Genomic DNA, 51,944 nt, shown 5'->3' with positions numbered 1-51,944 from the left:
CTGTGTTTGCAGCAGCAGCAGTCCACTCCAGTTTGGCACAGAGTCATATTTTAATGGGGTCACAGAGGCTGTTTGCTCGTTGGATGCATGCACCTTCAGCTGAAAAACATTCCCATTGATTTGTTCAGCATTAAAACAATACTGCAAGGAGAAAAGCGGGATTCTGAGGCAGACGGGATAAGTATGCAGATGACTGCCAAAGAACAGATACGACATCTTCATAAGAGCTGCCAGGGTAGATTTTTAGGTCCAAACTCAAATCTCTTTCAGAGCGGAGGCACGCTGCCACCTGCTGGTGGTCACTGAGAAGCTTAATTCACTAAGGATTTAATGTGTTTTGTGCATGAAAAAAGAGAACATGAAAAAAATTCTAAAATTCATGCATAATATATAGACATGCATACAATATCAATCGTGTGATCTAGTGGTGCTTAGAATACAAAAATACATATAACTGAAACTCTACAAAGCCTCCAAAAACAAAAAGTCATTGGAGTGTCAAGCATGGCTTTGCTGTTAGATTTGGTTGCATGACATCGTAAAAAGCTCCAGTTCACATATATTACATGCACAATGGCATATGAGGATATTTTAACATTTCATCCTACCAATGTTTGCAAGCTGCTGACCTCTAGCTGATACAGAAGGTAACAGCAGATTGTCTTGACAAAATCATCTTCCTGTAATTGACACAGCAGTTAGCAGGACCCTCCATATGTGCAAGTAAAATCATCTGTTTACCTTAGTGGCAAGACTTGGTTACACTTAAGTCATTTGTATTTAGTTCAAACACACATGTTTGACTCAAAAAGCATAAAAAATTCATTTGCCTCCCATGTTTTTTTTTTTTTTGTTTGTTTTAAATGGTATCATAAAACCATGACCCCATTTGGAGGAGAAAAAAAAAACCAAGGGAAAAAATCATTAGACAGAAAAGTCTGACTTTGTGCCTGATCTGTATTCAGGCCTTTGTAATGGTGTCCACTCCACTTGGTGGCACGTTGACAGACTCCATTGATATTCACCAGGGTGAGCGTTTGATTTAAAAAGGTGGTGCTCTCCTCAGAACCAAATCTCATTTAAGATTCTGTGTTCCCTGTAATATTAAAGTTACCCTTAACTTTAATATTACAGGGAACACAGGCACTTTAGAAATGACACAACACAAATCTACCATGACAGCTGAGGGTTTGTCATCTCAGACCATGTTTGGAGAAAGAAACATGAAAAGGATTTAACTGAGGTTAGGTCTCTTAACGGCACTTAAAAAAAAAAAAAAATACTTAAAAAAAAAAAATCACTAAGTGGGCTGAAATTGCCCATCTTTCCAGGCAATCATGTAAAAACCCCACATTTAAGCACATCCTGTAGATAATCAGGCACTTTAAAAAATTACAAACCAGCATAATGCAACGGGCTTTAGAGGACTTAAACTCAGGACTGAAAAGCTTGACTTATAGAAGAACACTATCAATTACATCTTTCTTTGTTGGCTGCTTTTTTAACATTGTAAAAAAGCAGATTTTTATCTACATGCAAGTGTAAATTTAAGCACAATCAGACATCATTCTTAAGCAAGATTACGTGAAGCTGAACGAGAATAAGGAATAATTTGGGTTAATACTGCACCACTTCATGCTTCTCAAAGTTCAAATGAAAATAAAGACATCAAACATTCAAGAGAAGCAGCATTATAAAGATTTAAACATTAATGCAGCTAATAAATATGCCATCAACACCAGCTGAGCAATTTATTAATGAGGCTACAAATGGGCATGACCTTGCAATCATCCCACTTCCTCTTTAAATGTCTGGTCAAATACGAGTCTTACACGAGGTAGGACCTCTGGAGTTTGTCATTTCCAAAAGCGTGTTCATTTCACTTCCCTGACAAAATTAGAGGTGACAATTTTTCCATTAGCTTGGGCCGAGGATGTGTCACCTTCTGGGGATTAATTGCCAACGCATTGCATCTTCATGTATACATGAATAATTAATAATCATTAATTGCACCTATTGCGTGGCTTCATCCCGCCTTATAAATGAAACCACATTATGTAAACACTTGAAACATTAAGAGGGTCAGAAAATGTTTTACCTTTATAAGGGTTGTCTGAAGCTTAAAACATTTAGCGTGTTAGGAGTTAGCAGTTTTTGGAGACTTAAGCCCTCCTCTTTTGTCCACTTGAAGATCTACTTCTCAGTTAACCACTTGGGTGACATTTTTATGCGACATACTTGGGTTTCTGTGCTGTGGGTGTGTCTGTTCAGTGATACTGGTGATTGCTTCTGAGAATAGCTATGCAGGTTTTTTATTTATTGTAAAAAACTGTTTTTGTGGCATGACACATTTCATTTTAATGGTGCTGTGTGTACAATTTAGTGGCATCTATCTGATGAGACTGAAAACCTCCTTGCCTCCTTGTCTTCTTGGTGTGTAGGAAAAGACCGGTAGCTACAAAATATACTCACCAAGATGCTCAAAACACATTCTTCTGTCGGTTGGTTGTTTGTATGCAAAGAACCAATTTTAGATAGTATCTTTTGGCTCTTTAATACTAACACCCCGTTTCAAAAACTCAACATTTATTTCCATTTCTTTCTCTGAATCTATGAAAAATGCCAAAGATAACACAGCTTGACAGGCATAAAATATTTATTTGGCACCAACAAGGTGATTCCCAAAAAGCTATTAGCTGAAAACTTGGCATATCTCACCATGATACGCAGTATGTCCTTGAAAGATTTGAGAAAATTGGACAAATGTAGGACAGAAGAAGAAGTGACAGGTTTAGAAATGATCTACAGGATATGAACAGTATCTGTCATATCATTAAAAATCCATCAAAGACCTCATACAGGATCTGAAAGATGCATCTGATCCTTCACTTTATCCATTTACTCTTTACCAAAGCGTCATTAGAAATGGTTTCAGTGGAATGGAAGCCATTCTTCAGGAAAGGAAAAAGGCGGTGGGATGCCAAATTACCCAAGAATTGGACTGAAAATCAGCAGCAATAAAGCTTATAGAGTGAAGATCTTATAAATCCAAATGTGAAATGTTTTGGTTTAAATCACCGTCAGTATGTTCAGATGACATCAGGAGAGAGGTACAACAGTAAGTATTGTACAGCCATCTCTAAAACACGGTGGAGGCTTTTTCATGGTTAGCACTTTATTTCAGTGAGTGGTGCTGGAGATCTTTTAAAATTGATGGAACTACAGAACACAGCTTTTGATCCACTATGCATCAACATCTGGAAAACATCTGATAGGCAGCAGCTTAATCGTTCTATGGGGTAAAGATCAGACATGGATTGGCCTCCCCAGAATCTGGACCCAAGCATTATTGAAGCGTGTGGGATCATCTTGATGGAGAAGGAATTAAAAGGAAGCCAACGTCCAAGGAAGAGCTTCAAATGTTGTTCAAGAAGCCTGGACAAATATTCCTGAAAACTGCTTAGAGAAATTACAAAAGAGCACACCCAAGAAAGTTCAGGCTGTGTTGAAGAATAGCAGAGTTCATGCCAAATATCGACTTCCAAGCCACTAAAATTGTGCAGACTGTTGTTACTGAATGACTTCCATGACTTCAGGGCTCAGTTAGTTGACATTGTTTATCCTTGGGTGTAGTCAACACCGCAAATCTTCACGACTGGAGGGAATGACAGGAAAGGAATCGTGGTTATGTCTGTGTGTGCGCATGCCTGTGAACAGACAGGGTTGGTGACCTTTTCAAAGAGCTATCATTTAATCAACCTTGACAGCCTTTTAGAGACCACTTACCATTCATCTGGTCTACAAGATTAGACCCTCCAGTGAAACTACATAGTGATCGAATCATGGCCCCCAGACAGCATAGTGACAGCAAGAAAACACAAAATCAATATTTTAGTGGCGACACTTCATATTTTAGGGGTTCAGACAGCAACAGGCAATAGTCTTCCAACCATTCTTCTTTTTCACCTGATTACTATAAGGGCTGTGAGAGGCAGAAGATAAAGCAGGTCACCAGCCCACAACACACACAACCAACTTTTTTTTTTTATGGTTGAATACTACTGGAAAACTGGGACATGTTTCCTAGTTTTCCTTCCTTAAGTGGTTCAACAAACAAACTAACTAACAAAAATCCTCTGAAAGTAGTCACATACAAGGACTGGACTGCAAATAAGGGAAAACGCAGACAATGTCCAAAGAAAAAAACTTTTAAGGACCTTCAGAAAGACTCAGGACTACTGAGTCACAGTGGATCAGGTCAGGAGACAACTGAGGAAGCTTCGCCCCAGAAAGGCAGCAGGTCCGGACAAGGTGTGTCCGAGGATGCTAAAGGCGTGTGCTGCTGAACTTGGGGAGCCGCTACAACGAGTCTTCAATCTCAGTCTGCGACTGGGGAGAGTGCCCACCCTATGGAAGACATCCTGCATCGTCCCGGTCCCCAAAAGGAACCGGCCCAATCAGCTGAATGACTTCCGACCGGTGGCACTGACATCACATCTTATGAAGACTCTAGAGCGGCTCTTCCTCAACCTCCTCCGACCACAGGTACAACATGCCCAGGACCCACTACAGTTCGCCTACAAGGCGGGTGTGGGAGTGGAGGATGCCATCCTGTACCTCCTGCATAGAGCCCACTCACACCTCGATGGGGGAAAAGGCACGGTCAGGATCCTGTTTCTTGACTTTTCCAGTGTCTTTAATACCATCCGGCCCTGTCTGCTCCAGGAGAAACTGAACAGGATGGAGGTGGACCCCTGCCTGGTGGCTTGGATCTCCGACTACCTCACCGACAGGCCACAGTACGTCAGGCTGAAGGACATCACGTCTGACACTGTGGTCAGCAGCACAGGAGCACCACAGGGAACTGTGCTGTCCCCTCTTCTCTTCACCCTGTACACCTCTGACTTCTGCTACAACTCTGAATTATGTCACATTCAGAAGTTTGCAGACGACACAGCCATCATGGGGTGTATCTGGGATGATCAGGAAGAGGAGTACAGAAGTCTGGTGAGGAACTTTGTCACATGGAGTCACACAAACCACCTGCAACTCAACACCTCAAAGACTAAGGAACTGGTTGTGGACTTTGGGAGGTCCAGAGCAGGTCCACTGCCGGTTCAGATAGAGGGGGAGGAGGTGGAGGTGGTCAACAAGTACAAATACCTCGGGCTGTGGGTGGACAATAAACTGGACTGGTCATGGAACACAGAGCACCTGTACAAAAAAGCCCAAAGCCGACTGTACTTCCTCAGGAGGCTGAGGTCTTTTAACATCTGCAGGAAGCTCCTGAGGATGTTTTACCAGTCGGTGGTTGCTGGAGTACTTTTCTATGCTGTGGTGTGCTGGGGGAGCAGCACAGCAAAGAAGGACTCATCCAGGCTGGAAAAACTGATCAGGAAGGCTGGCTCTGTGGTTGGCATGAAGCTGGACACTCTGGTGACAGTGGCAGAGAAAAGGACACTAAAGAAGCTGCTGGACATTATGGACGATGCTGGGCATCCTCTGCACACGGCCATAAACAACCAGAAGAGTCTGTTCAGTGACAGGTTGCTTCTCCCAAAGACAAGAACCAACAGACTTAAAAACTCCTTTGTCCCACACGCCATCAAACTGTTTAACTCCTCTCTGGAGGGGAGAGGGAGGGGAAACAGGAGGACAAAGGAGGGGGGAACAACTAAGCTGTAGTGCCTCTCCACTTCACTGTGTAATACCTTTTGTGCAATACTTTTTGTTAATAATCATACTTGAAATGTGCAATTCACTTGTATTTTTATTTTTATTTTTATTCCTATTTATTCTATTTATCCCCTTTGTATATTTTATCTATATATGTCTTTGTATTTATATATGTGTGTATATATATATATATATATATATATATATATATATATATATATATATATATATATAATATTCTTGACTCTGTAACTTCTGTCGGTGCTGTGCTTTTTGGAAAACAAATTTCCCAGAGGAACCTACCCGAGGGATTAATAAAGTTTTATCTTATCTTATCTTATCTTACTGCTCAAGACCAGAAGATCTTTAGAAAGTTACAGGGAATGTCATTGGAAGCAAAGCATAAAGAAATGAGGCTTTATAAAAGTACTATAAGTGATAATCAGGATCATTCAATTCAGGAGACATTCAGAACTTTCTGGAAGCATCAGTACAGGATGTTGTAACGCAGTATCCTAAAAGCCCTGAGGGGAACAATTTTGTATGACCTACAGGAAAGAATATGAGAAGATTTTCTTTGTGCCCCAAATGAATGAGGCATCCTCGTGACTAACAGAAACCATAGGAGAAGGTGATGTCATTTTGAGAGCATTTGCATAAACAAAAGAGAGGTTTTAGGAACATCCCCAATTTTCTGTAATGTTTCTGGAAATTCATCAACTTTGAGGAACATTACCCACGTTTTTTAGCAGGTCCTCTTCTACTTGTGAAGCCAGTGTCAAAGCAAACAGTGTCCTGGGTGCTTGGATTATACAGTCAATATGTCTATTCCTCTTTAACTTTGAGCACTCTTTTCTATCTGCTCTTTCACTCCTCACACAAACACCCCAACTGACAGGAGGAAGATTGAACCGGGGACATTATGAGTCTAAAATGACACTCAGCCCTCAGCCCTCAGGACAATGAACTGAGAAAAAAGTATTTCAAGGTTTAATATTTCAAAAACCGTCAAGTTCAGGGTACAAAACTAACCCACTAGGAGTAAACACACACATACCACTTGCACACACAACCCTGAAGACTGGTTCAGTGTGAGTGCTTGGTTTCACGCACCGCTGCTGCAAACATGAGAAGTGCATACCGGAAACAGGCCGACAAGAATAAAAGCAAGAACACCAGCATGGGGCACGCAACTAGTTTTCTCTTTGTCTGAGGCAGCCTCTCACCTACCCGGCTTCATGTTTTTCATATTAAATATGAAGCATTTACACATCCACGCTGCTTCTTAGTCTTGCATTTTAAATAAGAAAGACCAATTCCCCTGTTCTGTGAAAAACTTCAAAAGCTCATGGAGAAATCAGGCATCCCTGCTCCACACTTCTCTCCAGGCAGACTCGTGCAGTGCATTGATAGTACACTGAGGAATAAATTGATGGAGTTACATTTGGATGAATAAATTAGTTGGCCAACTTGTACTAGAATACATTTACATCCAGATGAGATTAAAGTCCTGACACGCCAGCTCATTACTGGCCTCTAAAGCTTCCTCCAGACGTCATCACCCAATTGCATCCCAACTCATTCAGTCGGATTGCTGTGACTGTGGGAATAATATGTACCGTAACTGGCTGATTGAAGTGATAAATTGCAGGCAGGGAACACAGAGAAGCTACCAGCCAAGCATAATGAAAGCTAGATTTTACTTACAGAGCTAAAGAGACTCCAAGGTACAGTAAAAATAAATATTTTAAAGATTGGGGGTTAAGAGCATTCTCAGTTAAAGGCTAAACAACACAGCTTCTGTCAACAATCTTTGATGATAATCCCTCTGCAGTTTGCAGTGACCCCCCTTTGTTAAAGAAAAGGCCCCAAATGTTTATCCAATTATAAAGAAATATGAAACTGGGTTTCATTTATGTTTCTTTATGTAAGTAAAGGGCTGAATAATCTAAACATAGATGACAAATAAGAATAAATACCCAACAGCGTCTAATGTTAATAAAGTTATTAGATGTCATGTCAGCGAGCTACAACCTTTTGACATATATTTAAATAACAATGTATAAAATATGTATGTGACATTACTAAAGCGGTTATATATAGCAATGCACCTGCAGAAATGTGTAGAGCTTTTGTGTTTCACCTGTTTTATTGATTATTTGTGAGAACAGAAACCTTACTGGTTTGACTTGGTCTTACATGGAGTCGTTTTAGGGCACAGGAGGCAGCTGTGCTTGACAAAAAAGCTCTGACATCCACTGTACTCTAATTGCTCGACAGCAAAAGGCAGGCGAACACAGAAAGCTGGTGAAAATTGTTGTATTTATATAAGTCAAAGAGAAGAGAAACTGTTGGAGTTATAGTCATAAAATGAACAAGAACATGACTAACTGCTTAAATCAGTATCCTCCATTTTCTTCCACTTATCCAATTCAGGGTCACAGGGGGGGGGGCTTCCACTTATACTATTCCAGCTGTCTTAGAGCAAAAGGTGTAGTACACTGTGGACAGGCTGCTGGTGTATCAGAGGGCTAACACAGAGACAGTCAAACCATTCACACCCATTCACGCTTAGGTCCAATTTAGAATTACCAGTTAACCCACCCCCTGCATGTCTTTGGACTGTGGGAGTACCCGTGAGAGAACCCACCCACACAGGGGGAGAACAACCAAAGTCCAAATAGAAAGGCCCCAGCCAGCCACTGAACTCAAACCAACAAACTTCTTGCCGTAAGGCGGCACGATTATGCTGCTAAGTAATGCAGTTATACAGTACAATAACTTACAATTAACAACACATTATTACCATGCTTACATCTGGTTTTCACTGGCAAAAAGGTTACCAGCAGTGTGAAAACGTGTTGGTATTTGTGCACAAATACAACAGCTGAAGCAAGTCGGTTACCTTTAATGACCACATAGCCAAGCTGGTGATCCTTAAATTTAATGGCACAGTATTACAGAAAAAAATGTAAATGAAAAATATAACAATTTACAACATTATAATGCTACTAAATATACCCCTATAAAGCAACATTAATAACAAAAAGAATATAGCATCATGTATACAAAGTCCAGCAGAGTATCTTCATCAGTGTGTAATTATATGTGTTAATGTTTTGTGTTGCACCTCATGAGCAAAGTGCTGAACTAATTAATATTCCAACTATTTAGAATGACTGTTAATTCAAAGGGCATGCTTGCAGAATAAAATGATCAAATTAAATTACTACGTTCAATTCATTTAGTTTTATTTTCCTATACTGTCACAGTTCTACAGGAAAAACAAAACACACACAGCCAGTTTGCTGGTGCGCAGGATCAAAATGACAGAGCTAAAATGGCCTGCAGCTTAAAGTGAAAAGACTGGACAGAAATGGAAGGGGAAAACAACACCATGTGTAGAAAGGTAAAGGCTTTCCTACAGGGAAATCTCTTGAAGGGAGGAGGAAGACAGGACACCATGATCGGTGGCTTAAGTGCTCAAACAATCATGCACACAGACCTCTGAAGCATGCCCGAAGAAGCACTAAGCAAATATACTTACTCAGTTGTTATTTTTCATCTTTCATGATGTAAAGTGCAGTTTATTAAATGCTTTTTAATGACTATTATAAACTGAATCATGGTACGTTAGACTTGATTAAAAAATAGAGCTACAGCTTCTATACCATTTGAAGGACATTGCCTAAAGAGTGGTCACATCAGCACCTGTCACTTCTTGCCTTCAGATGCCTTGTGACACTCTGCACTATCCATGTATAACACAGCACAAAGCCATAACCTTCTTCCATGTGCGCCATCACATATTCAGGCAGCAATCTGGCTATGAGGTGCTGGGAGGAAGAGGAGGAGCAGCTGTGCAGAATGAGAAGTGAAAGGTGAAGTCGAGGACTGCAGTCATTGCAGGGCAGGTTATTGTGGACGCGTTTTGGCAGGTAGGTGTTATAGCTCTGAGAAATTGCTGCTGTTTATTGTTTACAGCTGGCAATAAGGACAAGGCAGTGGTGTCGATGACCTCACGGGTTGATGGGCTGCATTTGGTATTAGATCACAAAAGAAAACTGACCCGTGTGGGATAAACGACACAAACAGAACAAATCATTTCTTTCCATTGAGGGACGACTCAAAGGTATTAGTTTAATAAATGTTTTGTAGCTAAATGTTTAATAAATAACTGAGAAAATTTTGATTTGCAGTGTAATCTCTATAAGAGTTCACATTAATCAAAATAGTTAAATCCTAAACTCTGTGTTTTGACATTTATTCGTAGCTTCTAAATAAAGCTTGCCTCTTAGAAAATAACCTTGAACAGGTTACACTGGATTTATTCCTGAATGTGCACAGCGTAATAAAAGAAACTAATACTTAAATGGACTCTAATCAGAGCTGAACCACACATTGTCCTTGAATGTAAGTCTAGATCAGTACGACCTTTGACCTGGCTGTGATGAGGAAAAAAGCCTCTACAGGTCACAAGTGTGACCTGTAATGCTGTTAATGATAGTGGGACACAATTATTTCTCTCTCTCTCTGTCTCTGTCTTTCTCTCTCTCTCTCTCTCTCTCTCTCTCTCTCTCTCTCACACACACACACACACACACACACACACACTCATAATATAAAATTTGATCACTATACTAGTTGAAAGCAGGTTAGTGGCCTGTCAGCAGCACTCAACACAACACTGATGTGTGCCAACGGCTTGGTTATAAGAAAAATCGTTGAAAATATTTGACAGATCCAGAGCTGGATCAATGTAAACATTTAAACCAACACTAACTCACTGAATATGAATGTTGACTGGAACTGATCCGTAGACGTAATGCTGTGTAGCTTTTGCTGTATTGAAGAATATTAGGGGCACCTTTTGTTTACACGGATGTCAGAGACTCACTCCGAATTTCTCTAACTGTCCCGATCAGCTTGCTGATTGGGTAAGGAGGGTCAGGTGTCCAGGATCTTTTGGAAATTGCATGGTCACACGTCATCTAATCTTCCAGATATGGGGACTGGATGACTACCAGCATGTTGTGTGTGTTTGGGTGCAAGTAGGGAACTGTCTTAGGGCCAGAGTGTTATTGATTTAACCCTTGCAAGTTCAGTATTGTACATATAGTTTTTTTTCTTTGTGCACAGGTCAAACAAATCTTGCAGTACACAAATGTGCAGCCCTGACAAATTAAACTGCAGTGTCAGAGACATGTTAGCTTCAGTGATAGTAGATGCTACAGACAGTATAGGTTTATTTATGTTGCCTGAACTGGTGACATAATGAGTTCACAGAGTGTGACATTGTTTATGAGGCCACAAATGAAGTGTGACATCACCTGTAAAGCAGAGCTTATTTTATTTATTAATGAGACATCATCATGCTCACACACATGAGGTGTAGGCCAGACAAGTTCTGCTTTCTTTATCTATGCGGGAAAAGAAATGTTGTTTTTTTATGATTAGTATTATTTCTTTAAACAGAACCTGACACAACTGTGACAACACAATGTTGAAAGGACTACTGACTACGACAGCTGTATATAAGAGATAGCACAAGAGCTATAGCGGTACAAAGAGATGAACAGACAACATTTGGATGGTTTGTCATAAAATGCTTTTGTGCTCTTGGCATTCATTTGCAGAACACTACTTATCCATCTATCTTGCTTTTATTTGTCTGGCTCCTGCCTTCAGGCTGGCAAATGTTATATACACTTACCTTTTGGAAGATAGGTCACCATTCAAACATATGGGAATTAGACAAATGAGATCCAGCAGAGCAAAAATCAAATGTTGCTTCAAATATTGTTTATGCTAGAATATATTTTTAAAATGTATCATGTTGTTTTATAGATTGCTGCAGGGATGATGTTTTTTTTTTTCAGTAGGCCAACCTGCAATTTACCATCACCCCATCAACAAAACGGTTGTCGAGGTACAGATGGAGTCAGACATGCAAGTCTTTATTGGACTGATGCAGTCCAAATAATAAGCAAATCCAGCAGAAGAACAGCAAAGTCCACACTGAAACATGGAGGAGAAACAAATGTACAAACACAAGAAGAAGCAGAGCACTTTATATACAGATAGCACTAAAACAGGACACAGGAGGAAACAATTAAGAAGAGGTGAAAACAATCAGTAAAGCCACAAAAATAAATATAATTGAATAAAAAGGATTATATCAGGAACCAAAAAACAAACATATATATACTGTATATATTGACGATCCCAAACTCATAAACATAACCACAGCTTGGGACCAGGGCAGCAGTGGTGGGGTTTTCCAACTGCTTTTTGAATTACTAATGAAAATGATACTTGTGGGTTATAAATTTTTAAGATACTTGCATGAATAGCACAATTACTATTACAATTGTAAAGGTAAACCTACCTTATCTGGACATTTCAGAGTAAAGAAGTTAAAACTGTGAGGGACCATGATGATATGCAGTCATGATCCCAGGTCTGATTCACAACAAGGCTTTCCAGTAACATGACATACAACTGAGTCAACTGAGTCTCCAAGGTGTTTCCATCTTTTTATGTTGAGCGCGCACACAGACATACTACATCCGCAGAGTGACAAAAATACCACAAAGGTCATTACAGTTTGCCACACATTTGCTGCTAAAAGTCAATCATGTGCATATTTCTACCCATTGGCAAGTGGCCCAATGGCAGACTGCCATGAGAGACAGACTGAGCGATGTGAGTGCCTGTGGATTGAACCAAACCTGTTGTAAAACCCTGCTTTTTAAGCTTTCCTTTTTTTGGTCCAATTGAATGTATCACCACAAAGGACAAGACAATCACTGCCAGGAAGTGCACAAAAAGACATTTGAAAGTCAATGTTATTTACAACGGGTGAGTCCAGCCTCAGGCTAAGATGAATGTCCCAGACAGGCATCCACAAAATTAATCAGGTGATCATAGAAGTAGATTTTAGAGTATCAGCTCATTTCCATCAATTTAGGATGGGTGAGAGCACATGGTAGATGTGGGGAGAGAGGGTGGCCAAAAAAATCAAATAAATGAGTTGTGCTGTGTCACATGGTTACCTCAGGGTGAAGATAGAGCGCACATTAAATGAAAGGAGATATATTTGAGACTGTATTAAATATTACTTCAGGGGAAAAAGGGCACCCATTTCTAAAATTGTACTAACAAAAATTATGTATGAAGAGAAAACATGATGGCTGGGTGTGACAGTTTGTGTAGTGCCTTTTGTGTGATACGCCCTTGATAATAAATAATGAACATAACCCAAATATCCATGGTAAATTACACTTTATTGATGCCCTGGAGGTTTTTATTAAGAAATCATGAGGAGCAGATTTCTTCAGTATAACATGTTGGGAAACAAACCCAATGTTAAATCTGTAGATCTGTGATTTGATAAATGTTTCACTCATTAAAAACAAATATAAACAAATAAAAAATATACAATTTGAGTGAAAGGTTGAAAGGTGGATGAATGAAGCTCAAAGATGGGGTGAAACGCAGTTGAGTGTTCAGTGGGGGAACAATGGCCTTTCTACTGTGGAAGTTTAATAGTGATTAACCCAGGGAGGGAATACATTTCTCCTCTTCACTTGTGGTTAATGTAGTGAGAGACAGGAAGCAGAAAAGGGAGTTTGTAACGACAAGGTTTTATATGTGGGCTTTAGATTACAGTTAGAGCTGGACTTTTTAAATTACAACAAAATCATTAAACTCTCGATCCAAAAGCCAGTTACACATAAGCACTTGATCAAATAGTACCACATGACTGTAAAGCATGAAATGTTTGCAATAAGCAAAGAGTTTTTTCCTGTAAATTTATCTTGATAAATTTTACAAAATCTTACTGTTATTTTAAATACACAAAACAGAACTAAAATGATAAAAACACAGTGTAAATTAACAGGTCTAATAATGTTAAAATGATGGAAAATCAGGCTCAAATGTCCCTCAAATACAGCAGGTTGCTGTCTGTCAAATCTCCCTGAAGATTAATTTGCCAAGTGATGACAAATAAGAATATATATTACTGAAACAAATATTAGTTACACTGTTCAATGTATGAACAACAGGAAAAAAGAATGGAGAAAAGAAACGGGAAACAAAATGGGCCGATTTTAGAGCGGCTGGGAAATAAATAAATAAAATGAAAAGCTTTTACTCGTAGACTTCCAGACGCATGTACTTGACAATGTTCTTTTATGGAATTTTTTTCTTTGTTCTTATGCCCTTACTTGCCCAAACCCTTTCATATCAAATACCTACTTCAGTAATATAATGTCTCATGATGTTGGCTGTATCGTTCTCTTAGCTGTGTGCTTTAAACTGACAGATTTAATAGGAAAAAATAACACTTTTTAAAAATGTGATATTATAAACAAATTTTCCTGTAGATTAAACTGGGCACCACTCCTGTCGGCGAAGATCAGGAAACTGGATACAGTTCATAGTTTCACCAAAACTGAACAATGAAAGACTGTAAAAATGCTGCCTGGTCTGATGAGCCCCAATCTCTGCTACGACATTCAGATCCCAGGGTCTGAATTTGGTGTGAACAATGCAGAGGCATGGATTCATCTTGCTTTGTAGCAACGGTTCAAGCTGCTGGTGGTGTAATGGTGTGGGGGATATTTTCTTGGCATCAGGTCTGAATCCAATTGAGAACCTTCGGGATATGGTTGAATGGGAGGTTAACATCAGGGATGTGCAGTTGACAAATCTACAGTAACTGTGTGATGCTTTATCAGTATGGAGCCAAATCTCAGAGGAATATTTCATCACCTCATTGAATCTGTGCCATGAAGAATGAAGAAGGAAATTCTGCAGGCAAAAAGGATATAGCCTAAGTAGCTGCAACTTAGTACCTAATGAAGTCGTCATTGTGTATACACTGACTTAAGATTAAGAGCTTAAGAGGGGGTAGTAATTTATAATTTATTGAAAAAAGAATAAAATTGTCATTTTAGAAAGAAATTTGCTGACAGTTTGATCAGACATGGGTCACTCTGATGACAAGCTAAAGGTTTTCCAGTGCCTTGTGAAAAGGAGAGGAAAACTAAAGGAGAAACTCATCAGTTTTCATTATATTGAGATTGGCAGCTGGGGCTTTTGATGTGACTGGTAATCTTCCCAGTGCTTGACAAGTTGCCTTGTGGCATTAAAGTACAACAAAGCAGCTGGGGCACACAAGGCACTTAGCTCATTGTGTTACGGAGATTTATTTTCTTTGTGCCCTTTTGACAGGAAGGCATTTTGAAAATGTCACAAATTGTTCCTGCATTATTAGGATTCTACATACAATCTGACAGTGCTTGCATGTACATTTGGCCGGACTAAGTCGAACGCTGTAGCATCCGAGCTGTTTGTCTGCTTGTTTGGAAAAAAGTACATTGGCTATTTAAAAATAAATGGGGGGTAAACTGAGGAAAAAGCTCCAAAGGTCCAAAGCAACAAAGCAGCTTGTTCATGCAAAAGAATTCATACTAACAGAAGAAAATACACAGTGAGCAGTGAAAGGTGTGGCCGTGGACTGTGCATTTCTATTCAGAACAATACCTCCTGCTGTGAGTCTGATGCCAATGTGCTTTATCAAATCTGGCTGGACAATAACACCCACTGTCAGAGAAACAAAGCCAGAGAGGTTATTGCAGTTTTGGACTGTGATAGAGTTGAAATGCATTAATTTAGCCAGGACAGATGTAATGTGCAGATGCACCCTGGCCTATAACAGCAGCTTCTCTCTCTGTAGTGTTGGTTGATAAAAATAAAAAAAAGCACTCTAGTGGTACAGCAAGGAAAGTAACCAACTTAGAAGCTCTCGGTTTCAAAAGGCTGCCTGAAACGCGACTGAATATCTCAGAAATGAACTTTCATGTGGCTCACATGAGAACAGTGAGAAGCAGGTGCTGTTTGTAAAGCAAAGTCAAGACTACATCCCTGCGGATTTCCCATGGTCAAACACACATGAAGAACTCCAGTATATACAGCTGAGTATTAATAATGAATCAGCTGCATCGTTGGCTCTGCATCAGTTGTGAAGAGGCAAACCAAGATGTACCGTACTGCTCGAAGGTGAGAAAAAACCTTATCCAGCACATGAAAAATGTGTGCGCCTGCATGTTGCATGGATAATGTGTTTGTGCGCACAAGTGTGGGAGGAGGAGCATAAATTTACTCCTTTGATAAATAATAAACCAGCATGTGTGGGAGGACTGTGTGGATGGTTCTCATTACATATCGTTTCTCTGGTGGTTCTGGCTCAGATATTCCCATGTTTGACTTTTGATGCCTTGCTCTTTTTTGGTTGATTATGCATAGATTTTCAGTGGGAGTAATGATATTCATAGGTTCTGACACGCAGCTGTCAAAACCCAAATTATAACAACAACAAGCTCTCTCCCCAAGATTAAGGGTGACTGATCATCCAAGTGTCCACCCATACACGCACACGCTGTGTACATAAATACATGAAGTCACACTAGTGCAAACATGTGCTCTGTGAGAAATGAAGGCCTGGCCGACAGACCACATCAGTCACATCACAGGCTTTAATAAATGTTGAGCAGGCCAGCCAAGCGCTGTAGGTGGCATGACATTATTCCAACCTATAACTATCAACCAGGACTATTGTTACATGACAAGACCCAAACTGATGCTCATTAATAATCTATTTCTACCAAGTTGTGAATCAAGGCCAGTGATGCCACATTAACATGAAAGAGAACAGCATAGGACATAGAAGCACACGTCAAAGTCAATGGATATTATCAAACCTTACAATGTGATCATTCTATGTATTTTCATGTAAGTGCTGAGACAAAGATGCTTCTTTTGATGCTTTGATTGTTATTATTACAAAAGGAATATTAAGTGTATATATCAAAAATGGGGATGGAAAAAGTTTAAAGTGTTTATGGAAAAGACCAAGATTCTTTCAAAAAAATTGTGTTCAGGTAATGGTTTCATACATTGCCATAAAACAGTAATTCATTACAGGAGCATGGCATCATTAACCAGTCTTCAGCTAGATCTGTCAGTACGCTTGTGTCTTTAGGAATAAAACACAACGTCAGTATGGAAATGGATATGCGCTGCTTTTCTAACCGGATCAGTGAGCCACTTGAGGCAGAGTGTTCCACTGTCTGGTTTTAGGAAATATTGCAGTCTTCAAAGCCACAATCCTACTAAAGAATTCAACATTTGTTGGTGGAAACCTTGATTTCACATCAAAGCATAAATTCACAGTTTCTTTTCATCATCGGTTTATTAAAATATTGATTTCCATTTTTTTGAATGCGTATGGTACAGCCATAAGTTTATTTTGAGAAATTCGCTCCACTGAAGCTTCTTTGAATCAGATAGAAAACAGGGCAACTTTGATGTCACTGGAAAAAACATTTAAAGCAGAATTATTACAGATCTTCAGTAATTTCCCTGTGAAATTATTTAATATGAGTGGGAAACAGTATTTTAACTAATGTATTGTTATGACTGCTGGTTTTAGTAGTTCTTTATTTTCCCGGTGAGGCAACAGACATTAAAAAATAAGGCCAGGATTAGTCTGAAAAATATATAAGTGAAGCTGTAAACTGAGGGTGGGGGAGTCAAATCTTCTACACTGGAGGATTTGGATGTTCTGTATGCGTGCTCAGCAAAAACAAACAGGAGGAAGGAGAGTGAACTGCTGATCTAGGAGATCTGCTTCATCCTCTCCATGGCAGAGGTTATGGTAAACTATAAAAATCACAACATGGGATCAAGCTACTGTAATCGTGCTAGCCCAAGCCAAGTGCCATCAATATTTTCCACTAACCTAAGAGACTGTCATCAGTCCATTCGTGTACATTGCTGTATTTCTCTTAGAAAGGGCACATCACTGTCCTTGGATGATTAATTATCAACTTCAGAAAAACAACAGATAAAGTCTGGGTTGTCAAAATACTGTTAGATGCACTTGCACTTTAGTGTTACTCAAACACTAGAAAGAGTTTTAGTATGCACACTGAAGAGCGGGGTCACCATTAAATTAATCAGTCCCAATACCCAAAGTAGAGCGTGCTAATTGGATCTTAGACGAGCCTCTCCAATGAATAATAGCAGCATCCTTTATTCTGCAGGCCTAGTTAATTCACCAGCATGTCATTAGTTTTTAGGTTGGAATTTTTCACCAGAGCCTTGCAGGGGAGCTCTGGGGAGAGGTGACACAGTCGCACATATTTGCAGCATCTCTACCTGTCAGTCTACAGATTCAGCACCACAGCTACACACCTGTTGTTGATTCTGACTGACCAGGGCTGCAACATTTATACCACATAGCTTAAGTGCGTAATGCACTTTGCAATCATCACATGCATGTTGCATCTAATTTAAATTAATGGAGTTAAAACTTTCTGCTACAAAGGTTCAGGCTCTTATCAGAAAGGCTTTCTGTTAGTTTAGTTATGTTACTTTTGTTGCTCTTGTTCAAAAACTATATTTTTCTCCCCATAAGGTCACAAACAAAATTGGACAAGCAGCCAGTTGAATCTTATAAAAACTTGCCCACATTTAGACGAACTCCGAGTGTTATGCAGTGTTATTAGCAGAAGGCAGGAAGGAAATTATGATGGGCAAAATCCGTGAGCTGCATCTGAATTTCTCAGAGCTGCTCCTGAAGCCACCGATATCACTCTGGCCCCAGAAATTTTGTGGTGATGTGCCAGCATCAGCGGTTTGTCAGTGTCTTCGTTGGTGGAAATTCTCAGAACAGACTCTAGATCGAAGTGTCAAACATAAGGCTGGGGGTCCAGAATCGGCCCAGCAAAGACTCCAGTCTGGGCCACAATCTGGAAATTGTGAAGGACTGCATAGATTTTTAACTTCTAAGAGTATTTTGCAATTTATACTACACCAGAGTAAAGCAATAGATAAACAATTAAATGAAGCAAAAGTTCATGTTTTTAATCTACTCAAGAAATATCTACTTGTCTGTAATTTTACACAGTTATCATGTAGAAAAACCGAGATGTACTGTAGAAGTTGCACTTGTTTTCCTCATATTAAGACTTTTCAGTCAAATATAGAAAAGGCAGTTTCACCGGTTTGGCCCAATTTAGAAAGAGTTTCACATCCCTGCTCTAGATTTTGTTCCCAAACACAGAGATGGTAAAGGGGTATTAAAAGACCCAGCTCTGGGAAAGGTGCTATTGTTATGTTTAAATCCAGATTTCTCTGAATTGAAGAGTGAATATATTTTATACATACATTGCATCATTAAAGAACTCTTCAGTTCTTAAAAAACAGTGCATATAAACCAAAATAATAAATAGCTATAGTTTCCTAGTTTTAGATTCAATGATTGAAAAAACAAAAAAACATTTTCAATTGTTCTCCACAATGAAAGACTGGAACAATTTCTATGAAAAATGATAGCACTGAATACTGTCTTTGTTAGGAAATACAGTCTCATTGTGGGAAAAGATTAAAATACTTTCCCCGCTTCCATTCATTTTTGATTTATGAAATAAAACAGAAGAAAATGAGTAAAAAAACGATTAAAAGGTAAAATATGAGAAAATGACGTACAACGCAGCTTGAAGAGACAAAGAAACAGCAGGGAGGCACAAAGAGAAAGAAGCATGACACACACACGAAGGGAGAGTGAGAGAGCGACAGAGACTGAGGATAGCGAGGGAGGACTTGCACCTCCTCCGTTTTATGTGGCAGTCCGGCTCCCCTGCCTCCTCCACGCTCTCACTCGCGCTGTCTCTCTCGCAGCCACATCTCTTCATTACCCCGTCTGCTTCGCCCCCTCCCCTTTTCCGCCTTCCTCGTTATCCCCCTTCATTTCTCCTTCTCATATTCTTTTCCACTCTTCATATTCGACATGCGCTTCACGTGAAGTCCACCTACCAACTTGCGGAGTCGGTGGATGTCGAGTAAACAAAAGCAGGCAAATGCTCTGACGGGGAATTAAAGAAAAGAAAACACGCACGTTCGCATCTTTCGTTGAGTGCCTTGGCTTGAACGGAGCAACAGTATGGATCTCTCATTCATGGCTGCACAGGTGAGACGCTTCGCCTCCAAACTGCTCAAATATATTTAGCTTGTCTGAACTTTTAAAAAATTATTATGAATGTATTTTGCCCGTGGATTTCAAGGGCGTGGCCGCGGAATAAGTTCATATCACGCTTTGACACTTTCCAATAATTGCAGTGTTTAAACATGGTTCAGTACGGATACCATCGCGTCTTTATGCGCGCATATCATTGTGTGAGGGCCAGTGGGACGTTGTTGCACTCCAGCATCACTCTAACAGTCTTCAAGTAAATAGTTTAGTTTCCTTCCTTATCCTTTCAAAGTTTATAGCTCGCAGGTTTTCTTTGCTTCATGTGTCACCATTAGGCGTTGAATGTCGTTGAGTTGCTGCACTTCTGTATGCTTTTGTGTCAGAGAATTCAAAATAATGAGAGCTCCAAATGTATATTTTAAGCTTTAACCACATCGTGGATGTGATACTCTTCTTCATTTCGTTTTATTTTTGGCATTTGAATTGCACCAGCTTCACTGGCCCAAAATCATTTTTGTAATTCATGCAAATATGGTATTGCACTGCTTTGCATAATACGTGCTGAAGTGATTTTGGCTCCACGGAGGACATGTGCTATTGTGCATCTGTTTAGAACATGGGGTTTGTTTTGATATTCTCCCTGCCCTCCTCCTCCTTCTCATCTCTCTCTCTCAGTGTCTGGCAGCTTGTGGTTTATCTGGTGCCATCTACTTTGCCATTCGTCGCACAACTACTATTAAAGGGTTCATTGCATTATTTTTTTTCTGCCAAGGGCTGTTCTTTGAGGCAAGATGAAGCCAAATGCTCCCAAATCTTTTTAAATCAAGGACCTCTAAATGGAAATGCATTGGAGCATGGACCCATCTGAGAATACGTTGTTGTTCACTATTACCTGATTTAAAGAGAAGCAAAGTAATACATTATGGAGAGCATGGAAACCTCACAAGTCAAAAGTGCAGATGCTGGAATTAGTTTTGTATTGTTTCTTCTTCATGCCAGGAAGAAAAACAACGTGTCACAAATGAAATTCTTGGCAAAGGTCCCCAAAATGGGTACTAGATACAAGTAATGTTTAGAGATGGATCAACTGATTAATTTATGAGATGAATACCAGACAACTAGCAATAGACAGCAACCTTTTCAGTACATAGGGGGAAAAAAGAGTGAAAAAATGTAAATATTTGAGAAATATGCAATCACATGACACTTAATTACAAATTACTAGTACCTGGTTGGACTTTTGGTTGTTTTCAGAATTGCTTCAAACCTTCTTGGTATAGATTCAACAAGGTGCTTGAAACATTCCTGAGAGATTTTCGTCAATATTGACATGATGGCATCACACAGTTGCTGCAGATTTGCTGGCTGAACACCCATAATGTGGATCTGCCGTTCTACCCCATCCCACAGGTGCTTTATTGGATTGAGACCTGATCACCGTGGAATCCATTTGAGAAAAGTAATCTCTATGTCATGTGCAAGAAACCAGTTTGGGATGATCTGAGCTTTGTGTTTATCCTTCTGGAAACAGCCACGAGAGGATGGGCACACCGTAGTTATAAATGGATGGACACGGTCAGCAAAAATACTCAGCTAGGCTGTAGCATTAAAAAAATGTTTTGTTGGAAAGAAGGAGCCAAAATTAACCAGGAAAAGATCCCCCACGCCATCACAGCACCACCAGGCTGAACTCTTCATACAAAGCAGGATGGATTCATGTCGTTTAAGCCAAATTCTGAGACGACAACACGAATCTTCTGTTGTTTAATTTTGATGAGCCCACGTAAACTACAGACTCTGCTGCTGCTCCATCTTCTTTAAGATTCAGTATTTTATGCATTCAGAGATGCTCGTTCTATACTTTGGCTGTAATGGGTGGTTATTTGAGTTATTGTTGCCTTCCTATCAGCTTGAAGCAGTCTGGCCATTCTCCTCTGTCCTTTGGAATCAACAAAACACAGAGAACTGCTGCTCACAGGATATTTTCTCTTTTTCAGACCATTTTCTGTAACTCCTAGAGATGACTGAGTGTGAAGTTCCCACTAGATCAGCATTTGTGAAATACTCATACTACCGATGTCTGGCACCAACAACCACACCAAGTTAAATCACCCTCCTTCCCCATCCTTTTCTTGATTTGAACTTCCACACGTCATTTAACCATGGCTACATACACTGAGCTGCTGCCATATGATTGGCTGATTAGATACTTGCTTTAATGAGCATAACATGAACGGGTTTATCTAAGTAAGTGGGCAGTGAGTGTATATTGTCCTTTGTCCTATTGTCTGTTAGTAATATATTATGGACAAAGAAAACATGTTTTTAAAGAGTAAAGGACAAAAGTGTGAAATACTTAAACATTAGGCAAAGCAATGAATCCAACAAAAGACTAACAGAATGTTAATATGTTTTATTATATGTATTTATCCTAGCGACCTAAACTCAGTTAGCAAAACAGCTTTTACAGCGCACCAGTAGATAATGCTCCAAGGATGTTTGGTAAGTAGATAAAACTTGTTTTTCAACATTTGCTTGATCGCACATCTGCCATATGTGTCTGTAACACCTTCAGTTCAATTAACATGTGAACACCAGCTTCAAATGGCCGATAAAGGAACTGCAGTTTTCGGCACTTGTGTTTATTTCATTTTGAATGAATGAATTGAATGAAATGGTGAAAAATCGTTTTATAGTTGATGCTTAGTAGTTAAGACAGCTGTGTATTACTAGCCCCACACCAGACTATTCCCCTTTAACTAATTTCAGCCCTAAAACAACAGTAAACAGTAGGGGTGCAATGATACACAAAATTCACGGTTCGGTTCGGTTCGGTTCGATACTTTGGTGTCACGGTTCGATATTTTTTCGATACAAAAAAAATGTTCATGCCTTTTTATTAATTTGTCATTTATTAAATTTTCATGGCACATTCTGCACCACATCTCTGTGCGTTCATCATTTGTTTGAAGCCAGCTCACCTCCTGCAACCACTTTTCCGAGAATACGCGCTTCTTTTGTGGTTCGGACTCCTTCTGACATTTCTTTGGAGGTGGAGGAACATCACAGTAATTGCTTAAAGGAGCTTCTTCGACATCTTTAAGAGTTCTAAACAAATGTCTGTCCTCCTCCTGAAAATCTTATGTAAGCAAACACGCGTTGCAACTTCTTATCTTGTGCGGGTTTTTATTTTGACAGCGAATGCGCACCTGCGGACCACTTATGTGCTATTTAGCTCATCATATTGCAGCCACAGAAATTCTTTTGTCCATGAAACCATAAAGCTGCACTTTCTTTTTGCCTTATAGTCTGATTTGTCATAACTTTTCCGTTTTGTCACTTCTTCACCCTGACCTGTCTTATTTGGCTCAGCAGAACTAAAATATATATCCTGCTGCTTTTACACACGCACTAACATAACGCTCAGCGATTCTCTGCGCGATCAACCTCTCACATGTTTAAGCTGCAGGAGATTTCATGTTTGGTCAGGTCATGTTTGCATAGTAAGCTAACGATTGATAAGACGATGTCAGAGGAATTGGTGCGCAAATTATCATCACTCACCAATCAGTACTGTCGCTTTCTATACACAGTTCATGCGATTGCAAAGTGAAAGCAAAAAACAAGCGCAAATTCAAACGCGATTTCAGTATGTCACATATTGACAGTGGCCGATGCCAATGACATAATTACCCAGCTACATTTCCGAAAGAATGCAAAAGCATTGACATATATTTTTCCTTCCTACGATAGGCCGACGGGCAGGGCAGAGATAGATTTTGGTAGCCCGACTGGAAAAAAGCCCCAGGACGTCGGGCTAGCGATTTTGCGAGCCCTGTATCTGATTGAGGAATCACTCATCTTTGGAAAAGAGAGTTTATTATGGAGAAATGTCTCTTTCCAAAATAAAAGCTATACTATACGCTTCTTCTGGGCTATATTCTCAGCAGCATATTAAACATATCAGGTCCCCATAAGGAGAATCATGTGCTAACGGCTGTCTAAATGACTCGGGTAAAGTTTGTAGCATGCGTGCTTGTTTTTGTCTGCTTCCACTTGTCTTTGCACTAGGATGATGTCAGAGTAAATGTGCAGTCATATTGGTTGTGTTCCCACTAGTGCTGTCAGCGTTAATCTGAAATGACGTTAACGTCACAACACGGCAAATCTCCGTTAACGAGCTACCGCGGATCACCTCATGAGTGGGGCTGGAAGACGTCAACACATTAACGAGCTAACTGCGCTAACACACTAGTTCCCACCAATTGAGCATTGCTGGCACATCCAACATACTGTTTTACTTTTGTCCATGACGCGCTTACCTTCAGGGTCATACGTCACATGAAAACCAAAATAGTTCCAAACGCCAGATCTGAATGAGGGTGGGGGAGGTTCAATTTGCCATGTTGCAACGAGCTTAACTTCTGTCTAGCTAGCTTGCCCTGCGCTCAGTGAATCTGTGTTCGACTACTCCGCCTAGGCTGCACTGTCGAGCGCAGATCCACTGAGCGCTCAACACAGACAGCATCGTCAGAAGGAAAGTTGATAAAATAAATTAAAAATGTTGTATTGTTCGATACATATGCGTACCGAACCGAAAGCACTGTATCGAACGGTTCGATATCGATACGAGTATCGTTGCACCCCTAGTAAACAGATGACAAATGCTTTAAAGGGAATTTTGTATTTGGTACTAGAAAGGTGGCTTACTACTCCCTCTTGACTCTTTACCTCACACTTGCCATTTTTGAAGTTCACCTTTTTCAACATTCACGTACCTTCCCCCCAAAGAATGCAGCTCTCTCAGATCGGTAATGGCTAATTTAACTGAAGTGAAATTCATTCCTGTGCCCTGAGTCACTCTGTAATGGTGACTGTGAATGAAGTCAGGCAAATGTCCCTGGAGTTTTCAAGACTGACTTCACAATGGATGATTTTTTGCCCATCCATCTCAGTGTAGCTCTGCTGCCTGCAAATCACTGGACCTTCACCACCACTTTGTCTCTAAAAGATGACGGATGCTGCTAAAGCTGTTCTGGCCTAAAGATTGGAAATTTTTTTAAAGAACTTTAACTCAGACGAGCAGATTTCTGATTTTCTCTATGTAGAAAATTGGTGGGTTTGAAGATGCACTGGTCATTATTGTTGTAGTATTTGAAAAGAGGAAATTGACCATAGAAACTGAGTAGCTTGCTTGTCATTCAGAAGAACCAATAACATGCACGGTGTGTACCATTACACAGAAACTGGTAGCATTACTGGCTATTGTTTTTCAGCATTTCTCACTCCTGTTTTTGTTAAAATGGTTTTGTATGTTATACGAGAAACATTGCTAAATAGCTCTTGACAGAACAATGTGTGCACTCTTGCGTTTGGTGAATGATTTGCATTTGGCAGCAATGCTTCGCTGGTTTGAAATGGAAAAAGGGTATACAGCATTAGCTTTAAAGTGGTGGCATCCTCGAGCATTGTGAAACATGGATTAATAGGCGACAATCACAGCAAAGCTTTTGAATGCTAAGCTGAGTGCAATTCGGCAGTTTGCGTTTTATCTATTCAATTAGACTGAACTGAGAAATGTTTCACACAGCTTCCCTTAGATCCCTGTGGATATCAAGATTAATTTTTGACATCCACATACTTATGAATTTCTTTTTTTCCCCAATACTGCTACTTTGATGTTAATTATATTGTGTATATCTTAGCATCTTGTTGAGGCTGTCACTGTTAGGTTATTTAACTGGCAGATGTTAAGGCATAAGAAAATGAATCATTGTGTTAGTAACTAATGTTGAGGTCAGCCCGAGACAAGCTTCGCAGACATCCTGGGCATTCTGCCAGTCTCAAACGTGCTTCAGCTGACAGATCTGCCACACAGGGCAGCAAAACCCTTAAGGGTCTGCCTATCCAGTGGAGGGTGTCCCAGTGGCCTTTGCCTTTTACTCATTTTTTAGCTCTTCATACATGCACTATAACCACCTCTGTCATATAGGGTTATATGTAATCCCCTGTCATGTCTATTTCTCTCGCTTTAAAATATTTTCATTACCTGGCCAAATTCATACCTAAGGATGGGCTGATTTGTCTCTTCATGGCAAGCCATCATGATTTCTCGTGAAATTATAGCCCCAAGTCATTCTACCTGACAGGCTTTGTACATCTCTTCCTGTGTTAAAGAGTACAGATGAGAGTGACAGGATGATGAAGTAAAGCGTTGTTGACAGCAGCAACAAGCAGACCTATGTATATAGACACAAAACCACTTTAGTTTACTTGCCAGGTGACATAAAAAGCAAGTGTTTAAAGCTGATAATTTAGAATTAGAAAGACATGCTGGAGATATAGCAAGACATGTTTGCGCACCACCACCCCTGGATATTGAGCCAGATATAGAAATTCAAGTTGACTTATTCGCAAACTAGATTATTTTTCACTAAACACAATTTTGGAAATAGACACGAAGTGTAAATCTAGGCCATTTTTTCTCTTTTCCTTTTTTTTAAACCCAACTTCATAAAAAAATCGAGTTACATAATGATATTATCTCACTGTGAATTCTCCACGAACTGACTGCCCCTATTAAAAATCTCCTGCTTTCTATAGTCGTGGCTAATTTGAAGAGTGTAATAATGTCACGGCAGCCTTTTCATCTTGAAGAATTTATTTCCCCTCCGGTCTTCTTTTGTCTGCTTTTTCAGCAATTGCTTTTACATGAAAGCTGTAGTCCTGAGATAGTGAAAACTTGCAACAGACCCAGATTTTCATGTGTCTTCATATTTAGAGGCACACAGGTTGAATGCAAACAGTCAGCTTAAACAAATTACATAGAGCTGTTTGCATGGGGGGGGGGGGGACGGGACAATCAGTGCTTTAAATAGATGAAAAGCAGGTAATCGTGCTTAGATAGGTCTGTTTTCTATTCTGGTAGCTTATCAAGAAATGCAATTTGAAGGCAGGTCACTGATTTATTTTCCTTTATTGTCTTTTATGTCTGTACATGCAGTCATTTCTCATGTCTCTTGATATAAAAAATGATAAATTCAAGGACACAGAGAGAGTGAAAAGGCAGTAAACAACATTAAAAAGTTGCTAATGACGAACTCTTATACAAACCCTTAAGAGTTGTTGCCCTGCTTGACACGTCTCCATTAACAGATGGGTTGAAGGAGAGGTCGTGCTCTTCAATGCAGGGCCACTTCGTAGTTTACTCCCACTTGATGGATGCATGTAATACAGAATAGCGGGCGGGGGGGGGGGGGGGGGGGGGGGGGAGACGAGCATTCAGTAGTACTGTGGGTTGGTTTTGTCGACTGCTTTTTATGCAGTCTTTCCTAGAATCAGAATGATACATTAATTATCTCATATTGAAGACAGAAAATGCTGAAAAGTCAGTAATGCTGCAGCAGGTGGTTAGATGGCCAGCTCCAGGTTCCCACCCTTTCTCTTTCTCTGATTTGGGCATAAACCACACTAGCAAAAATGTCACGAGTTTCCAATTCAGTTCCCACCTGGCTGGCACTTACACATACTGTTGTATGTTCATTCCCCTGTTCGCTCTCTCTCTTTTTATCTCCACCATCTTTATCAAATACCAAATAAAGCCATAAAAGTGCCAAAATGATATTAAAAGAAAGCATGCAAATGGGACCATCAAGTTCCTGACTAACAGGAAATTGCAAATCTCTGTTTTTGGCTCTCATTATTCTTGGAATGAAGCATGAAACTGCCTTCTAGTAGAATTCTTTAAACTAGGCAACAGTAAAGCACCTCCACCCAGTGGTACATCTGTAATCATGTATTTGTGCAATAAAAAAAATAAAAATAAAAATATCTATTCACTAAGTCTGTCTTGTATCCTGATTAGTAAGAGCTCACTACAGTGAAGTTATCCACAGGTGTAGTATTTCTCTCTTGGATGAAAGCTATGAATGTTATGAAACTATAGATTTTTGTTAGTGACTTTAGCCTTTGGGAATCTAAACCAGGAGTATGTAGCATTTGTTAAGCAAGCAGTGCCTGCAGAAATCTCTGTGGCCACACATGGTTAATTAGAGGATGCTAGCTCCAATCCCCCTGTGAGCCTAAATTGGAAGGAGTGGATGAAAATGGATGGATGAATAGTGCCTTAAATTCTGCTGAGCTCTAAATTTAACGAGAAAGGATGCTAGAACACAGCCCATCTACTGCAGATGCAGTAACTAACATTTCAATCATTTCAGAACAGCAACATTTCAAAACAAACCAGCATTTCTACTGCATACTGGAGTCCAGTTCCCCTTGTTTTTCCCTGATCATGAATCTCTGCCCTTTTAGGAAAGAAGCCTTAAGGTAAAATATGGTCAGGAGAAAGAGCAATGGTTCCTCATCCCCTTTTGTGTGCTCAATCTTCACTGGAGCAGGTGTGATTTATTGACCACCGAGCAAAAGTTGGGAAGAGATGGAGATGGAATAGCAATACCTGCCAGCACATTGCTGTTAGTCCATATGCTCAAAGCTTTTTTTATTGTGTGACACTCAAATGATAATAATAATCTGACATACAAGTTTTGTTTTGGTGTCACAGGTGGGATCAAAAATTATTTAGCTAGTGGATTTAATATTGTAATACATTAAGAGGCAACACGTTCTCACTCCCAAAGCGTAACATTTTACACTATGGCCTGTATTTGTATAGCGCTTTACTAGTCCCTAAGGACCCCAAAGTGCTTCACACAACCAGTCATCCACCCATTCACACACACATTCACACACTGGATGAAACACACTGGTGCGCCCCAGGATGGCTGTGGCTACAATGTAGCTTGCCATTGTAGCCACAACCATCCTGGGGCGCACTGACAGAGGCGAGTCTGCCGGACACTGGCGCCATCGGGCCCTCTGACCACCATTAGTAGGCAATGGGTGAAGTGTCTTGCCCAAGGACACAACGATCGAGACTGTCTAAGCCGGGGCTTGAACCGGCAACCTTCCGATTACAAGGCGAACTCCCAACTCTTGAGGCACGATCGCCCCAAGGTGACAAATCGTAGGTATGTTACGCCTTTGGCCACCCAACACGTCCCTATATTACAAGTTCGGAAAAATTAGGAAACATGAGAACCGTTTGGAATGAATCTACACCTGTACATTTATTTTACTTAAATCGCTTTGGAAAACACTATCTAACGCGATTAAGGTGGTGGTTAACGTTAGGGATAAGGTTATAGTTAGGGTTTGGGCTGGAATACACGGCTGGAACGTGTGTTACTGCAGGAGCGTAATTCTATTCGATCTTGAGTTGCTGAGGATTAGGGTCGTATCATGTCCCATAGTCCCAGAAAGTTGGCTTTGTTCATGTGGAATTTTCAGATGAAATCAACATGTTTGACCCTGCAGAAGTTAACCTTAGAAGCCTGAAATCAATCAGAAGACCCACACTCCAAAAACAGGGGTGTGGGTCTTTCTATTTCAAGTAATGCCATATGTTTTTAAGTTATAAATTTGACTTCGCTATAGCCAAAAGCATACGAGTCAGCAGTAAAATGCATCCAGTGGTTGAAATTCTCTCGTAAAAGATCTCTTTCAGTAGATGGAAAGTCAAACTAGAGATTTTTAATGGGATCTTCCAAATTCTTGTCACCAGAGGGACAAACATGTATTTGGCTACAGCTTATGGAAGGCTTACTATCTTGAAAATTCCTCAGATTTTGATTTATAAGTCTATCGTTATTATCAAACAAAATTTAGCCAAGTGAGACCAGATAATTGATGGATGTAGCAACAGTAACCAAGGGAGCCAGGGCTAAATGAACTGTCAATAACTGTCATATTACAACACATAATTTCTCAATTTCACCTTGCCATCTTATTTTACAACATGTTTGCACTGTAATAGCAAATGTCTCCCAGCTGTTTTGCACCTAAAATGAGTTGCTGCATATTGAAAGAAGTCCTGGGGTGAATGAAAGGGAGACTTGATGGACTGTGACGGCCAAGTATGAAGTAATAACATCTTTCCCTGATAGACCTATGCCAAATGTTTCTTATAGTGTGCTGCTTTTGATATTCTGCAAGCATCAATTATACATTTTGGCATGAATAATCTATTCCCCCTAAATAATTGCAAAGTAGCTTCATCAGCCTGTATTGATGTGTTTTAAATAACATTAAGCTACAATTTAGGGTAAAACTTTGAAGAGTAGTGCCTCGGCCTTCTGTTTGAAAATGAGCTTCAAGCTGATGCTCCAGCCGTTAAAACGCACATCTGCATTCAGCTCATGAGCAGGTTTTTTTTTGATGAAAAGGAAACACGATTGGAAATTGTGGAGAGTTAAACAGTGAGTGGTTGTTCTGCTTTGGTGAATGGTGAATGGCAGAAGCTGATTACACACTATTAGTGAGGAAGCAGTGATGAATTATGATTGTAGTTAAACATCGCCACGGCTGCTGTAATATATCGGTATCATTATGCATTTTTGGAATCATTAGTATGCTAAAGGCAGTATAAGTGGGTCGTGAGTCTCCAACATGGCGTCTGTAGTTTTCCAGGAAAAGCCAGTTAAATTGTTTACATCTCCACAGTTTAAGTTAATTACCCGCTCGCAGCTTTTCCACAACTTATGTCAGCTGTTACTCTTTCCAAACTTTAAAACCTTACTGGCTTCAAACAATGCCTCCATAATAATACCAACAACAAAATCCTGCTTCTTGATTTGATCTCTTTCACTGGGCCTTACTCTTTGAGTGTGACCTTGGGTTTGTTCAAAGAAAGCAGCCCTAAGGCGAGTGACAAAGTGTACAAAGAGGCCTTCCCCTCCCTCCATTTCCCTCTTATTCAACTCCTCTTCAATCTGCAAAGGAGTTTAGGTTGTATAGCACACAATATTACTTCACTGCTCACGAATACTGCTGCCTTAGGTCTTCCTTTAGATTGGCTTCTAAGGCAACAGCTGACAGTCTCTAATGTAGCTCTAGCCACAACTCAAGAACAGGCTGCTGACTGTATTTCATATGAAAACATATGATACCTCTCCCATTACAACCCTGGTTGTATTTTAGCACTAGCAGGGCCTCCACTGTCCTTGTGATGTTTTATATAAAGTAAATCTGGCTGCGTACCCTTTCTGGGCACATGCAACTTTAATGCCCAGGTAATGAATCAGGCACTTACAGTATGTAAGCTGTATTACATATGGAAGTCATTTGGCATCTCTGCTGGTATGCTTGATTTGTGGAGAAGTACACTAAGTTTGCATTTTTTTTCCCCTTTTAACATTGAATTTTTTATGACGCCTTCAAGGAGTTGTGAATCAGTTTGTGGCAAGTGCTTGAACCTTCTCTTAGCAGGTGTTTTGATGCATTTGAACCTCTGTGTTGGAATCAACAGTTTCAGACCTAAGCTTACACCAAACTAAGAAGTATCACAATATTTTACCCGGGGTGTTTTACTCTAGCCAAAATAAGTAAATGGATAGTGAGGATATTTATATTGGAACATGTAGTGCATACACCATATCAGGTTAGGCTTACGGCTATGCTTTAAGCATAGCATAGGCCCTGAAGGGTCAAAGCTCTGCAGTCTTATACTTTACTGTCGCTCATACTTGTCATTAAGAAGCGATGATATTGTTTGTTGCTGCAGTTACTGATTTCACACCTGGGTCCCGCTCACTTGCAGCCTGTACATATTCTGTGTCTCACCACCCACTCACTATTGCTCCCTGTCATTTGTATACATCTCAGAGTGCGAAAGTCAGAAATTATTTATTTATAATGATGACTGATGGATAGAAGGTCCAGAGACATAAATGCAAGGCTTCCGTGTGCATACGTGGGCTTTCGTGTATATCTTTTGTGCTCATTCTTTTCCTTCTTTTGCCGTGCAATAATTAATGTAGGCTTGTCCAGATTTGTTCCGTCAAATTATTCAGAAACTAATGTGTTTTCATGATGCATTGTACATGCAAACATTTAAATAAACTCATACTGCGAGAATTTTAATAAGAGCAAACAGAGAGGCACCACTGTAATGTAACTAGGCCAACATGGCACACACATGACAAATGTATGACATCCACCCACAGGGAAAATAACCATTCATAAATGCTGATGCCAACCTACAACAGTCTATAGGTTATACACTGTACTATACTAGTGTAGGCATAAGTGTTCTCACTGGATTTATCCGCTGGGCTGCCGACAACATACACACTGAAGAAACATTGTCCTCGTAGCTTAATTTTGCATGGATAATGAAATAATGCTTGCTTTTTGTTGTTTACTACAACATACAGCAAACTAAAAAGGCTCAAGTGTCAAATAAATATGACTGACCACTTTTTGCTCTACCAACACCAAGCCCCAAGGACAAAATAATGATAATAAAAAATACATTTTCACTTTGTACTTCAGATCCACTTAAGTAAAGGTCAACCAAAACTCATTCACTTTGCAGATCATTATGCGCCATGAGGCCACACTGACATAAACAGGGAAATCTAATTTTGGAGACTTTACAGCAAGTCCTGCAGCACTTTGTGGAGCCTTCTGTGTTTATTCTTGTGTTGGTTCACAGAACCCCTGTGGCCACTCTTTTTTACACCCACATAATCTATTTTGATTAAATATATAAAAATATCAATATCAGCTGGCAGGTTTATGGGTTTGTTTTTTTTGGGTTTTTTTTTTAAAAAAGCATAACACTGAGACTGTCATTGCAGAGAAAAGCATAAAATGTCTTTTGGCTTTAGTAGCCACCCATGGATACATTTAAATGGACTGGATATTATTAAGATGCTTTTCTTTTTTCTTTAATGTGAAGGGTTAATGTTAAAAAGAGGCATGTTTAAATCCTTTTTACACCTAAAGAAACATTGATACCTTAACCTCACCAAAGAGCCCCTGATCACCAAAGCAAACAGCATTAATAATAACACCACAAAAGCACATCCCTGTTAATACGAGCAGCATAACCAGTTTAGTTGTGTTCAGAGCAGCACTTGCATTATGGATGGGCCTCTGCATCCTGTAATTGCATCCCCCGAGGCTGAATTCTATGGATACACTTTGACTATAAGTTACACTAATTCATACAATATTGGTAATGAAAAACGTAAACACCCATGTCACTAGTTTTAAAGCACGATCCTTGTTGAAAATTGCAAAACAAATGGAAATGTGTTGAGCGCTCACAGTCCTAGTGTGCTTCTTTCCTGCTTTGCCTTGAAGACAGGTATTTTTGGAGTTTTGTAACTACAATTTTCTATCAGTGTGCAATATGTGTATGGTTATAATTACTGGAAAAGAATTGACAAGTAAATGAATAATTGTAAAATAGCAAAGTGACTTGGGGCAAGTGCCCCCTGTCAAAGTTGGTTCCCCGTCCACTTCATATGGTCTGCTGCCAACCCTGATTCAGAGGTTAGGGATATTTTGCTGGAAAGCATCCATTACGCTAGCAATACAATACAAAAATGCCTTCCCAGCAGGAAAAAGGAAACTAACCCATCCATCCATCTTCTTCTTTTGCAGCATCATTTCCCTCCACCCGCTACAGGGTCAATGAGGGAGGCTGTGGTCTAGCCCAGCTGTAACAGGGCAAAAGGCAGAGAAGCTGGAGTACCCGGAGAGAACTCTTACAGGCAGAAGAAAAACACACAAACTCTACATAGGAAGGCTCTAGCCTGGCTTTGAACCTACGGTCTGCTTCCTGTGTGGCAGCAGTGCTAACTAAAGTCAAATCAATTTGATCAAAAAACAAATGTTTATTGCTCTTGACTTGCGTACTGTGTTCGCAGTTAATCTTGAGGAAATCAAAGTACTATTTATTGTGTAACAGATGGATCACTTTTCTAGTGCTTTTTGACAACCATTCGTACCTCTTACATTATCCACCTCATCAGTTTTGTCATTTTATCTTAAATTCATACATATATGAAAAGAATATATGGAAAAATTTGAAAAACACATAGCACAGAGATGACTTTACATTTGCAGTTTACATTTGACAGGAAGTGTTGGTTCTTAATGCTCTGCAGATCTGAGGGCTGCTGTGACGCAACACGTGTGCACATAAGTGGATTACTGTAATGGGAAGGTAGGGAATGTTTGCTCTGATAACCCACGTTTAAATCACATTATTATGTCATACACATACACAAGCAGTATTTATACCAGCAGCCATGCGGATGTTGATTTATATTAATGCTGCATATTCACAAACAAAGAGAGAAGTTCTCTTAATCTGTCTTAAAAAAAAATCCTACTGCCTTTAGGTCACATATCCCAGTAGCTTTACCTTACAGTAAGAATAAACAAATTAAGTTGTTGTTGTTATAAATATTTATAATTTTAAATTTTAAATAAATATATCATGGTGTGGGATGAAAATAGATCATCTTAGCTGTGAATTACAGAAATTAATAAGACAGGTCATTAAGTAGAGAGATGCACAGTTCATACAAATTATCCAGAGATGTTTCAAAATGCATCCATTTCTCTTCAGGGATATACGGTGATACATGTAACACACAAACTGCACAAATAGCATATGAGGCTGCAGAATTCAAATGTTACTACTGACGAATAAAGTAAAGACAAACATACAAACCAATAGCCATGCTTCTATTCAGGCACTGGTGATCGGTCCTAGAGAGGTACAATCGTGGTTGGAGATGAACTCACCAAAACAGAAATAATTTTGTTTGGGGAAGCCAAATGTGTACAACAGTGCCATTTGTCTTTTAGCTTCTTACCGTCACCCCCGTGTGATTTCTGACTGTGCATTAAAATGTGAAAAGCAGATTACGAAAGAAGACAAGCTTATTTCAACAAAGTATCCTCAGTAAGGTGAAGTACCTCCTGCCACATGACTTCCAGAGAGTAAGTCACACTTTTATTACCTCTTCCTTAGACTATAGTAATTCTTTATATCTTGCCTCTGATCAGTCGTTACTTTGTCATTTGCAGGCTGTAGAAAATGCAGCAGCTCACCTTTTGACAGGAAAGGAACTGCGTGATCACATTACACCTACATTCCAGCTCATTTCAGGGTCCAGTTTAAAATTTTATTACTTGTTTTTAAGAGTCTCTGTGGTTTTGGCCCAACCTTATTTAATTGAACGTTAGCAACCTTACACTCTTACGGAGCACTGAGGTCTGCAAGCCAACTGCTTTTGTACAGGCTCAAAAGCAATGAAGAGAAAGCCTTTTTAGTAGCAGCTCCTCTGGAGCAATTCAAAGAAGAGATACCCAGTCTTTCATCCATTGTAAAGCACTATTAAAAACCTACTTATTCTCACTTGCTTTCAATTCTAGCTGAGCAGGGTACCCTGGCTTTTATTATGCACAATCTTATTTACTTTGTTTAATTTTATGATTTTTTGTGTAAATGTGTTGTATATTTAGTTCCTCTTATGTTCAATATAGTGTTGTTTTAAATGTGCTATAGAACTAAACACAAATATATTTAAGAAATCTTTTAAAAAATTGGTTAAAACTACAAATTACTGAATGAATTCATGTTTCATTTTTAGACCACAAGTTGAGGCTGGCATAATATTTAACCACCAAAACATTTTTTTCTGTTCAGGAATAAATATCTGTAATTTGCCAGCTTAATCAAAAATAATAATGAGGTTTACCGATTTACAAAAAAGCAGTAAAGTCAATGATTATGGAGGAGCTTGCATACACTGGTGGATTAGCCTCAACAGAAACATTTAAAAAATGATTTTGGTAATTAGCAGCACTGCTAATTTAGTGCAGCTGTGGCTCAAATCCTTCATTGGGTGGTGATCTAATAAATTAAGCACTGTATATGTACATAAAGATTTGTAAATACAGTGAGATGATAGTGTAGAGTGTGAGTCAGTAGAATCCTTGAGGAGATAACTTTTCCGCCTATATAAGATGAGTGACTCCCATTCCCATGTCACTGAAGCCTCTGGGATTCAGGAGGAAGAAGATATGAGACCAGCAATGACAAGGTCAGAGCAGTCAGTGACTGAGGGAGGAAAAAGATGTCAGGAAGAGCTCTGGCATCCAGACCTCATTGAACCATGACCTGGAGGCGTTGAGTGTGCAGGTGTGCACAGATTCTCAGCTTTTTAGGATTTTAAAGTGAGAAAAGTGACATGAGGTGAAATTGAAGATGAATTATTCATGAATCCTCACAAACGCTTGCTGTAATTCTGTTAATATTGTTGCTGCAACAATATTACCATTATTACTGTCGCAAATGAAATTTAGTCGTAATGAGAGTCTTTTACAAGCTCAAGCAGAGGAAGTGAGATTCTCAAATTAGCCTGCAGAGCAGATGACAATATTGTCATTGTAACCACTGTTGGATAAGTTCACCTCATTGTTTGTGTAACATTAGACATTAGATTAGTCTCCTTAAACAGCAAACCTCTCTTTGGGAAGATTTGCCTTTGCAGTACAATGTGTGTGTATATAACACAGACGGGAGACAGAAGTGTGCATGATATGAAATGCGAGATTTTTATTTGAATACTGCAATTTGCACATCATTATTGATAATTACAATGATATCTACCTTGATATAATTTACAAATGCAGTAGTCTTAAGGTACGCATGTGGAGGAGAATGTGGTTCCTTGAATCACTGACCCTGAGATCGCTTAAAGGAGAGCTACTCGTCATTTCGATAGCTGAAAAGATGATTCTTCATCTTATTGCCAACTGCTTTGTACTTCAGATAATGAAGTAGATGTGGGTCTTTCTGCTTGGCCTGTATATTAAGAGTAAGAGCAAAGAAGAGCCTGCCCTGCAGCACATCACCTCAAGCCTTAGTCTTACATGAGCGGACACTCAATTCAGCACTTTCGTCTCTGCGCTTGGTTTCTCTGTAGTGAATGAGCAGCTACAGTGAATGAGCAGACATGGATGGAGATGTAGCTGTGGCTGACAGCAGCAACATATGCAGCAAGTGCATGGTCTTTTCTAATCTCTCACAAGTGCTCCTTATATACACATTCAACCTGTTTGCCCTGATACTTACCAGTAAAGTTTGAGAATGAAAACCAGATCACTCCATGTACTGAACTTTATAGATTTTACTGAGAGTGGGAAATAGAATAAACTCTGTCCTTAAAATCTCAAATGCAAATTCAATTTAACTCTTCTAGTAGTATATTTCTAGATTTGACCATAATAAAGATTGTTTAATCCTGTAAATGAGCCCAGATGTTTGTTTGTTTTTGAGGGTACAGGTCTCTACTCGTTATTTGCTAAAGAGGGTCTCTGAGATGGGTTTATGGTTTGCATCTTTTTTTTTAGAAGACTGAAAATATGACTGAAATGAGTTAAGGCACAAATAAAAACCCTGTAAAAAGTCATGAAAGTAGATTTGCTTTGAGATTTGAGTTATGAGTTTACTTTTATGATCCTACTGCCTTCATTTGCCTCATATGGTTTTGTAGAAAAGGGTAGCAAGTTAATCAGCATTTATTGTGTCCATATATTGTGACAACCTTGCTTGTACCTGCCAAATGCAGATGCAACAGCTCCACATGGTTCATCATCTGAATTATACAAAGAAATATAATAATGTTCCAGATATTTTTCAGCTTACACAGCTCATACAAACATAACAAAGCTAACAAACGAGCTGAGTGAGTGAGTATTTTATTTGTATGTTACTAATTAGCAAGTATCTGCCCACATTCAGTGCACAATGGACATTGTGCACATAGTGGGTGTGTCAGTAATTAGTATACCACATCTGCAGAATTGGATTACTTGTACCTCCAAAAACAAAGGTAGCAGTGGCTAAATTTTTTTACACAGATACATGGATATTGATTAATTTATTTAAGAAAATAAATCTAAAAAACAAAACACTTTTGAAAGACTTGCCTGCTTTATTTGTAAAATGAAGTTAATGATCCAGCTCAAAATTCTTTGTGTAAAGGCAGGAACACAGCATCTCAGGCAGTTTTAGACTTTGAGGAATAATGGGATGATTTGAAAAGTCTGAATGCTTGCATCAATAACAATTAAGTGTATCATGAATAGAGCCTAAAGAGGTAGTCAGCACATTAATCATATAAATAATAGAGCAGAAAAAAATAGATTTTCTAGACTGCCAGTCTCTGATCTGATCTCTTCAGTTCGTTAAGACTTGTTTTGGAGGATATAGAAGTGAAATCCTGAGTCATCTTTTAACTTTTCAGCTCCATTTTCCCTTATTCCTGGTGTTTTTTAGGTGCTGCTGACTGATGCCATTTTTAGCTTTAGGATTTCTCCTTGTTTTGTACCTGTGTGAACCTTGTGAGTAATGGATGAAGGTATAACAGACCTAGATAGGCACTAAACATACCTCGGCTTTAAGACACCCCTTGATATTTGATGTATAATCAGCCAATTCATCTCAGCGTCTCTGAATAATTGTCTGTCTTTCACTCTTTCTTGTTGCTATAAATCCTTATCTGTCTGCTCCTTGGTGTGATCTAGTTGGAATAAGAAATCAGTCTTTGTTTTGGTGCAATTTAATGTTTTGTAAGGTGATGGATTTAGTTTAATCTCACATTATAAGTTTTCACACTACTGCTAATTACAAATGTGCGAGTAGCAGACACTGAGTAATTACCCCCAGATGTGAACATGCATTATTACAGATATTGTGTTTCAAATAAATGTGGCCTTTTTCTTTAGCAGTCCTACTTTTAATGCATTGTGAGTAGCAATGATGGGGGAAAAGAATATTCTATTAGGTATAAAGTCGAGGTCAGAGACAAAACCAGGAACGCTGATCATTTATAATATCTAAGAAGTATATTAAACTTTCTTCAGTCCTGCTGAATTTCCACTGACCTGACAGATTGATCGAGGCGTCAAGTGAGGATCACTTGGGCTACACTTGTTCTATTGAGTTATAAGATTTATTAAAAAATGCTGCTGGGCTGCTGAGACAGGGGAAATCAATGAAAGCAGAGGTGTAAATCTGACCAGTAGGAACCAAAGGGGTTTAACACTACCATGCTGGTGAAGAAACCTTTTAAAAACCCTTAAGATTTATGGTATGACTACCTCAATCTGCTACAGTTTACTAAGGAATATGCTAAATTCAAAGTTTTTTCTTGGTGCCTACAGCCCTATAGAGAAGAGTGGTCAGAGTGGTATATTTATTTACTTCCCTGATTAGTACTGTAAGTTGCATCTGTAGAGGGCTAATGTTACCAAAGCCCAAAGTCAATATAGTTCTGCAAAGCACGCCTCCAGAATCTGCAACTTTTTGTTGTCAGATAAGAAAACAAAAAATACGCTGAAATTGAAATGTATTCAATGTAATACATTTTAATACTGCACAAAGGTTTCTTTCTATGAGATCTGTGCTGGCTCTTTGCAGGCTATTTGTCTGCAATCTGGTGCTTTCAGAAACTCACGAATCTCTTCATTGCTGACTTTAACAATGATACATCTGCCTGCTTGAGAGTGTTGTAACCAGGTCAGTGTAGATGTCGCAAAGCTGTTTTTACCATAGTAATAATTCTGTCATCCTACACTCTATATGTCTACTGTGGTCTTTCGGGGATTTGGAAGTGGCTGAGCTATCAGTGCTTTCCTTCTGCTAAAGAAAGTAAAAGATTGTTCATTTGGTAACTTCAAAAGTTTTCTTCAGATGTTATATCTGCTTCATTTGTCGTGAAACAACATGGAAAAATGCTTCAACTGGCCATGAAATTACTCATTAGTCAGTTGCCCAATTACATTTAGGCCTCTGAAAATGGGGTAATATGCATAAAATAACTTTAATTACTATAGTTAACATTTATTATTTGATTTCAAATCCACAGAGGTGGTGTACAGAGAGAAAATGACAAAAATTTGGTTTGCTTCCAACAAAGTTTGGACCTACATAAAAAGAACTTCTTCATTTTTAGGGGTTCAGTAGATTTAAGCTATAAATCTGAAATACATCAACAAGAATGAGAGTCCACAGCTGTGTTATGAGCTCTGAGAGAGTATTTAGGCACAGCAGTGTTTCAGATAAACGCTAACATCAGCATGCCAATATGCTAACAATTACATTGCTAACAAGCTGATTTTTAGTAGGGCTGTGTCCAGAATCACTCAGTCTGCTGTGTCTATCCAACAAATGATGTACCTAACTATATATACATTTTGATGTTGTGCAGATATTGTTGCCTGTCATCATCACTGGTACTGTGGCATTCTGAGTGTAAAATTTGTTCTCTCAGTAGACTCTTTACTGCTCCCCTCATTCATTGCTAATGAAAGCAGCAGGGTGGCGATGTGAGAAACCCGCCAGCCTTTTAGAGCAAGTCACATCTGTGCGCAGTTACATTTAGTATCTGTTGCTGGATGATCTCACTGTTCCACCTGTTTCACTTCTCTGAGAAGAGCACTGATTAGACAGGATTAGATTTAAGTGTAGTAATACATGTATTATGCTTATGTACAGTTTTAAGTCATCTCACCACAAAGGTGGTTTCACTGTAGCTTAATGATTAGACATGCTTTCAGCAACTATTTTGGGGTGTGGTTGATTGACATCCTAATGTCTTTGCACATGGGTGAACCAGCAATAAATAATTCTGAAGAAATAAATTTCACTTTCAATACAAATCATATTTTAGTAACTAAAATAACTGTTTGAAATCACACCAGCTCAATGTGGAGCATCATGCTGACAATCTGACCCATAAATATTTAGTTATACTCCTTCAAATAAACAGTTTATTAAAAATTTATTATAGGAGCTCTGGGTTTTGGACATCAACTTTGGACACTGTAAAAATAAATAAATAAACAAAAACACCCTTCAGTAGAAAAAAAGATCTTTCTGCCTTTTGATGGTGTGTGATATTCTCCATGGACATGTTTAACTAAATCATGATTTCAAAGCAGCAGAGTGTTTGTCTTCAAGCAACAAAATAACTTAATTGTGAAAATGTTGAAACCAAAGCCAAGATGCCTGTGACGACTGAGAAAATCAACAACTTTGTGTTTTCATTGATTGTCAATTCTGAACGCAGCAGGGATCCACTTCTGTGCCTATTTGTTCTCTAAAGTACTCCTTGGTGTTTTGTTTTTTTTTTTCTTCAAGAGTGCAAGTATTGAGTGTGATTTCAGTCTAGCGTCACTACACCGGTCAACAGTTTTTCAGAAAAATTTCTGCTTCTGAGGTAAAATGTGCTGCTTCTTATTGACTTTTATGTGATGAAAAATAACTGGCTACATTTTAAAAGACTGTATAGCTTTTATGTACTTTTATTTTTTATTATTTATTTTTTAAATTTATTTACTTTATGGACCCACCTCCACTTTTTTAGATGCATTTTATTCATCATAAACTGTCTGTCCATATATGGTAATTTTTTATCTTGTTTCATTAAATAAGAATAAAAATATAATAAAACAAATAAAAATGATAAAGAAGGACTGAATATAAAACATATTACTACTATTATTATTAAGTGTGGCAGGACTCTGTTCACAGCCCTGTACTGAATTTATTTAGAGCCCCAGCCTGGTGGGCCAGGTCAAAATGTTCTGTCTAGGTGTGACTTCATCATTTACTCACAGTATTATTACATCTTTTTGGATGTCTCCAGAACCAAACTTTTTTATTATTTAACAATGTAGGACACCAATGCAAGAAATATAAGGATTATATTTCACCTGTGCAAATTCTATATACCTTTTCAGCATCACATTGTGAAGAAAATAAACAAATATATTATTTGTGGGATATTTTAGTCTACCTTTACTTTGCACATGCTGCGTCCACACCTACATGGGGGATTTTTCTATGCGTTTGGGCCTCACTGAAAACAAAAATGTTTAAAACCTCCTGCCAGGCTGGAGATTTTCGGAAACTCAGTTTTTGCGTTTACATGTGGACGAAGAAAACGGAGATTCAGTCACACAGTGTCAAAGGTGTGCGCCTTTTTTGACGTCACGCTGTGCACCACGTTATTGTTTACGTGAGATGAATTTGTTTATGCTTTTCCTTTTCTAGACTTCTGATTGGCCAACATTTCTAGACAGTTAGGATCATATCGCCACCTGTTGCTTTGGCATTCTCTTAACAACATTTGACTTTGTTTGTTGCGTTTACATGTGGACAAAAAACTGCACGTGTGGATGGGATTTTTTTTTTTTTTTCAAAACAGAAATGGAAAGTCTCTGATTACAAAAATACCCGTGTACGTGTGGATGTAGCCACAGATTTGCTGCAAATTGTAAGGTCAAATTTAAGGTCACAGGAGAGGTCAAAAGGTCAAATAGAAAAAAAAGGTGCATTTGGATTTCATAGTTGATGCAATTCCAAATCGTAAGAACCCAATTTCAACAAAATTATATTAATTTTTAAAACTTTTTACCAACATTTCAGCTATTTTGGCTAAAATTCAGGTATTAAATAATGTTTTAGTCATTTTTACTGAAATGTAAAGCATTGTGTTCAATTCAAGTGACTCAAAATTTGGGATAAATAAACATCAGTACAGAAGGGGCACTGTTGCTTCATTGCAAGAAGGTCCTGGGTACCCCAGCCTCCCCTACAGTTCAAAGACATGTTTTTTAATTAGTGCTTCTGAATTGTCTGTTAGCATGATTGGTTGCACTAATATTAGATTGACAAGCTGTCCAGGGTATATACTGCCCCCTGCTTTGTGACAGCTGGGAAAGGCTTCAGCCCCCCGTATTCCTGTATTGGATAAGTGGAAGTAAATGGTTGGATGAAAGGAACAGTTTGACTACATTTATTTCCACTTGACCAGTGGACTAATGCCGAGAACCACCTAGTTCTGTCTGAATTTGTTTTAATGGTCATGCGTGAGTGCTTTTGTGGTTAGGTATATGTGTTGGTTTCTCCACTCTTCAGAGACATTTGTTTGGGCTTTTCTTATCTGGAATAAAAACCATTTCAGTTCAACACTTACTGGTTGTATATCTCCCAGGAGGCAATTACAGTCCATTCTATTTCACAATTACTGTGATCATCCATGTAGGAGGACACAGCTCTAGGAACAGCTGGGACGAATAAATCAAAGCTGTGGGAGCTGAGCAGGTGGAATTGTACATTTTCACTGTATCATCTGCTGTAGATTGTAGTTTTGCTGCATGGTGTGTTGCACAGGTGTAGCCATCACTCAAAGCCAAGAAGGTGTGAAATATGCAAGTCGGGCAATTTCTCCGCTGTTATTGGAGTGAAGTTGTGTCCCAACTTTTTACTGTTTTAGTTTGTGTGTGTGTTGATTTCATTTAATATAAAAACCCCAGATTCAATTGGTTAAAGATGAACAGTAAGTTGCGTTTTTACAGTTTTCTTTCTGAAATTTATTTTTTATATATATATGCTTGTTCATAGTTTTTGGTTTGTTATCCACACTCCTGTACTGATATATGTATATACGTGCAAATGTGTGAGTATTTTTATCCTGAGGTGCCTGCAACAAACCCATTTGAGTGGCGTAAACTAATTCCATGCCACTCCAAGGATGGAAAGTTACACTTGAAAAATTTAGTGACTGCATGTCTTTTCCAAAACAAGGTCGTGTTGGCTTTGAATAATCCAGACCCCACTCTCAATAGCTTTAATTCTAACCACTTCATTTTCTCTCTTCTTCTATTCCATAGCTTCTGAATCCTAGCCCTTCATGTTCAAATAAAGGATAAACATCTGCACAACATTACACAAAATACTACACTATCATATGTATTATCTGCACAGCTGGTCCTTTGAATTGAAGGAAAGAAGCTATTTGCACTTTTCGATAGCTACTGGAAATTGGGAAAGCGTGTAAATGTATCCAGGAGGCACAGATGTCAGGCAAATGTATTTGTTTAGCTGACTCAAGGAAGTGAATCATCAGAAAGTCAAGTTCACTACTCCATGAATTTGATACATACATGTATGAAAGTGTAGCCATATGACATTATATTTTGTGGTCTCTCATTTTCAGACCTTGTATTTGCCATTTTTGAAAACAGACATTATCACAGAGGGGGGAAACAGAGAGTATGATTCTGGTAGGATAGCCATAAAGTATGCCATAAGCCATAACCTTAACAGGAATCTGTTTACTGAGGTCATAAATCAAGTCAATTTCTAATAGACTTCTGTAAAATCAGGCTTGTTCGCATCATTTTTGCAAAAAGTAATGCATTATGTTACTTGTTTATTCCCAGGAGAAAGTAATTTGTTACACTACTTGTTATATTACTTTTGCCTTGCTCTACAACATCGGCCTGGGGTGCAATGTCACATAACTACCAATTAAAACCTAAACCTTAGGCTGTAGTCTTGCACACCAACATAAATCTCTATCCAAATGAGGACACACAGTATTTTTTTTACTGTTCCATAGTGGGAAACCAGGGCAAAGAGTGCTTCATTGATTAGACTTTAAGGTAGAATGAAAATTAAAATAATATTCATAAGTGTGCATGGTAAAAAAAATACAAGTTAGATTTTTTCATGTATCCAACCATCATGCAGATAACTGCCAAACTTTTGAAATGCAAGTAATGATAGATTAAAAAAAACAAACTATCTGTAAAGTGATTATTGAATTTAGTAATGTTTTATAGCACTGCATTACAAAAAAAAAAAAGCAATGTGATATCAGCTGTGGTAGAAAGTAATATTACAAATTCCAAGTTTTTCATTTCTTAGACTAGGAGGACCAGGAGGTCTTTTTTTTTTAAAGCAACAAGTAGGTTGGAAAATCTTAACAGACAAATCTGATTACTTGCAAATAACAAACAGACAATCTCTCCTAATGATTGCATTTTACTCCAACAATGCTGAGTAAGGCCTTTAGTGGAAGAAGCTAGCTTTCCTAGTCCACTGCTTTTGTCAGCTACAAAAAAGTACTGTGCATAAAACAATTGATTTAATAAACACATGACCATTTACGATGGGATGATATCAACCACAATACTATGAACATACCCATCCTGTGGTTGATTTTATACAGTCACAATTGTATCAAGACAACGTCTTGTACCACAAGGCCTTCAAGAGTATAGAGAAAATATTACAGTAATTATACAAGTAATAGCTTTTTTGAAAATCATCCTTTTTTTTACTCTGTGTTTACTTTGTAGTTGAAACACAAATATCCACAAGTTACAAAACAACCAGAGAAATTAGACTCTTTTCACCTTTCCCAGTGGGATACTCTTGAGTGCTGAGGTCATTTGTAAGGTTTCAATTTGGTACCAAGCTGGTCTGAAAGTGGCTGAATGTGGTTATTGAAGCCATTTAGCCACTTGTTCACTGTTATGTTGAGGAGATGAATGTTTCCAAATGTCAGGAAACTTTAGTCAGTACTAGAGCTTTATCCTAGCAGTAATTCTTAGGGGACGGCCTCCATTTCCTGCCTAAATGTTCAAACGCTATGGGATGCATGTGACCTTGAAGGTTCTAATTTCCAGTGATCCATTAGTTTTTAACTGCTTGATGCTCTACTCTCATATGAATGAGCCACAGAGTAAGTAGTTATAGAAGCAGTCCCACTTATCATCTGAACAAGAGGGCCAAACCAAGGGGATCAAATATTTATATTAAGACGTATTACTGAACTAGTATTTCACACACTTCCATTATCCACTTCACTTTATTAGTGATACCCACTGATCCAGACAGCTTGCTACTGTGGACAATGAGTTACCAATAAATAAAACATAAAGGTAAAGAATGCAGACAGGGTGGCACGGATCTGTTATTGTCTGATTGAACGTTAAATTAGGCAAGATGGAGATGGAGCTCTGAATGCAGGATAAGGTTACAATTAAGGTAGTGTCTAGAGATTAGAGTGAAATAATCAAATCAGTCACCTTTTGAGGAGAAAGGTTGGAGTTGGCTTATAAAGGTACAAGGTGAGCAAACAAACCTGTGGGACAGTATTTAAAAGACAATTCACACAGATAACTGTGCATGCAAATGTCATTACTGTCAGTTGTGTTGCAATTGTAGGTTCGTTTTAAAGACATGGTTATGTCTATAGTATGACATTTTTAGGTGCGGCCTTGTGTAGTGTGGCTCCCACTGATTCTGATTTGCATTTACATGTTGTTCGTGCGAACTTTTAATATAAAAAGAAACGTTAAAATGGAAAAGGTTGATTTGAGATGCCACAGTGGGATGAGTCAGCACTTACAGTGACAGAATGGAGGGCAGAAAACACAGGTTGCTGGACCTCATGCATGCCTGTCTACCCCCATCATGCTCATGTGAACAGCAGGCGCTTTACAGGATGTGTCATGTCATTATTCACCACCAGGGGCCAATGAATGGAGAGCGGCAGAATGCTTTCTAAACAGTGTTTTCCCCTTGTGTGAGGGAAAGACCAGAAGTGTGTGTGCGTGTGTGTGTGTGTGTGTGTGTGTGTGATAACGTCTTTGTGCATTAGCCCGTGTTCAGGAGAGAGAGAGAGTGAAGGTAAGCAAATGAGCAAGAGAGAACGTCTGTGTAAGCGAGCACTCAACATGCCTTCGAGGTATTTTTAGAATGTTTTTTTGTTTTGTTTTTTTGCTCTTTTTCCCCCAACATCCTCTGCAGAGTTAGTTCTCCAGTCAGACAATATAATGGTCTGTCATGCATTTCTCAATCATGCACGTTGCTATAGCCAGAGTGTTAACATTTATAGGACTCGGACTCCTAAGCAATGAGTCATTTTCAGTTGTCTGAAAATGACTCAGAAAAAAATGATGTTTGAAATCTAATTTTCATATTTATCAAGCATACACACATGCTGTGTTTTAAAAACTTATCCAGCAGTATCTGAAACTAAAAGGACACTCCATGCCTGTTTAGGAAACCTTTAACCAATTACCTTACAAAATTGAAGGTGTTTCTGGGGCAGATAACATTGCAGCGTTATGGAGACAGCATTACAGTGCGTTGTTTAACTGTATAAAAAGTGATCCATATGAGGACAATCTTGACATGAGTAATGACACAATAAATGTAGGGACACATGAAGTATATGAAGCCATTCATAGGTTGTCTGATAATAAAGCTTCTGGTTTGGATCACATCACTGCAGAACATTTAAAACATGCTAGTTTAAGGCTAGCTCCTCTTTTAGCACTCTGTTTCACTGGGTTTATGATTCATGGCATATTACCAGACTCAATGCTGTGTATTTTACTGGTACCAGTTATGAAGGACAAAGCTGCAAAAGTGAGCTGTTTGGATAATTACAGGCCAATTGCACTAGCCAGTATTTTATCTAAGGTGTTAGAAAGAATCTTGTTTGACAGAGTTAGTGTGTTCATCTCTTCTCTGGATAATCAGTTTGGCTTCAAACCAAAGCACGGCACTGACATGTGCATATATGCACTCAAGGAAATAGTCAGTTTGTATAGGGCTAAAAATTCATCTGTCCTCATGTGTTTCATTGATGCCTCTAAGGCTTTTGATCGAGTAAACCACAGAAAACTTTTTGATAAATTGAAGACACGGGGGGTTCCTCAATACATTGTGAGGATTCTCTCTTACTGGTACGCTCATCAGAACATGCAGGTTAAATGGGGAAGCAGTATTTCTGCCCCCTTTGGTGTCAGCAATGGTGTCAGACAGGGTGGGATTTTGTCTCCAATTTTATTTAATTTATATGTTGATGATTTGTCCATACAGCTGAGAGCCTGTAACACTGGGTGTATATTAGGTAAAACATTGATAAATCATCTTATGTATGCAGATGACCTGGTTGTTTTTAGTCCAAGCAGTGCTGGATTACAGGATCTTCTTAATGTCTGTACTGAATATGGTGTGCAATATGACATTGAGTACAATGCTGCTAAAAGTGCTGTTTTGATATGTAGAACCAAGCAGGATAAACAGCTAAATTTCCCTTTGTTTAAACTGGCACAAAAAACTCTTGAAGTTCATAAAAAGGTGAAATACCTTGGTCACTTTATTACTGAGCAAATGAATGATGATGATGACATGTACAGACAACGATGCAAGCTCTATGTGCAGGCAAATACGATTGCACGCAAATTCAGCTTTTGTTCACTTCCAGTTAAAGTGGCTTTGTTTAAAGCGTATTGCACACCGCTATATACTGCCCCCTTGTGGTCATCCTACAAACAATGTAGCATGCTGAAGCTGCATGTTGCATATAATGATGCAATGAGAATCCTTTGCAGGATACCTAGAAGTGGTAGTGCCAGCCAGATGTTTGTAGCTGTGGGTGTTTGGACTTTTAAAGCACTTTTAAGAAAGTTAATGTTCAATTTTAGAGAACGACTGGATGGTTCGAGAAACAGTATAATTTTAGCACTTACAGATCCGACAGTGAGTGGTTCCCGTTACTCATCCAGTCTGAGAAAGCACTGGTTAAAGTGTTTGTGTATTTATTGATTTATTTTAAGTAATTGTGTTTTATGTATATTATGGTTTTATATTTTTTACAAATGTTTTATATACTTATTTATATACTTATATATATTTAATGGTCTATACCTTGTGTTGGGGGGGGGGGGGGGTTGTGTTTCTGTCTTGTTTTTATGGACATAAAGTCTGCCAATAAAGATTGAATTGAATTGAATTGAATTGAATCTGGCATGCTGGGTTTGGAGGGAAAGGGCATATTTGTCTTGGAGGTTTGATGTGCTGCACTCATAGTAAAGTGGGGATTTGTGTTTTGTCTATGTCAGATTATATTCTTTCATCAAAGACAAAGTCACTTAAAAACATTAATATTCAGTTGAATTAGATGAGAGACTACAGGCAATGCTGGGAGCTCGGTAATAAATTAAATACAGTTTTAACTTTCTGTAAAAGGTCTGAAGCGATAATGTCAGTGCAGTTAATACGAACTCTTTGGAAGAGGAGGCCCTAACGTGATATTTGTCTACCATCATTTTTCAGACAGATTTTGTGCAACTGCTAAAGGGAGACAGGGATAATTCATGGTCAATTCTGATTGGCTAATTTTCTTGACCTTCTAAGACATGTCGAAAGTTGTGAGGTTAGTGTGTTGGTGAATTTTTAATGACAGATTTTCAGGAACGTTAACAATAAAAATAATAATGATTGTTATGAAATCAAGTAATTTTCACACTGATTCCTATTGGTGAATTTATACCAAAATATTGTGTTTTACAGTACAAACACAGGCAAAATATATCAGTACAGACCACTTAAAATAACTTTATTATTCAAAGCCAGTAATTGCACCTTTACATCAACATTTAATTTATATTTACATTTTCACAAAAGGTTTTGTCCATACCTTGATATACTAAAAGCAACAGTTTATTCCTAAAAGCAAAAAAGATTATTGTTTATGTTGTCAAATAAACAACCAAAATCCGTCTGAAAAACTTCTTTTTAAATGGTTTATGAATTAAATTTTCGAAAATAATTTTCTCTGCATCTTCCTTGAGTGCAAAACTTATTTTGTACTCTCTCCTCACTTTCCCTTTTCCCTTCCTAGATCCCTGTAATGACAGGAGCCTTCATGGACTCCTCGCCCAATGATGACTACAGCGGCGAGCACTCGCTCTTTAACTCCTCGGCCAGCGTCCATGCCGCTGCCTCAGCCGCCTCGGTACAAGGCCAGCAGGATGAGCCGCAGTCCATGTCCAGCGATGCCATCTGGCTCTGGATTGCCATCATCGCCACTATTGGAAACATTGTGGTGGTGGGCGTTGTCTATGCCTGCACTTTCTGATGAACACATGCTGACAAAGACAACCCGCACACTCACACATCCTGCTTTTTCTCAGTCTCCGGAACCCCGAAGGAGGCTTTGTAGACAATCTCTTGCTCTCTGTGTCTCTCGCTGTCTTTCTTTTTATCCCTCACACTTTTTGGCAGGGAAGGGGAGGGACGGACCTGAGGGTGTAAAAGTAGCGATACTTGACAGTGACATATACACTGCTATACTTCTTCGTTGAGGGGAAAGACTGAAATTTGGCAGCATTTATCAACAACAAGCACTTTTGAATGCTACAGCTTGAGAACTTGAGAATAAGGTTATGTGCACAGCAACTCTTTAGTTAAAAACAGAAAGAAATCTTTGCTCTCAACCATTAATCAAAAGGATTTTTTTTTTAGCTTAAGTTTGTTTTCGTGTTTCTGCTCATACGACACTCACTTATTATGTAGGAGGTAGGATGGAGATTAAATGGGGTTTAAGATTCAGGTTGAACTGGGCCATCTGAAACAACCACCAGATAGTTGCTAAGCAATTTAGGACAAAGCAGCTTAATTATGCCACTGAACAGAGATGGTGCTTGTTAAAATATTTAGAAAGTGTTAACATATCTGCAAGATAAGCAGCACTGAGATTCTCCTATATGCTGATGAAACGGAACATATGGTTATAATGATCATTAGTGTATTTGGTGTCTTTCTAAGGTGAAAGAGAACAGGAAACTGCATTCATTAAAGACACTTAAATTGACTGTTACAGCAGTGGCATGTCAATTACACAAAAGTAATTTTTCTAGACATTACCCCATGGAAGTGCAAGTGCAGATATCCAGCAGAGTCAGATCAAAACCAGCCAGTTCCCCAGTACACTCTCACAAGAGCTTGATGTATAGCACCTCTGAGAATAGAGGAGCTAACTGACCTGTGAATTCACAGCGAGTGAGTGGGCATGATTTGTCTGCTTTTTGCATGCTCTATCCTGATAACTCTCCTTACCCAAAATAAACCGGGTATTTCCATTTGTGAAAATGCATCTGAACCTGACCATCCCATATTATGCTTTATGTGTGAGAAAAGCATCTGGTTAGTGAGCTGACCAGATTCTCATAATAGTGAGTTAGGAGTAATGACTTGTTGTCGTCATGCCCTTAATGTCAAATTCCTTCAGTAAAAGTGGCTATTACAAAATCTAATCATATTGTCATAGTCTGCTTAGATAGGACTAGATAGATGTGAACAAAATGTAATTAGAAGCACAAATCAAATTAAACATACACAGCTTTTTTCCACTGCTCAACTTTTTCCATAGTTGCTTTTTCACCTATAAGTTATGTATTTCATCACCCAGCAGCAGAAGGTGGAAGTTTCTGATATTACAGTTGTACTGTAAAAACAGTAAATGTATGTATCCCGAAATGATGTAATACTAAGCAGAATTGTGGTAAACCTTGTTATAAATATGTTCAGCTATGTATGAAATCTCATATATAGTTTAAAGTTTTCACTACTGGAGGTCATTTGTTCTGTGTTAGTGTGGATGGTAGTGCCAGCTTTTCAGTGGCAAGTAGTTCTTGTCCTAAAGGGGTTACAGTAACTTTACCTTAAGACCCAAAGATAAAAATTGGTTTTCACATGAAACATACCATACGATGCACTGCACTTACACTGAAAATGTAGCTAGTAGGCTTTGATCTGCTAATTGATGTTTGTGCTTTGGTTAAATGTCCCTTATAAGCTACAATGGAAAATTATACAAATATGAGCCTACTAAAGTCGGCAAGTTGTTTTATCTGTCAACTGTTCTATTTTTTTAGTATAATAAACTGACTGTTTTCCATAAGCCTTGATTATACTCCTTTGTGGATATGAACACAGACAGCTGGAGACAGTACAGCCGAATAGTCATTCTTGTTATACTTATCTGAAGTTTGCCGCCTGGGGCGCGTGCGTAGTTGGTGTATTGTAATGTAAAGTCTCCAAATTAGTCTGTGTGGGTCACAAAACATGGCAGGCATGTGGATAGCCACATGAATCCTCAACCTCACTGTCTGCTGAAAAATTTGACATAATTTGGACCCAAGTGGACCCACATCGAAAGTATAATCAAGGCCTTAGAGGGTTGATAGCTCTTTGCTCATACAAGTAAGTCATGTTTTCCTGGGATGTAGACATTACTAGTATATAATCCAGTCTTGTAAACACCATAACTGTTCAAATGTTCATACACTAGAAAGAAAAAACTGGCTTACTGTATGTATTGTATTATGTAAAGTAAAATTTAGACACTCAATTACTATAAGAGGACTTTTCAAGGCTGTTATTTTTAATAAAGTGTTGATGTAGAAATATTTAGAAATGTTGTAAACCACATACACAATGCTCCTTTTGTAAAGACATATGCTACTATTAAAATTTATGTACTAATTACAAAATTGGCTTTCTGTATTGACTTAAGAAGCACACACTTACATTTACTGAAATGTCACAAAGATGGATTAAAATGCAAAATATGTGGCTTTGTACGCCGATTGCAGAAACAAGAATTTGTTTCAGTTTCATCTTTTGTTCTCAGTGAAGCCA

The 51,944-nt window shown here is 38.8% G+C and overlaps 1 protein-coding gene across 1 annotated transcript; it reads left to right on the top strand.

The window, feature by feature from the left end:
• Positions 1–19,323: 19,323 nt before the first annotated feature.
• LOC146496232 (uncharacterized protein C14orf132) lies at positions 19,324–51,663 on the top strand. Its single transcript, XM_085143343.1, has 2 exons — positions 19,324–19,717; positions 49,144–51,663. Exons 1-2 carry the CDS (start codon positions 19,691–19,693, stop codon positions 49,378–49,380), a joined length of 264 nt encoding a protein of 87 aa, XP_084999469.1. The 5' UTR covers positions 19,324–19,690; the 3' UTR covers positions 49,381–51,663.
• Positions 51,664–51,944: the final 281 nt, after the last annotated feature.

The sequence above is a fragment of the Neolamprologus multifasciatus genome, chromosome 19 (genome assembly GCF_963576455.1).
Source record: "Neolamprologus multifasciatus chromosome 19, fNeoMul1.2, whole genome shotgun sequence".
Taxonomy (NCBI): Eukaryota; Metazoa; Chordata; class Actinopteri; order Cichliformes; family Cichlidae; genus Neolamprologus; species Neolamprologus multifasciatus.
The sequence above is the reverse complement of the archived record's forward strand: the minus strand, read 5'-3'. Positions and strand labels throughout refer to the sequence as shown.

Excerpts from the sequence above, each read along its gene's own strand:
- LOC146496232 (XM_085143343.1), top strand. The coding sequence starts at position 19,691 with ATGGATCTCTCATTCATGGCTGCACAG. Across the intron at positions 19,718-49,143 it reads TCTCATTCATGGCTGCACAG|ATCCCTGTAATGACAGGAGC; the intron begins GTGAGACGCTTC and ends TTCCCTTCCTAG.